General features: G+C 40.6%; 2 protein-coding genes and 1 long non-coding RNA gene across 3 annotated transcripts; all 3 read left to right on the plus strand.

Moving 5' to 3' along the window:
• The first annotated feature begins 25,738 nt into the window (after positions 1-25,738).
• Positions 25,739-27,552, plus strand: LOC114311135 (uncharacterized). The gene is made up of 3 exons (XM_082918019.1): positions 25,739-26,149; positions 26,635-26,789; positions 26,910-27,552. Exons 1-3 carry the CDS (start codon positions 25,739-25,741, stop codon positions 27,550-27,552), a joined length of 1,209 nt encoding a protein of 402 aa, XP_082774145.1.
• Positions 27,553-40,293: 12,741 nt separating this feature from the next.
• Positions 40,294-45,776, plus strand: LOC114311185 (uncharacterized). The gene is made up of 2 exons (XR_014363861.1): positions 40,294-41,659; positions 45,508-45,776. It is a non-coding gene; the product is annotated as an uncharacterized LOC114311185 (long non-coding RNA).
• A 24,764-nt stretch (positions 45,777-70,540) lies between these two features.
• LOC145820993 (uncharacterized) lies at positions 70,541-72,065 on the plus strand. Its single transcript, XM_082917626.1, has 3 exons — positions 70,541-71,057; positions 71,152-71,250; positions 71,588-72,065. Exons 1-3 carry the CDS (start codon positions 70,716-70,718, stop codon positions 71,879-71,881), a joined length of 735 nt encoding a protein of 244 aa, XP_082773752.1. The 5' UTR covers positions 70,541-70,715; the 3' UTR covers positions 71,882-72,065.
• The last annotated feature ends 24 nt before the right edge of the window (positions 72,066-72,089 follow it).

Consider the following 72,089-nt stretch of genomic DNA (forward strand, 5'->3'; position numbering starts at 1 on the left):
AAGCAATATATACAAATCTAATTAGTCCATAAGAGCTGTGCATAAGTCAAATGAAATGGCATACATCTTGACAAGGCCTCACAACTTGGGTACTATAAAATGAAGTACAAAAATACATCTTGACGAAAAGGCTTCTCGAACCATCATATACAAAATACAATGAAATGCAAGCTAAGAAGCATGATCTTCAAGACGCTACAAAATGCAAATCCAAAACAAGTTGCAAAGCACATCTAGGCGTCGCTGCCGTCATGCTCATCACCTACATATATATAGAGAGGGTGAGCTTGGATACTCAGTGAATGGTACAAGTAATAAAGGGTTTGCATGAATAATATCCGAGATCTATATCAAAGCGATACACATTATATCTTGTACAAAATCAAAGACAAGACAAGTTCATCTAACAAGTCTTTCAAGCTTTATCAATCAAAGTCTTTCAAGGCTTTCAAGTTTCAAGGGATGACATTAACAAAGGGTTGTGCTACAAATGCTTATAGTCCCCTAGCACGCACGGACTTTCAAAGGTTGTGCTACAAATGCTTATAGTCCCCTAGCACGCACGGACTTTCAAAGGTTGTGCTACAAATGCTTATAGTCCCCTAGCACGTACGGACTTTCAAAGGTTGTGCTACAAATGCTTATAGTCCCTTAGCACGCACGGACTTTCAAAGGTTGTCATCAAAACAAGGTAATACTTGATATACAAAATAGGGATAATCATTCATGCTTAACAATTACTTTTCCAAAACAAGGCAAAACAAAGCTTTATCAAAACTTTATAACATAGCTTTATTAAAAATACCACTCACATAGTTCTTCAACGTCGGGGTCAAGCGAGAGTCCGAGTCCTACAAACACATGGCAAAGTCTATTGAATGCACTTTCAAACAAGCTTTACATGAATGCAAATGATCTCGGCATTCTTTCAAAACTAAGTCGAACCGAAACAAAACACTGTTTCTCATCTCGGGAAGAACTTGTTGGGCACCAACCAGGTCTTGGCCGAGGTCCCACACCTCCTTGCCATGGTGTGGCCCCCGATGGCCACATTCAAGGAAATGAAGTCGGGAAAATCTGGGTTTCCCTTTCTTGAAGAACATGAACATGAAGAACATGGATGCAAAGATCATAACTTATCATTACAAAATCTGAGATTTCATGCTATGAGTTCAAAATCATAGACCTGGATACCCATACTCGAAGATCTTATGAAAATAAACACAAAAACATGAATCTTGATGCATGCTTTCGGATCAAACAAGGCTTTTTATTCAAGAACACATGAATGACACTTTCTCTTTCTAAAACTAAACTTTAAATCGATGCATGGCTTACAAATCGTGCTCGATCATGCAATGCAGCTAGATGAACAATAAGAACAACAAGAGTAGATTAAGATTCTAACCTCAAAACACGAATCAAACGGTTTGAACTCTAACGAGCAAGCTTGGAAATCTATTCCCTCTATAAGAACTCCTTCTCTCTCTTCTAGAGCTTCTCTCTCCTCAAGAACAAAGACATACAACAACTGATACATTTCTTTCTCTGCCGGCTAATTTGACACTCAGCTCAGACACGTGGAAACGGCTGGTTGGCTCTACTCAAAAAGGTGATTGAGTGAAAAGACAAGACCATGACAAAGTGCGTTCAACAAGCAAGATGACATAAGCACTCCGGCAGGTAATGATCTCTGCTAGGAAGGACAACACTTGGCCTAGCTGTGCCACACCTCGGCCTAGATGTGCCACACCTCGGTCTAGGTCGCACCAATCCAGGAACAAGATCACTTAGGCGCAAGGTAACATCTCGGCCTAGATAATACACATCTCGGCCTTGGTGATGAACACCTTGGCCTAGATGATGACATCTCGGCCAACATGCCTTGGTGAAGGTGGAGGTCAACCAATGTGGTTCCAAGATGGTTCTAAGCTTAAGGTGACCTCGGCTTGGATTAACCTAGGCTAAACACACACACCAAACAAGGAACAAAGCATGCAAGTAATACTTATGCAACACAAATCAATGTTTTGCAAATGCAACATATCAAGACAAGATCATGGGATATATGCAAGCATGACTAAAGTAAAGTGAGGGTTGTTACAGTTACAATGTGGCCAAAAGCTTGCGTTGTTATTCCATTATTAGTAGTAGCGAATGGATATAATAAAAAGATAAATGGAGTGCCTAAAATGACTTTATCTGTTAAGTTTCGAACTAAAACAAATGATGTTTTAAAACAAACATTATTTTAACAGATATGTACCTTTGGTAATTTATATTTAAAATGCATTTGACTTCCATTAGCAGAACTTAATTGTTCACTAAATTTATGATAGTATTTTATTGGGATTAAACCTTCTTGGATACAGTTTAAATCTGCACCAGTATTAATTAATGCAATGACTTCTATTTCAAAATCATTAATAACTAATTTGACTTTCGAATGCCATTTTTTAATGTTAATTCGATTGATCATATTGAGGCGATTACTATCTTGATTATCATTGTCATTATTAGAGTGATTATCGAAGATGACACAGTTGGGATCCTGACTAGATTCATCATTAGAACTAGATTCATTAGATTTGTGGAAATCATTAAGACTTTTATTGATCTTTAATATGGCAATTTCTTCTTCTAAAGATTTGTCTTTAGTTTTTAATTCTTGAATAGTTAATTTAATTTGGTTAATCCCATTTTGTAAATCTTGTAAGGTTACTTCTTTATGTTTTTCTTTTTTAAATCATTCTAAAGTTTTATTTAAACTAATAATTGGTTTTTTAGGACGGGATTTTTTATCTTTATTTATGAGTAAGGATTTTAACTTATTAGTATATTGTCCTTTTAATTCAGGATTTTCTAATTTACTAATTAATTCGATTAATGAATCTTCTTCTTGTTGTGATTTACTAAGAACATTGACTCGTTTGCAGCAAGTATCATTACATTCTAATTCAATTTCATTGTTAGTATTATCAGTAGGAGAATAATAAGTAGAAGTATCACTAGAGGGAATATCATCGCTCGATGAATGACTAGATTGAACAAGAGATTGATTTGGAGTAACGATTAATTTAAATATGTCGAATATTTGACTTTGATGTTCGTCAGTAATTTGTAGTTAATTAAGCTTAGCTTTGAGTTTTTCTTTTACTTTACATTTATTAGAATAATGACCCTTTTTACCACAATTGTAACAAGTAACATCTTGAGTAGATTTTGACTTATTAGATCTTTTATGATATTTCTTGTTGGGTTTAGTATAAAACTTATTAGGTGATATGGTAGGCGAATATTTCTTTTTAGTATAATATTTACGTGAAGATTTATTCTTATTATTTTTGCGTCATGAGGGAGCAACAGGAGGTAAACCATATTGTTCACAAAAAATTACCTAATTCATATTTACCTCTATGTTTGCCTTTAGCAGCTTTTTGACTAAGTTTTAAATTGATGCACATTCTTAATTCTCCTTTTTGAATTGTGCTAATTATATCACCATAAGTTAAATTATCATATTCGATTATACCAGTAGGTTGACTAAGGAGGTCTTGAATTTTATGGACAAAAAGACTAGGTAATCCATTAATAAATTTTTCTTTCCAAAATGACTTAGTGCAATCATTTCTAAGCATGACTCTAGAAGTAAAAACATCTTTATACCATCTAAAATCACTAAGAGTAGGATAGGTTAAATTACTAAGTTGATCGTGGATATGAGAATGAATATTAGTCGGTGTACCGATAAAATGTTTTACGATAGTATAGATTAAAGTATTAAAACCATCAGGTTTACTAGGTCCTATATCTTCATCAAAAATGAGGAAATCATTTTCATCTAATTGAACAGCATGTTGAATAGATTCACGTTGGTCAGAAGTGAGATATTTATCCTACCAAGATTTGAGCAAACCAGTAAATCCAGAAGTAATTAAAGGAACAATTTCAGGTTAAGTGTAATCAAGATAATTAGTAAGGTAACTATTTGCAACCATGGATAAATGATTTATCTTTTAGAGAATTTGATGTTCACTAAGACCATCGATATTCCATTCATATAATTTTTTACCAGAAACAAAAAATTGATTACTAATATTGGTTTCTTCAAATTGAAGATCTGGGGGTGAAGGTTTAGGATACCAATTCTTTGTAAAAATAGTGGGATTAACTTTAGGTTGTGTGATTCTATTAAGATTAGTGGTATGGAATTGTTGGGTCAAGTGACTAATTTCATCATTTGATGTGTCGGAATCACTACTAGGTTGTGTTAGGGAAAATATATGATTCCCCACAAGTAATCAATCAATGAGAACAAAAATAATGCGGAAAAATTAAATAAAAAATAGCGCAAGAATTTTACGTGGTTCCCTCACGGGATAGAAATCCGATTCCACTATTAACCAAAGAGTTTCCAAACGGTTATAAACGAGACACGAATGGTCTCACAAAACCACCCTTAGGTGAATTCCAAATAATCACAAATAAATAAGAGGATCAAACAGATGAACAAAAATCTTCAAAACCAGAGTTGTAGAAGACCCAAAATAATAGACCTAAATCAGTCAAGAACCTTGGACCAATCTTAGCCACCAAAAAAAAAAAAAAAAATGAATACACACACAGCAGTATGATTCAACAAATTGAATTACCGATGCACTGTCTTCGAGGATCACCAAAATCAAATAACTGCTGCTTTTTCACCAAGCCAAACGGCTGCCTCTATTGTTTTCTCACCCACAGAAAAAACAAACAATACCAGTATATATATATGGTAAACTTGTGGGCTTTTCTTATCAAACCCTAGTTGTAACCAAATTGAATTGGGTCTCCACAAATTAAATATAATATATAAAAATATATTATAATTAATACCAAATCAAATTAAACTCTCTTAATAAACCATTGGGTCCCATACTTCAATAAGGAGATATACCCCAACAATTCTCCCCTATCGACTTAGGTGGAGACATCAACCATACCTGCCAAAGTTCGACACTTTAAATGTTTGTCCCTCAATAAAGTCTTAGTCAACATATCTGAAATATTATCATCTGTGTGAACCTTTTTGAGTTGTAACAGTGTTGAATCTAATACATCACGAATCCAATGGTATCTCACATCAATGTGTTTCGATCTCGAATGAAAAGTAGAATTTTTATTCAAGTGAATAGCACTTTGACTATCACAATAAAACACATACCTTCTTGCTTCAAACCTAACTCTTGCAAAAATTTCTTCAACCATAACTCTTCTTTGCAAGTTTCCGTAATGGCAATAAATTCAGCTTCGGTAGTTGAGAGAGCAACACATTTTTGTAATTTAGATTGCCATGCCACAGCTTCCCCTGCAAATGTCATTAAATAGCTCAAAGTAGATTTCCTAGAATCAACATCACCAGCCATGTCAGAATCTGTGAACCCATCAAGCATCGGCTTACCATCTCTAAAACACAAACAAACCTTTGAAGTCCCTCGAAGATATCTTAGAATCCATTTTACCGCTGCCCAATGTTCTTTACTCGGATTAGAGAGAAACCGACTCACCACACCAACGGCGTGAGCAATATCCGGCCTTGTACAAACCATGGCATACATCAAAGAACCAACTGCTAAAGAATAAAGAATTTTCAACATCTCTTCTTTGTCTTTCTCAGTTGTAGGACATTGATTCGAACTATGTTTGAAGTGACCCGCAAGTGGACAGCCAACTGGCTTTGCATTATTCATGTTGAACCTCTCAAGAACTTTTTCAATGTAGCTTTCTTGAGACAACCAAATCAGCCCCTTTTTGCGATGACGAACAATTTTCATACCAAGTATTTGCTTTGTCGATCCCAAATCTTTCATAGCAAAAGATTTACTCAACTCTAACTTCAACTTGTTAATCAGGGTAGAATCTTGACCCACAATTAACATGTCATCAACATAAAGCAAAAGAATAATAAATTTACCATCCGGGAAATTTTTCACCAACACACAATGGTCTGAAGTGGTTTTAGAAAAACCATTATTCATCATGAAAGAGTCAAATTTTTTGTTCAATTGCCGCGGGGCTTGCTTGAGGCCATACAAACTTTTCTTCAATCTGCAAACAAATTTCTCTTTCCCTTTTTCCACAAAACCTTCCTGTTGTCCATGTAAATTTCTTCTTCAAGGTCACCATGAAGAAATGCGGTCTTCACATCAAGTTGTTTAACTTCAAGGTTCATACTTGCAGCCATGCCAAGTACAACCCGAATAGAAGACATCTTCACAACCGGCGAGAAAATCTCATCAAAGTCAATACCTTTCTTTTGCCCAAAGCCTTTCACAACAAGACGTGCTTTGTTTCTCAGATTCTTCCTATCATTCTTCAATTTGAAAACCCACTTATTTTTCAGAATTTTCCTTCCCTTAGGCGACTTCACTAAATCATAAGTGTGATTTTCAAGTAAGGAATTCATCTCCTCTTCCATTGCCTTTTTCCAATCATCTTTCTTTGTATGCTCAATTGCTTCTTGGTAGCTCTCAGGCTCCCCTTGATTGGAAATCAACACAAATTCATTGGGAGGATACTTTCTTGAAGGTTGTCGGTCCCTTGTAGATTTTCTCAACTAAAGTTGTGGTGGCAGTTCTTGAGTTGGATGCTCTTCCTCAATTTCTGGCTTAACTTCATTAGGATTAGCATCATGCTCCACTTCTTCAATAGGTGGCAGCACATCTCTCCCATTTTCATCATCAACTGAAGATGAAGGAGATGGATCCATGTCAACGAGATCACTAGATTTTGGCTCCGGTTGATCACCTTTGCCAAAGTCTTCAATTATTTGGTCTTCAAGAGACACAACATCACGGCTTCGAATGACTTTCTTGTCGACTGGATCCCACAATCTATACCCGAATTCATCATGCCCATAGTCAAGAAAAATACATAGTCTTGACTTACTATCAAGCTTGGACCTCTCATCCTTTGGAATGTGAACAAAGGCTCGACAGCCAAACACTCTCAAGTACTCATAAGACACATCTTTGCCGGTCCAAACTCTTTCAGGAACATCACTTTGCTCCGGCGTGGAGCTGAATATCTGTAAGTTGGAGTGTAGCCGAGCAACTGGTTACAATCCCGGTGGCTGTAGCGGAGCACGGTTCGGATGGTTTCTATGTTGGGATATTGGTAGTTAGCTTGCAAGGTTTGAATCGCTGCAAAGGAAACAGGAAAAATGGTTAAGTACAGAATATTAGAGAAAGGCAACTGACCGAGAAAATTAGCGCAGCTTACGTGTGAAACCGAAGTTCTTGCTAATTGACCAGCCTGGTACGTCGGCTGTTTCATAGTTGCTAGACACCCAGGAAAAGTCATCGTCGTGTAAGTCTTTATCTGGGGTGCCGGTCACTAGTTTTTCTTTGCCCGGTTGGATTTTTAAATAATAAGCGAGGCCATCGCCGGTGTGCCCAAGTGTTTATTGCCTCAGTATCTCGGCTAAACCTAAGTTGGTGCCTAGCCGGTTGTTTAGCTCGTGGACGCCGTTGATAATTCGGTAAGTGTTTGTTGATACTTGTGTGGGTGCAAGCCTAGTCCGGCGTAGAAATTTGGTCATGAATGGGTTGACCGGGAAGCGGAGGCCTCCTTCGATGATAGACAGCACGGTGAAGGGGCACTGTTCTAATCTGCCCCAAGGCGTTGTTTCAGTTTTTGCGAGCTCAAGGTGGACGTTGGCCGGGATACCGTACTCCTCCCTGAACGCGGCCAGCGCAGCCGGAGTATCGACGAGGAAGCAAAATTTCCCCATGTGAAACCGGCTAATTTGGCTGGGCTGAGGAGGTTTGGCACTGTCTGGTGATTGATGGCTGCTCGGTCTTTGAGAGCCTCAGTAATGGTCAGTGGTCCCCTTGGACTCTGCAGGAAAAAGATGGCAAGTGTAAGAGGGAGCGCGATCGCGCAAAGTGAGCTTGACTTTAGCTCGGTCATGAAGAGTGCCAAACCACCTCGGTCGTAAAGGCTAATCAAGGAGCTCGGTTGCCCAAGCGGACCAAGTGTTAGCCTTGTTGAACGGCCAAGTCATTTGGTTAGCCCGGTTTCTACTAAGGTTGGGACAAACTGCGTATTTGTTCGGTCCGAATGATTTTTTGGATCAAAGGAAGACTTGGAGCCTGGTCCGCCCCAGATCCTCAGTGTTCATCAGAGAAAATGAAGAACAACAAGGAGAGTGAAGGTTTAGGGATGGTTTTGGGTGCCTATGTCCTGAAACCTTCGGATTTAGTGCCCTAATATGTGAAATGCCGACTGAAATAGCAAAAACGAGGTTCAAGGAACTTACCAGTTGAGGGCAGGGCCTACTTCTTCAAGCACAAATGCAAGGAATGGCAGGGGCGAAGTTTTGCTGGGGGAGCTTGAGCTCTGAAACGTCGAAGGTTTGAAGAGAGGCAGTAGGAATGAAAGGAAGCGAGAAGGGGTATGTTTATAGAGGGGGAGAAGCCGCCCAAATTCAAATTTGAGGGGACGGATGGGTTGGCTGCTCGAGGACCAATAAGAGATTGATATGTGCCCCTATTAATGGCAGCGTCAGAGTTGAAGAGACAGGAAGGCCAGACGAGGCGTCGACCGAGTGAATCAAGGAGCCGAGCAAGAAAACTAGCTCGGTTGACTTCTTGCAAAACCGAAGACCGAGGAAGTGTTACCCTGGTCAGGATAAATAATCCCAGTCACGCTTGCGCGGACGGAATTAAGGGGCAATTGAGAGGGAGATTTATGAGCCAGAAGTGGGCCGAGATAAAAGCTGAGCATGTTGAAGGCCCAAGGGCATGTTGGGCCGAGATAGCTTAGTACTTGCCCGAAGTTGGGGCCGCTCGGCCCGTGGCCGAACTACTCGCACCAGTGGTGACCGTGCAACTTGCGTTGCTCGGCCAGAAGGCATACACCTTTGGCTTGGCAGTGAAGCTCGTACCAGAATCTCAGCAGGAAAGCCTTTGGTTGATCGGCATGGCCTTTCCGAAGCTCGACTTTGCCGGAATACAGTCGGGCACGATAGGGACGGAGCTCGGCTATTGCTACACATGGGCATGAAGTGCAGCCTAAATGTCGGTGGCTGTGAAGTTGTACCCCGGTTGCCGAGCTCCCAGCAGAGTGGGCTGGCAGTTGGGTTAGGTAATGTACAACAAGATTTATGCTGACGGATGGGATAGCAGCACCACGTGTCGAGAGACGAATGGAAGTAGATTTGGGGAGCAGAAGGTATATAAGCGGGTCTGCGCCCCCCATGCCAAGGGTGATGAACATTTGGTAAGAGAAACACTTACACTCAACTCTCTCCTCACTCTCTCTATCCTCAGGTATGTGCTAACTTGGTCGTCGGAGGGGTTTTCCGGCCACACACCGCCGGGTAGCTCACTGCTGTTATGCACGCAGGTGATCGGACAGAAACGGAGCTTGGAAGAAAGGAATACGGGCTTGCCTGAATATTTGCTCCCCGTACAAGGTCCATGCAATTGAGTCCCCACTATGCCATGAGTTCACTCTAAGTCCTTCTAAGACCTAGAAATGATAAATAACTAAGTCAGCTGATAGCTCAGTGAGTAGCAACATGGATAATAAATACAGTTTTGAAAACAGGGTTCAATTCCAAAATAAGATGTATATCACAGAAACTAGATTGGCATACAGCTTGGTAAAGATAATCTATTTCAAAAAGAAGGTTCCACAGTTCAACAGTTAAAATACTCATGTCTCTCAAGAACATGATAAATGACATTTTTCACTTAAAACAAATTACAACATGAACACTAATAATTTTCTGGGTACCAAGAAATAACAAATAATATGCCACACAGTTCTCAAGGCTATAAGCCCCGTTGGATCCAATACCGAGCTAAGAGTCATCCTCAAGGTGGCAACCTGGGCCTTTTCTCTAAGACGATCCGATTGAAGATCACCTAACTTAACATAGGTCTTTTCCTTACAATCGTTGAGCACTAGAGTCATCACGGCCCAACCCGAATCTGTTCCCCAGTGGCCAGAGTCACCACACACAGTGGAATAATTTCCCTGGACTAAATACACAGATGGTCCCAATAATCAATACACATCGGTTTCACAAAACATGAGACCAAAACGAAATAGTTTACAGTATGCCAAGTTCACACATGTTTCAGAAATAATTTGATTCCATTGATAATATAATAATTTATCAAAATAGTTTAGTCCTGAAATAACAATTTAATTTTCCAACAGTTCAAGGTAGGGAATGTAACGCCCTCAAAATAAACCCATTATATATACATCATTGACATGCAATATTAAAAGAAAACAATTCATTATCCCATTCATCAGAGTATTATTAAATAAAAATATTACATGTAATACCAAATTAAATGCCCTACGGGCTTACATTTTTTCCAAGCCAACACTTGGACACAAAATATGAGTTCTAACTCAAATACAAATAAAGCGCTAGGCTTGATTATATATCAAATAAAAACAAATAACTAAAGATGATCTTCAGAATCCAAAAGCTAAATCCTTCCAAGCTAAGTCCTTGGAGGTAGCTTATCACCTGAACCTGAAAATGATGTTCCCATAAAGGGTGAGCCACAGCCCAGTAGAAAAATACTAAACCAAATATAAGCATTGAATAAAGCATTAGCATTCAATAGATGGTTAACCAAGATAATCAATTACATCATTTTACAGTCTCATGACAATATTGTCTAAGACACGTTTTACTTTCCAACTTTATCAATATGGCTCAGAACCTGGCCAAACTTACAACAGTGAACTATATATATTATATTCACATTCTTCCAATGTCAACAAACAGATGAGATTCAGGCTCAAATCAAACACTTCATACTTCCAGTTTGATACACATTTTAGTGCTGTATCAAATAAAACACTTCAATATAAATAAGCACACATAAAAGTGATGCTAATGGAGTCCATCCCCTATCTCCTGCCAAACAAAATCCGGTTTAGAGGTCCATCCCCTATCTTCCCCTAAACCGTGGAGTACATCCCCTATCTCCTCCCACACAAAACAATATATATGCAAATGCAATGCTCAATCAATACACGTATTTTCTGTATTAATGCAATAGTCAAAATTAATGACTTAACCAATGTGATTAGTTTCAGTTATTCCTAATCCACATGCAATGTCTACAACAAACACGACTATCCTCCACCGATAGCCCAAAATAGTTATTTCTAGACTGGAAATAAATATATCAACAATTCAATAGGCGAGTGATTTTAATTGTCCAACTACACCATTTAATCAATGAATTCCTCAATTTCATGCATTTAACCAATTTCCCCAATTTCCTTAAATTAATTATACAAACTAATTTATTAACACAACTAGGGTTTTTCCCAAAATTACCAAAGTACTCCCAACATATCAAAATACCAAAACTTAGGACAAAACTTATAGGATGGAGTAGGAAATCCCTACCTTGAAGCGAAGAACTCGAATGGAGAAGATGACGAAAACCAAAGTGCTCCAAACCCAAGATTGTTCAGATTAAACGAAAGCCCTTGACCCACTCTATCTTTTTAACAAAGGGCTTAGGGTAGAAATACACTCTAAGTAGATCAAACCTAAGAGAGAAGGTGTGTAGGGAGAGGGAGAAGACGGTTCTAGGGTTTTAAAATCAAAAAGGAGATGAAAAATGATCCTGAAAGTCGGATCTCGGATTTTTATACCAGTCGCCCCGCTCGAGCGTGGAAACCCCCGCTCGAGCGCCACTCACAGACTCCCGCTCGAGCGGCCAAACTCCCGCTCGAGCGGCGAATGCACTCTCCCAGAAGTTTTTGCAGACAGGTCCCCGCTCGAGTGCCCAACTCCCCGCTCGAGCGTCACTCACGACTTCCCGCTCGAGCGTCCAATCCCCCGCTCGAGCGGCCAACACTACACAGGACATACTGGATGGGTGTATTCCCCGCTCGAGCGTCCAAACCCCTGCTCGAGCGGACAAGCCAAAATCTGGGCGACTAGACTTGGTTCCTAAGCTCAACCAACCTGCTCCAAATCTTCCCAACACAACCCAAGACTCAAAATAAGAAAATAATGAATGACAACAACAATTATACAATGACGGAATCTACGGAACCTAAGTCCGGATACAATAATCAAATGGGAAAAGACCGGGGTCGCTATAACCTCCCCCCCTTAAAATAATTTCGTCCCCGAAATTAACCACAAAGTTTCAAAAACAAGTTTTTCTCAAATTTCAACAACATGATAACTCACTAATAAACAACTTGACCCAACACCGGCTATTCCATCTCTTAACAAAGAGGCATGCCACAATATGCAAAACAACCATATATTTCAACCTGCATTAACACTATGCAATTTTCTTTCAATTTCAACAATTTTCAATATATTCAATATATACAATGTTCCACTAAACTTCCATTTCGAGGCAAGTTCCAAAATATTTCCATTAACCAAAACATTCTAAATGTTTTACAGCTTAAGACATATATAAAAAGCTTTAAAGTTCGACAATATTACAACATCTAACTACAAGATTACAAATCAATAACCATGTCCAGATATTTCTCGCGGACTTCCAACTCACGTTCCCATGTGGCTTCCTCCACCCCGTGATGTTTCCACAAAACTTTCACCAAAGGAATGGTCTTGCCTCGCAAGACTTGATCCCGCTTATCCAAGACCCTAACCGGTCTCTCCTCATACGAAACATCCTCATCAACTACTAAATCGGTCCAATCCAATACATGTGATGGATCCGGCTCATACTTCCGAAGCATACTCACATGAAACACGTCATGTACTCCGGACAACTGCGGCGGCAAAGCTAAACGATAAGCAGTCTCGCCAATCCTCTCAAGGATCTCAGAAGGACCAATTAATCGAGGGGACAACTTCCCGCTCTTTCCAAACCTCATCAATCCCCGTCTTGGTGATATCTTCAAAAAGACATGATCACTCACCTCAAACACCAAAGGTCTCCTCCTACGGTCGGCATAAGATTTCTGACGACTCTGGGCTGTAACAAGCCTCTTACGGATAAGCTCAACCTTCTCCGTCGTTTCCCTCACTAACTCCGGACCCAACAAAGGTGCATCACCCACCTCGGCCCAACAAACAGGAGACCTACACGGTCGGCCGTATAAGGCCTCAAACGGTGCCATACCGATACTAGACTGGAAGCTGTTGTTGTAGGCAAACTCCACTAATGGCAAGTGCCTCTCCCATGACCCGCTAAAGTCAAGAACACAACCCCGAAGCATATCTTCAAGGATCTGAATAGTACGCTCGGACTGCCCATCAGTCTGAGGATGATAAGCTGTGCTAAAGGTCAACTTAGTACCTAAGGCGCTCTGCAAGCTCTGCCATAATCTGGCAGTAAAACGAGGGTCCCTATCGGAGACGATCGTCACTGGAACCCCGTGCAACCTCACTATGTCCCGAATATACAAGTCGGCAAGATGATCTACTGAATCTCTAACGCGCATAGGAATGAAGTGCGCCGACTTAGTCAACCGGTCTACAACCACCCAAATAGCATCACTGCCCCGCTGAGTCCTCGGAAGACCTACAACGAAGTCCATAGTGACATGCTCCCACTTCCACTCGGCAATAGGCAAGGGTTGCAACAAACCCGCTGGCCTCTGATGTTCGGCCTTCACTTGCTGACAAGTAAGGCACTTAGACACGAAAGCTGCCACATCTCTCTTCATACCCCGCCACCAAAACTGGCGACCCAAATCCCGATACATCTTAGTACCTCCCGGATGCACCGCAAGGCGTGAATGATGAAACTCTCGGAGTACCTCCTCTCGATGAGACTCCGGCACAAACAGACGGTCTCGGTATCTCACACTCAGGTCGGGATACACCGTCAAACCTTTCTCAACCTTCCCACCAGAAATCTTCTCACGGAGGGATTCTACCTCAAGGTCGCACCTCTGAGCCTCTAACACTCGAGTCACAAGTGTAGGTTGCGCAACAACAGAAAACAAGGCCGCAGCCTCAACGGATTCGCCCAGAAGCAAATCAAACTCTCCAAGTGCACCTAACATCTCCCACTCTCGGATGGCTATACTAGCTATGTCACAAACAGGTTTCCTGCTAAGGGCGTCGGCCACCACATTGGCCTTTCCCGGATGATAATGCAATTCAAAGTCATAATCCTCAATAAATTCCATCCATCTCCTCTGCCTCAAGTTCAAGTCTTTCTGTGTGAACAGATATTTCAGACTCTTATGATCCGAGAATACCTCGAACCTCTTACCGTAAAGATAATGTCTCCAAATCTTCAAGGCAAATATCACAGCTGCTAACTCTAAATCATGCGTAGGGTAATTCTTCTCGTGAACTTTTAACTGACGTGAGCCATAGGCAACCACTTTCCCCTCTTGCATCAACACACAACCAAGACCCTCTCCTGAGGCGTCACAATAGACTGCATAACCCAACCCTCTCTCCGGAATAATCAAGACTGGAGCAGTGGTCAGTCTAACTTTCAACTCCTGGAACGACTTTTCACAAGTCTCACTCCAAACAAATTTGACTCCCTTCCGAGTCAATCTAGTCAAAGGCGAAGCTAATCTGGAGAAATCTCTTACAAACCGGCGATAATACCCAGCTAATCCCAGAAAACTGCGGATCTCAAACACACTCTTAGGCTGTACCCAATCTTGCACTGCCTCTGTCTTGGATGTATCAACAGACACCCCTTCCCTAGAAACTACATGGCCTAAGAACTTCACCTCCTCTAGCCAGAACTCACACTTCCCAAACTTAGCATAAAGCTGATGGGCTCTAAGTAAATCAAGCACCACCCTCAAGTGTTCCTCGTGCTCTTTCTCTAAAGGTGAATAGATAAGGATGTCGTCCACGAAGACGACTACAAAACGATCTAGAAATTCCCGGAATATCCGGTTCATCAAATCCATAAATACTGCCGGTGCATTGGTGAGCCCAAATGGCATCACCAAAAACTCATAGTGGCCATACCGCGTACGGAATGTCGTCTTTGGGATATCCTCCTCCCAGACTCTCAACTGATGATAACCTGATCTCAAGTCTATCTTCGAGAAACAACGGGAACCTTTCAACTGATCGAACAGATCATCTATACGGGGCATAGGGTACTTATTCTTAACCGTAGCCCGATTCAATTTCCGGTAATCTATACAAAGTCTCAAAGCACCACCTTTCTTTTTAACAAAGAGGGCCGGTGCTCCCCAAGGCGAAACACTAGGACGTATAAAGCCTTTATCTAGAAACTCCTGGAGTTGGATCTTCAACTCAACTAACTCAGCTGGGGCAAAACGATAAGGTGCCATAGAAATCGGCGCCGTGCCGGGCACTAAGTCAATAGAGAATTCAATCTCTCGATGCGGTGGCAAACCAACAAGATCCTCGGGAAAAACGTCCGAGTACTCACACACCACCCTTGGCAACACAATCTGAGTCTCACCGTCCTCACTAATCGAAAGGTTAGCAAGTAGACCACTAAGCTCACTCCGTCCTCGCGGAACATACCCCGGTGGCAAAACACTACCAACACGGTCCCCCAGAAAATGAAAACACTCACCATTCACGGTACAACAAGTGACTCTCTGGCGGTAGCAATCAATAACTGCCCGGTATGACGATAACCAGTCCATACCCAAAATAACATCGAAACCTCTCATAGGCATAACTACAAAGGAAAATGGGATTCTATGGTAATCAACCTCTATATCACAACCCCTAACACCGTGTTTCAAAATCAATTCACCCCCAAGAGGTGACACTACACAAATAGGAGATGCTAACTGTGCTAACTCCAACTCCAACACAGATGCAAATGCAGCAGACACAAAGGAATGAGATGCACCCGTATCAATCAAAACATTAGCAACCGAGTTGCAAAACAAGAAAGTACCTCTCACAACAGATGGAGCCGGTACAAGATCCTGCGCGGTAACAGCATACACGCGCCCAGATGACCTCTGATCAACCTGCTCACCCCTAGGAGCATAAGATTGCTGCATCGACTGAGACGATGAAGCCCCCTGATTGGCCCTCGAGGCCTGACCCGACTGAGCTGGCTGTTGACCCTGAATCTGCCTCAAACCAGATGCACCAGGTGTGCCACCTAACTGCGGGCAATACCTCTTCATATGCCCTGGCTGACCACACTGATAACACGAGAGTGGCTGGCCTCTACCCTGACTCTGGCTCTGAGATCGAGCCGTAGATGATGCTGCTCTCTGCACTCCTCCCCTCTGAGGACAAACTGGAGACTTGTGGCCCAGCTGGCCACACTTGAAGCAGGTAATGTCTCCTTGACTGCCTTTCCCCGAACTAGCACTCGGCACAGGAAAAGCCGATCTAGAAAAGCTACTCTGAGACTGTTGGGGATTAAAACCCTTCTGTCTCCTACCATCACTCTGACCATCCTGACTCCTCTTGGAGCCCTTCTGTCCTTCATCCTCCTCCTGCATCATGATTTCCATGTGGGCTGCAGCATCAACCAAACGCCCATAATCCCGAATCATAGTTCCCCCAACTCTCAGCTTGAGGCCACGCCTCAACTTCTTCTCAAACTCAATACAACGGCGTTCCTCAGACGCCACCAACTCAGGTGCAAACCTGGACAAACTAGTAAATGCAGCCTCAAACTCTGCCACTGAAGAACTCGACTGCTTAAGCTGGCAGAACTGGTCTCTCAGCTTCTCCCTAACCGCTGGAGATAAGAACTTCTCCTGGAAAGCATTCACAAAAGCCTCCCATGTACCTCCTATACGACCCTTAGTGAACTTCCACCACTGACCCGCATCCCCCTTCAACTGGAAAGATGCCAAGGTCACTTTCAACCCCTCGTCTTCGATGCCAAGCATCTCAAACGTCTTCGTTGTCTGTTCGAGCCATTCATCTGCCTTAAGCGGCTCTTTAGGATCTCCCACAAATTCATCCGGATTAGACCGGAAGAACTCCCTCTTCAGAAAGGAAGGTCCTGCATCCGCAACAACAACCTGGGCTTGATTCTCAGCCCTAAGAATGCCTACTGACTCCCTGAATGCCCCTGCTATCTCTCGGGCTAAAGCGCCCATAGCCTGCTGGCCTACTGGCTCGGCCACATTGGCCTGGCCAATTCCCTCATGAACTGCCGGAATCTCCTCTGGCACCGGTACCTCCTGCCTACCCGGCCTACCACGCCTACCGCGTCCTTGTCCTCGTCCTGACATCCTAATAAAGGAAGCAAACAAAGACGTTAGCACATTAATAAATGTGCCGAAACTAAACACTCACGTCCTAATGCATTGGACAAAAATAATTCATTCCACGTAAGCACATAATCACATAAGCACCTATGAATTTCATTCCTGGATAATAATAGTCCCGAAGCGTTACTATAGTTCCGGTTGGAAACAGCATTGATCAAGTGCCTTTCCAACAAGACTACTAGAAACTCAAGGGTCCAATTAACATCCTAGAAACTACGTTCCATACCCACATAATCACATAAACATGCTATCATATAAGCACATAACAGTACATCTAAGTTTCTATCAAGCGAGACGAACCCATTGTGATACTAATCACTTCCCACGTACCCAAAGTATTCGAACCCGGTACGCTCTGATACCAAGTTGTAACGCCCTCAAAATAAACCCATTATATATGCATCATTGACATGCAATATTAAAAGAAAACAATTCATTATCCCATTCATCAGAGTATTATTAAATAAAAATATTACATGTAATACCAAATTAAATGCCCTACGGGCTTACATTTTTTCCAAGCCAACACTTGGACACAAAATATGAGTTCTAACTCAAATACAAATAAAGCCCTAGGCTTGATTATATATCAAATAAAAACAAATAACTAAAGATGATCTTCAGAATCCAAAAGCTAAATCCTTCCAAGCTAAGTCCTTGGAGGTAGCTTATTACCTGAACCTGAAAATGATGTTCCCATAAAGGGTGAGCCACAGCCCAGTAGAAAAATACTAAACCAAATATAAGCATTGAATAAAGCATTAGCATTCAATAGATGGTTAACCAAGATAATCAATTACATCATTTTACAGTCTCATGACAATATTGTCTAAGACACGTTTTACTTTCCAACTTTATCAATATGGCTCAGAACCTGGCCAAACTTACAACAGTGAACTATATATATTATATTCACATTCTTCCAATGTCAACAAACAGATGAGACTCAGGCTCAAATCAAACACTTCATACTTCCAGTTTGATACACATTTTAGTGCTGTATCAAATAAAACACTTCAATATAAATAAGCACACATAAAAGTGATGCTAATGGAGTCCATCCCCTATCTCCTCCCAAACAAAATCCGGTTTAGAGGTCCATCCCCTATCTTCCCCTAAACCGTGGAGTACATCCCCTATCTCCTCCCACACAAAACAATATATATGCAAATACAATGCTCAATCAATACACGTATTTTCTGTATTAATGCAATAGTCAAAATTAATGACTTAACCAATGTGATTAGTTTCAGTTATTCTTAATCCACATGCAATGTCTACAACAAACACGACTATCCTCCACCGATAGCCCAAAACAGTTATTTCTAGACTGGAAATAAATATATCAACAATTCAATAGGCGAGTGATTTTAATTGTCCAACTACACCATTTAATCAATGAATTCCTCAATTTCATGCATTTAACCAATTTCCCCAATTTTCTTAAATTAATTATACAAACTAATTTATTAACACAACTAGGGTTTTTCCCAAAATTACCAAAGTACTCCCAACATATCAAAATACCAAAACTTAGGACAAAACTTATAGGATGGAGTAGGAAATCCCTACCTTGAAGCGAAGAACTCGAATGGAGAAGATGACGAAAACCAAAGTGCTCCAAACCCAAGATTGTTCAGATTAAACGGAAGCCCTCGACCCACTCTATCTTTTTAACAAAGGGCTTAGGGTAGAAATACACTCTAAGTAGATCAAACCTAAGAGAGAAGGTGTGTAGGGAGAGGGAGAAGACGGTTCTAGGGTTTTAAAATCAAAAAGGAGATGAAAAATGATCCTGAAAGTCGGATCTCGGATTTTTATACCAGTCGCCTCGCTCGAGCGTGGAAACCCCCGCTCGAGCGCCACTCACAGACTCCCGCTCGAGCGGCCAAACTCCCGCTCGAGCGGCGAATGCACTCTCCCAGAAGTTTTTGCAGACAGGTCCCCGCTCGAGCGCCCAACTCCCCGCTCGAGCGTCACTCACGACTTCCCGCTCGAGTGTCCAATCCCCCGCTCGAGCGGCCAACACTACACAGGACATACTGGATGGGTGTATTCCCCGCTCGAGCGTCCAAACCCCCGCTCGAGCGGACAAGCCAAAATCTGGGCGACTAGACTTGGTTCCTAAGCTCAACCAACCTGCTCCAAATCTTCCCAACACAACCCAAGACTCAAAATAAGAAAATAATGAATGACAACAACAATTATACAATGACGGAATCTACGGTACCTAAGTCCGGATACAATAATCAAATGGGAAAAGACCGGGGTCGCTATAGGGAACATTTATGAAAATATGTAGCATGAAACTACTCACCTAAAAACTGAACAATGTAATCCTCAAATAGAGTATAAAAGTCCAACTCGTGCCTGAACCAAGTATAAAAACTACACGTCACTACAAATTTAAAAATACTAAAGAATAGGAACTACGTAACCTCAAACTTAAAGCGCACTAACACGGCTCAACCCAACTCACTGTTACTCTTAAATATTATCTAAGTTCATATTCTTCAAGGTCTAAAATCACCCAAGACATGGGTTCTGATCGAAACTTAACTAAAAGTGACTTTAAGATAAAACAGAGTTTTAAACAAGTTTTTTCAATTTATTCGCTAACTTTGAAAATTAAAAACCCACTCCATATTGTTCAAAAAATTCTAAAACCCTCCAGATATCAACTAATATATCCTAAGTTTCAAACCCAAATGGTTTCACTTGATTTGCTTTTCAAAATAATTATCTATAATTAATTATATCTAAACAGGTTGTTTTCTGCAGCACTTTAAAGAAATTAATGGTTCTCTTAGTATACATGAGCAATCAACACAAGGCCAAAAACGTACGAAACTAGACTCGTAACTGGTTCTAATGATGCTAATTTGATAATTTTAAGATTTATATCCAAAGAGAACAATACTCCCAAACTTACTGTTTAAAACCAGTTTTCTGGATAGATTTGAACGCATCAGTTTATATGGATTTTGACTCCCAAAAGTTATGAAAAAATTCAAATATGCAATTGAATATGTAATTAATCTACTGTAAAAATTTTAGTTCAAAATTCATTCGTTTGATATGGTTACTCGAATTTAAAAGTTTGTGATTTTATACAGAATTCTTATCCAACGCCTTTAGCTCCTTAATTCACTTTAAAATTTTGCATGATTATACACAAAACACTATCCCAATCAGCCAAATATTTCATAGCCATGCCCAACACATGTACCTACTTCACCGATTTGACCCATCAGCTACGCAGCAACTCACAAGAAGAAGAAAAAGATAGTGAAGGAATAAAAAAAATAAGGGATTTACCTTGCCAATGGCCATCACAAAACTCAACAATTTTCAGCACTTTTGACCCAATAAGCCTAGACGTCTCTCTCACTCTCTTTACCTCTCACTGCTCAAAAAGTTGTGGGAAACAATAACATAAGAATTAGGGTTTTATTATCCTTATATACATATGTATCTAACCAAAATGCTCTAATTTTCTATCTCTTTATATTATTTTAATTTCTCTCTCAATTAATTTAAATAACTTACAAATATTATTAGATCAAAATATGCTTACTAATTTGACACTTAAATTTATTTATTTATTTTTAAATAATAAATCTTGCCTCTAAATTAAAGACTTTCACCATAAATTTATTTTAGGTTTTAAAATTAATTAAAAGACCTTCCAAATATTTAATTTTCACTTAAAGATTAACAAGCAAAATATTTGGGATTGTAAAATTATTATTATCTAATTATTTATTTTATTTGTATATTCGGGTTCTCACAGGTGGCTACTGGCAGAGTGGAAAATAGGGATAACTGAAACAGAAATAAGAAAATGGGAATTAAAATATAGAAGAAAAATGAGAAGAATTAAACAACAAAAACATTTGTCTTCTTTTCCACTCCTCATTTTAAAATGAGAGCTGTTTTATGTCATTTATCTTTTTTCTTTTCTCATTTTTTTAAACATTTTATATCACCAAATTACATGATTAAATATTATTCACTTTTATTATTTTTTTAATAATTATCTCCAAATAAAATAATAAACATAATTCATATAGGCAGTCATGCAAATGGTGATAAAAGAAATGGGTAACACATAACAATTTTTTTCAAAATAATATTTTTTAAAAAGTATTTAATTGCATAATTTAAGTTATTGAAATTTTAAAATGATTTTTTTTTTTTTTTTGCATAGCATTTCTATTCAGGTTCAAAAGTTAGATCCACTTTCTAGACTGTCATAAAGATGATTGATTAAAATTAATTATTTTTTATTTATCAACTAATCATTTTCTTGATATATCACTGAATTTAGAAAATGAATCTAAAAAGTAAACATTTTTTCTTTTTAAAAATGACCAGAAAGAGTTGCCACAAATATTGCAACCAAAGCATTGTGTTTTTTCTTCTTAAAATTAAAGTAATGGTCCCACTGATCTCTTGCGTTGATGAACGATTTCTTGGTCATTAATTTGTTGTCTGTATCATTTTCCTTCTTGTTAATATATAGTATTACATCATGTTAGTTGAAATTAAAATTGCTCTAAAATTAAATATGAAAAATTACACAAAAAATGTTTGAGCTCGAATCTTACAATAAAATAAATTTTGAGTTTATAATTTTATTAATTCAAATCTTAATATTGTGATTTGTTTTTAATATAAATTATTTACCTATTTTTGTTAATAAAACAAACTAGAAAAATAACATTTTAGTCATTAAACTCAATGGAAAAAGGTTGAGATCCCATTTTTCCTTGACCCTCACCACTCCCAATATATTGGGATTGGCCAACTTTTTACTTTTTGTTTTTTTCCTCCTATCACTCACGGACACGTGTCTGTGGGGTTTGTGGGAGTCAAGAAAAAATGGGTCTCTATCATTTCTGTAAACTCAATATAGATGTACATAAAATATTTAAAACACTATTTTTCATTGAGTTTAATAACTAAAATATTTTTTTTTCTCATCAGTTTTATTTAGTAAAATTACGCAAATAGTTTAGATTGACAACAAATCAAAAGATCAATATTCAAATTGATAAAATCAAAAATTAAGAATTTATTATGTTATAATAATCAAACCCGTTTTTTTTTTTTTTTTTTTTTTGTAATTTTTTCAATTAAATAAAGGGACAATTTCCAAAAAAATTGTATAAACTTAAAATAATTGCAAAGAGGTGGTAGTGCAAGTCTTAATTGCACAATCTAATGCATAAATTGTTTGTACTTTCATGACATTGTAATTATTTTGTGTTAGATACCATTTTTTTGGCAATTCCCCCATAAATAAATAATAAAATCTGATTTAAAGATTAAAAAAAAACAAATGAAATTAACTTCTGTCTTTTTCAGTGTAGAAAGTCTAGGGATTTCGAAAACCAAATCTAGAAAATACCCAAAATGCTAAATTTATGGTGTACAATAAAAGTTTTATGTGTGAGACCCTATCATTAATAATGAATCTAGACCTTTGATTTTAAATTTTGTTAGCTTCTAATTCTTTGTGCTTGGATTCATAGAACTGCTCTTTTCAGGTGTGTACCAAACGAGCGCTTTCTCCGGTGGCGGTTCCTTGCTATGCCTCAAAACGAAGTCGTTTTGGGACAAAATTTCCAAAAAAAAAAACAAAACAAAACAAAAACACAGAATCAGATAAGAGAAAGAGAAGAAGAAGAAAGAAGCAGAGAGGAAGAGAGAGAGGAGAAGACCTAGAACACCCAGAACAATATAAACACTTGAACATCAATAACCAGATTTTTGAACAACAATACAAACACTACAAACAAACAAAAATACAAACACTTCAATACATAGATCTCAGATATATATACAAACACTTCAAACACCCAGATATATATATACATCTCAGATTTTTGAACAACAATACAAACACTTCAAACACCCAAAACACCCAAAACACCAATAACCATTCAAACAAAAAAAACAAAAACTGAGGTTCAAAAATCTGAGATGTATGTGTATATATATACAGAACAACACTTGAACATCCTAGATGATAAATCAAAATTAATAAAAATTAGATCAATACAAACAGTCAAACATTAGATCTAGCAAAGTGTATGAGAATAGTTCATATCTTACATATAGATCCAGTAAAAAAACCCAAAAAACTACTTCGAATTAAGAATTCAATCAATATCAATAGATCTGACTCAATAGTTTAGTGAACGGCGAACAATCGACAACGGACGACCAGGGGGGAAGGGCAATGAGGATGACCAACGAACTCCCTCTGGTATACCCGCGGCTAAGAAAAGAGGAGAAAAGATCGAGATAGTTGCTGGGTTAGTAGTTTTAGTGAGAGAAATGAGGAGGAAGAAGAAGAACAGGAAGGGAAGGTGGGTTGTGGCGATGGCGAGGAGATGGTGGCGCCGTGGGTGAAGGGAGGCCAAAGGTTGTCGCCAACGGTGGTGCCTTCTTTCTTCTTCTCCTCTCTCTCTTCCTCTCTGCTTCTTTCTTCTTCCCTCTTCTATCTTCTTCTCCCTCCGTTGCTCCTGTTCTGTCTTCTTTTTTTTTTAATTGAAATCTTGCCCCAAAATGACGTCGTTTTGGGGCGTCGCAGGACGGGCCGCAGAAATGGGCGGCCGAGGATCCGGACTCTGTACCAAGCAACTTGTAATATGGATAAATCATTATCAACCACCGATGGCTGTCTACCACACCACACCACACTAGTTATTGATCCACAGTTGACTTAGTAATTTTCAATATTTGTGAGAAATCAATTACGAAGAGATTGATGAGAGAGAAACCATGGGAGCTGATGTGCTGCTTTCAAGTTTATTAGAGAAATTAAACAAGTTAAAAGACGTTGTCCTGGAAAGATTTATCTATCCAAGACTGAGAAATCATGTGCATGTTGCCATCGACGAACTACAACATATTCAGAACGAACTTGAAGAAGCAGAGGATACCAGTACCGTTCTTCCCACTTTTTAGACCCAATGATGTGTCGAGAAGATATTGGTTAAAATTAACTATTCTCTATTTATCAACTAGTCATCTTCTTGACATATCACTGAGTTTAAAAAATGAATCTAAAAAGTAAACTTTTATATAATTTTTTCCTTTTAAAAATGGCCAACAAGAGTCGCCCTAAATATTGTAAGCAAAGCATTGTGTTTTTTTCTTCTTAAAATTAAAGTTATGGTCCCACTGATCTCTTGTGTTGATGAACAATTTCTTGGTCATTAATTTGTTGTCTGTATCATTTCCCTTGTTGTTAATATATAGTATTACATCATGTTAGTTGAATTTTAAAATGGGAAAATTATCCAAAAATCCTACAACTAAATCAGTTACACTATTCAGTCCCACCGATTTATATGTGCACCACTAGATCCTATTCGTATAAATAGTAGTATCGGTTGGTCCTATTTTGATTTGAATTAGGTTATTTGTGGACTTTTCTGCCCTTTCCTCTGATGGGTATCACAATTTAAGGGATCACGTTATAGTTAATCACGTGTGTGGAGGGGGAATTTCTTTCCACAGTCGACATAGAAAGAGTTCATATAGGGGGTGTTTACAGTGTGGCGAAATATTATCACTTATAGCTTTTCCTGTAGGGGGCTAACCAGTTTTGCCATTGCCGAATTTCATTAGGTATTCTATTGACGTCGGTTACGACGATGCTTTCTTCCCTTTACTTTTCTAATTTATATGCAGTAGGTGTTGGGTGCGCCACCCGTCCCAAGCCGTGGTCTGCCATTTCATTTTTCACTATCATGTGTTGGGAGAGGTATTGGTAGAGGAGATTGGTGAATTGGGTGTGAGTTGTGTTGTGTGACATATACTGAAATGTATTCCTAGTTTCTGATATGCCACACACAGGGGTGTCTTATACATGTTTGTTATCATTTTGTCCAACACTTTCTTCTATGTCTATGTTTTATTGCAGGGATGGACAACATTGTCATGTTACTGTGCAGTTACCGGTCAACAAATGTCGCATACAAACTCAAATCACCAAACACATTTGGAGATCTTGTCAATTTCGTGTGCGACAAATTTGTTGGGCTGACACCGGAAAATTTTTGTTTGTTTTTCAAGATTCTGGGTTACAACAATTTTCAATTACAAACCGATGTAGACATGCAGAATATGGTTCACCTTGCCCACTCATTTCGGCTGCAACTAATCGATGTTATGATTGAGTTACGTAGTGGGGGAAGTGGTGTGTCGGACAGTGATTGTGTTTCTGACAGCCCCTCGTACACGTGGTCGCGGCTTCAAACAGGGGGTCGGGATTACGAGCATGGAATACGATGTCAACCTGTTGCCCAATTATTGTCAACATGAGGAAAAGACTTTCTTATCAGCGCCATGGGCTAACGGGATTACTCATGTGGGTCAAAGTTTCGAAGGGGGAGCGCAAGCTTTCCTGAATGTCCTTTGCAAATATGTGGTGGAGTGTGGGTTTAATTTCAAATACTTGAAGAATGACCCAGTATGAATTACTGTTGTCTGTTCGATGCGTGACATGAAGGGGTGCTCGTGGTTTGTGCACGCGCGAGTTTTGGATGCTAATGGGTTTTTCTACGCTCGAAAATGGGACAGGGAGCACAATTGCGGTGTCGCTATTCGCACCGTGAAGAATAGTCGCCTCGGGTCAAATATTGTATCCGATATTTTCTCACAACGTATATGCGACAAGCCTCTTACAATTCCGAATAATGTTGCATTTGATTTGAAAAAGAACTACAGGCTTGAGATAAGTTATTGCGTCGCTTGGCTAGGTGTCGAAAAAGCTAGGGGCGAGTTATTTGGTGCACATTCCGCATCTTTTGACCAACTACGTTGGTATAATGAGGCCGTTATGGAACACAACCCGAGCACTTACATCAACATTGAATGCGATGAACATGACAACCGTGTCCAAACGGTACTTCATATCGTTCAAGGCATGTATTGACGGATTCAAACATTGTCGCCCATTACTTTTCCTAGATAGCACTTTCTTGAAGGGAAGGTTCAAAGGAAATTTACTTGTTGCCACTACAAAGGACGGAAACCGAGGTAACTAACACACACTTCCATAGTATTTTCAAATTTATCAACCTTTGTCATTGTCGCACACATGCCCCTGTACATTACACAACATACTAACAACACGTGACAAACCAGGTCTGTTTCCAATAGCGTTTGCGATCGTTGGAGAGGAGAACACAACAAACTGGGTCATGGTTTTTGTAGAACCTCCGAAATGCGTCCGGTGATGATAGGACCTTCACATTCATTTTGGACCGACACGTTGGATTTATTGAGTCAATGCCCATTATCTTCCCCATTGCACACCATGCATTTTGCTTGCAACACCTGCAGAGGAACCTTAAGTACTAGCTTAAATATATGAATAATTTGCCCAAGATTGGGTTGATCACCAAGTTCAACAACTGTGCATATAGTCCAACAGTTTCTACATTTGAGGATATGGTTGGAAAGTTCACCGGATCCGATAAGGCAATTGCGACTGATTTCCTCCGAGATCTCCCTCCCCAAAATTGGGCTAACGCTTATTTCAGGTGCATAACATCTTCATGCCACACACTTTATACTTCGTTTCCAACTTACCCAATTTTTTTGCCCTACCCTATTACATTTACTTATTCTGTATTCATTGTGGTCAATGTCACGTAACGCAGGGGCAACCGATATGGCAAGATGTGTTCCAATGCCTCCGAGTCTTTTAACAACTGGATTACCGAGGCCCACCACCTTCCAATAACTAGATTGGTTGATAGCATTAGAACACGAATAATATGGCAGATGTCAACATGGCGAGACACTTTGCATAAATGGGCTAGAGTTATATGTCCGAAGATGGAAAAGCGAATAGAAAAATCTTACAACACCGACAGGTCATGGAATGTAAGCCAATCAAACTCCAATGTGTACGAATTCCACTCAAACTCGTCCGTCATGGTGGACGTTGACCGACGCACATGTTCATGTTTTCAGTGGCAGATTAACGGGTTTCCGTGCGTACATGCCATTGTTGCAGCACGTAGAAGTGGGCGAGATTTGTGCACGTTGATCGAGCCGTATTTCCATATGTCTGAATATCGGTTCTCGTACACCCGTAGCATTATGCCTATACCAACTATGGAACAACCACAACCAACTGGCCACGACTACGTCATACTGCCACCCACCGTCAAACAACCACCAGGAAAGCCAAAGAAAAAGAGGATACCATCCCATGGAGAAGAAGTGCAACCAATCCGTTGTAGCAAGTGTGGCCGCATGGGAAACCACAATAGGAAGACATGCAAAGAATCAATCTAGCATTTCAAACCACGAATCGGGGGTTTACTATTTTTTGAATTAAACTATGTTTCATTTTCAGTTAATAACCATGGGGGATAGTCATATATTTCCCTTCAGTTCATTTCATTTTTCCAAACAATTTTGTGGTAATGACATTTTTCCAACCACCAGGAAAGCCAAAGAAAAAGAGGATACCATCCCATGGAGAAGAAGTGCAACCAATCCGTTGTAGCAAGTGTGGCCGCATGGGAAACCACAATAGGAAGACATGCAAAGAATCAATCTAGCATTTCAAACCACGAATCGGGGGTTTACTATTTTTTGAATTAAACTATGTTTCATTTTCAGTTAATAACCATGGGGGATAGTCATATATTTCCCTTCAGTTCATTTCATTTTTCCAAACAATTTTGTGGTAATGACATTTATCCACATTCCTATCAATTTTATAATATATTATGACCATTTTACGTACACTCTAAATTTTTACCATTCCCCATGCGGTAGGCATGGGGTGTGCATATACCTAACTTTGTGTGACACCTTGTCATACCTGGTAGGGGTGCCCACCATCCCTGGCCACAAAGTCCTATTAATTGATTGATTTTAGACAAACAACATCATACACTACCACACAACAGCCACCTTTTGCCCACCTTTTGCCAACCATGCTTATATTGATGAGCACGAAAAAAAAAAAACAAACAAACAAACAAACTGAAATATTACATTAACTTCCCAATATAACCTTAACCAACAAGCATATCACCTCATACCATAACGTTTATCACGCATACTCATTGAACTACATTATTTTTGTACTTATTTATCTATGTAAGATTTTGTTGGACACACACACCCTAACATGACACAATTTCACACATCAGATGCGTACGTAATAAGTTCAAAGAAAAACAAACAAAATACAAACAAACCATCGCACACAATGCCTGTGACCGACCAAATGCATCCATTACATACACTTCTCAGCGTTTGCTTATCTAACATGTGGAACACACCCTCAAAATAAATTTACATTGCATATCTAATGCACTTTTCATATTGGTCGCTCATATTAACATAAGATCACACAAAAAAAACATGCTATATTCATACACACTTAAAAATCATAAACAACACCTACTTGTCCAACTGACCCCCGTCATTCTTCGCATCATATTCATAAACACATGGACATGGCCACAAATTAATTATAATATAAAAGTTGAGTTAAACAATTCACCCAACATTAAAAATTCAGCAACCACTAACCAAAATTACTTTCATATCGTGCGTGGAAACCCCAAAAAAACATAAACGATGCAAACACCCTTGTCATGTATGTAAACCATTACGTATTATGCCAAATTGAAAACAACGACGACCAAAAAGACATTGTAAACAAACTGTCACGCAGTCAACAAAACTTGTTTCTGCCCTCTCGCACGATTGTTCACAAAACCCTTCACCATGTTTGCCTGCAATATGACACAATTATCCCCCTGCAACGACCAGAACACATCAACATGGTGGACGTATTGCCGCATCACAACATACAACAGTATAGCACAGTCCTCTCTGCATTGTGTGACATCAAAAAAACAAAGTTTGTTAGCCAAATTATACAACCTCAGAATAAATTACATCCACACCACTATACTGTATGGATTTTCAATCTACATAATGCGTACGAGTCAGGCTTCTGCTGCGGACAATCAATGACTAACTCCAACGGAGTGTCACCAGCTTGTGTCTTGTCATCCTCAACAGGCCCAGAAATGAAGTCCTTCTGAATTTCAAGAATTGTGTCCCTTTGCCACACAATGACGCATACATTACTAAACCACAAAACACGATACAGTACGTACAACAAAGCAACCAAACACACATCATTTGTAAAAACTCACCACAAACATCGTCTCCCTAAAGTGTTTGTATTCAATCCCAACACAGGGCCTCATAGAGTTATAATGCTTCCACTCTCCACTCTCGGTGTCATACACCACGAGAGTCCAATGAGCCTGACAACAAATCGGGAAATGTATGTACCAATAGTTCTTACAGGCCGCCAAAATGTCCAAAACAAACCTATCCCTTACATCGGTGTTGTCGTTCCGCAACATATCCTGCATTGTTACCAACCCAATTTTAGTATTTACCCACAGCTACCAACACCATCTCAAAATTATAAATAATAATTAACAACTTACAAGGCATATACTGCTAACAATGTGTGATTTATCTGGAAACTCCACCCCAGTAGCCCTTTGTTCTTGTTCCTCCATTAACAATATTGCGTACGCGCTGATTACCTGCAACATAATGACAATCCACTAAAACACTCACTACAATTACCATATGCCCACTACATAATACACTTATCGCAAAACAATCACTCACATTGCTACGCACTGACGCTGGGCAGATGAGTGATTTCAGGTCTGAAAAATAAACGCCCACATCGTGTTTACCATCTTGCCACATCACCGCCCTACAGACAACATAACGATCATGACAGACAATTACATGCACAACTCGAAACACAATCAAATCAAATTAGTATAACATATCGGTCGCCATATTCGGTATACGCATTCTTAATCTTCTCTTTCTCCATCATAGTCATCAATTTCTACACTCAGAGGTGGTCGTTTATGTCAAACCCGGACCACTGCCGACCACTCTTCGTAACCGCATCGACGTCAATCACATTCTTCTCTGCCCCACATACGAACTTAAACCTTGTAACTTCTACCACATTACTATCATCCGCAATGGTCACCTTTGGTGATACTTTCCATGAAGCCAGATATGCAAAATCAGACATCCTATGTCCCCCCCTCACCATACTTTTTATGTTCCTCACCAAAGTGCTCTGCCCACATTCAATCCGGTCGCTTGACTGCATACTTGGTCCCACAACAGCAACTTCCGGGAGTTGTGTACTTGTTGTCCCCGTCACACCACCCAGCATGCTAGGCAGGTACTGATTACTTATCCACACATATCCCCCGTCCTGCGCAATCGCACCAACACCATGCACTCCTGCAGCACCAAACGATGTATGCACATCTGCTGTTTTCATCCCAACACAACAAATCCCATCATCACACCCAACACCCATCCCTTGGAATGCCTGTGTGACGTTGTGCACAGCTTGTTCGGCTAATTGGTCTTCAAGTCTACCTATTGTCTTCCGCAACTCCGAGTTTTCCTCCACCATTTTCCTAAACTTGTCGTCCTTCACCTTGAACATGCAAGTGAAACCACCAATTATATCCACAGCTTGTTTCTCTTTCATCCTTTTCAATTGTTCAACCTCGTCTTGCAACTTCATTATCATGGAATCTTTAATCATGGATTGTGTATGCAGTGAATCAATTTCCACTAACGCTTCTGTGAGTTTTACATTATCACCACCCTCGCGCATTACATGGCTTGAGCGGCTTACCGTCAATCTGATACCCTGTTTGTCTAGCCCACCAACCACCATGTTAGAACCAATGCGACTTGTGTCATCACTACCACTTAGCCCAAGTTTGCCACCCACCCCACCAAGAAACACGCCGTCATTGTGATCATCACCCTCACTCACATCATCATCGACCCTTCCATCCCCAACTACTCTATCAGTCCCATCATTACTATCACGTCCACCTATTTCCCTATATGCATCAACATTACCGTCTGGCCCTTTATCAAAATCTTCCCCAGCTATGATAACTTTTTCGTATGGTTCCCTGACAAGCCTTCCAGCCCTCACCTGACACAAATGCACGTGCAAAAACCCACCATTACAAACGTACAAAGTCAAAACATACAACAAAACTAATTACTTACGTACCTGAAACAGTGCCTCAGATGTCAAATCCAAACCACGTGTCCTCACCAGCAACGTGCTTATGTTCCATTTCAAGAACCTTGGGAACATGATCGGTTTACAAGTGGCCACAATGTTGGTATGTTCACATAACCAATACTGTGTGACACCCAAAACCAACAGTTAACGAATTGCAACATTCCAATGTCTAAACATATGCATCCAGGCAATGCAACTAACCAGTAAACACGTAATAAGTTTACAAACAAAACTGTTTGTTAGCCTATATACATACCAGGAGGGCAACGACGCAACTGGTAACTTTATCTAGTTTTTGGTAAAATTCCCGCACTGACCCCATAAGTGTGTTCAGAATTGCTTCTGTCCAATCATACGTTTGCATTGTGTCCAAGTTATTGATGTAGCGCACAAACCCCCAACTAATCGTCTCCCTAGACATTGAAAAAAAAAGCTTCCCACAAAAATAAAGACACAGCAGTTTTGCCGTGTCTTCCTCGTCACGAACCGATCTACCTTTGACAGCATCATCAAGCAACGTTTTGATCAGATTTGCAATTATTCTCCCTATGCCATCACCCTGTCGCTAGATGAAATCTGAAGCCGGCCTTGTGCCTGGAGTTAGGTCGAGATGTTGGTCCCCACACTGCAATCCAAACACCAACCTAATGTTTGCATTCCTAATCTTCACTGGACAACCGCCAATGTAGAACGCATCGTCCCATTTATTGAATGTCCTCAAAATCTTCAACACAAGATCGTCACACTTCCTATACTCGTTCCAATCCGGTTTGTTAATAACAATGGCTTCAAACATGAGCCAAAATGGTGTCTTTCTCAACCGCCGAAAGTGTCCATCATGCAACCCCAACTCGGACACCACCTTAATAACACCTGCCATGTTCGACTGGAAATTGATACGATGTGTCGTCTTCTTAGGTGACACTCATTTCTGTGCGACATTTTGAGGGGGTTTGAACAACACACGACCTTGCATTTTCACGCTTAACTTCGACGATGACGGGACGAGCATTGTATCCAACCATTTACGTTCACATGACCTAGTCCACGGGCTCCTCATCCGTGCAACTTCTGCATATAAAAGCACAACATTAGTAACTAAAATTCATGAACAGTTGTACATATGATACATTGCCTCTATACCAATAGCAACATTTTTTTTAGCCTCCTAAATTGTTCACACACACCCATCATAATACGTCACGATAAAGCAACCCCTAAACCTTACAATTGATATACACAACATCACACACCAACAACTCAAACAACAAATTATGCTACAATATTAGTAAAACATGTGTCACGCATGACTGCCATCCAAATTCGACCCACATTATATCTTAACATATTAACTAGGGGCGTGGGGGCAGGAGTCCCAACATTTGTCTTCAAATGCCAAAAGTGCACCCACACATACACATTTTACGAACACACACAGACGGACAACAACCACACAACCTACATACCAACTACCATTCAACAGTCCACACACAAAACACACACACATACAGACAAACCATGAATAAACTCACACACAGAGGGTAATAAACGACCCAACCAAGACGACATTCACACATCACACATATACGCTTGATACACAATGGGACAAACTGACTCACACACTATTATATACAATATATATGCACATTTACAGCCCACCGTTAACACCTCACCAACATAAGGATTCAATAAGAACAACTTACGATTGTTCGTCATTATAACAGGGTCACAGATTAGTGCCGTTAGTCCACCGTCATCACACCAACAACCCTAATCGTCGCCCACAGAAAACCCTAAAATTTCGTCTCCAGCCCCTAAACCCCAAACTACAACGCCCACCCAACAACAACATAATCGTATTCTTCACTTACATCATTCAGATCCAAAACACCAAATCTCAAAGATTAACACAGCAATTCAAAACCTGATCACACCAACTACAACAACAAGATTATAGGGATTTGACGACATCATGTTCCGGTGATTGAATAATTCAATTGGGTATTCCATAAAACACAAATGGTATCGACATACGAGTTAGGTTGACATAATCTGGTTAGATTTTCATCCCGTCACACACGTAGCAACCAATACCATCTACTATAGCCCTTTTCCCAATGTGACACCCAAACTCGTCCCACTTCCTATGGAATACCAACACCCCATGGCCCACTAACATTCAAGACGAGGGCACGTTAGTAAACACACATGAAGTAGGACTAATCAGACTACAAAATATCTTTTAGGACTATTTGGACCACCTTTTCACATTTTAGGATTTATCCGTAAGTCTCCCTTTTATAATAACTCTAAAATTAAATATGAAAAATTACACAAAAAATGTTTGAGCTTGAATCTTATAATAAAATAAATTTTGATTTTATAATTTTATTAATTCAAATCTTAATATTTTGATTTGTTTTTAATATAAATTATTTACCTATTTTCGTAGATAAAACAAACAGAAAAATAATATTTTAGCCATTAAACTCAATATAGGTGTACATGAAATATTTAAAACATTATTTTTCATTGAGTTTAATAACTATTTTTTTTTTTCTTGTCAGTTTTATTTAGTAAAAGTACGCAAGTAGTTTAGATTGAAAACAAATCAAAAGATCAATATCTAAATTGACAAAATTAAAAATTAAGAATTTATTTTGTTATAGTAATCAAGTTTTTTTTTTTCAATTAAAAAAAGGGACAATCTCGAAAAAAAAAAAGGTATAAACTTAAAATAATTGCAAAGTGGTGGAAGTATAAGACTTAATTGTACAATCTAATGCATAAATTATTTGTACTTTCATGACATTGTAATTATTTTGTGTTGATACCATTTTTTTTGCAATTCTCCCATAAATAAATGATAAAATATAATTTAAAGATTTAAAAAAAAAAAAAAGAAGTGAAATTAACTTGTGTCTAGGGACTTAGAAAACCAAATTCAGAAAATACCCAAAATGCTAAATTTATGGTGTACAATAAAAGTTTTATGTGAGACCCTATCATTAATGATGAATCTAGACCTTTGATTTTAAATTCTGTTAGCTTCTGATTCTTTGTGCTTGGATTCATAGAACTGCTATTTTTAGGTGTGTACCAAACAACCCGTAATATGGATAAATCATTATCAACCACCAATGGCTGTCTACCTGTTAGCAAAAATCGGGTTCAGGCCAAATTGACAGAGGAGATTCGATAGAGACACAAACAACCAACAAATCAAGCAATTGTGGTTTGAATGTTCTATGCATTGACAAATTTAATGACTTCTTTGGAGATTGTAATGTGACGAAACAAACTAAAAACTGATATAGTATTGCTGAAATTGTTACTTGTTACAAAGATTTGAACAAAAACAAAAACAAACAAAAAAACAAAAATACAAAAGAATCAGAAAAAAATTTACAGATTAAAATAATCAGAAAATGATTACAAAACTATTAAATTAAAATTACTCCTAAAAGGAATAAACTACTCCTAGGCTAGAAGCTATCTATTTCTAATTGAACTCATGTAGAGTTGTGTTGATAATTGATCACTTTTTGTTGTGTCTGCTTGCCCTAGGTAGTTTCCCTTCAAGACTTGAAGGACCACAATCGTTGCAACATCATGGGCAGTTCCACATAGCCACTAACCCACGTTATTTTCCTTTCCTTTCCTTCACTTCTTCTCATATAAATCCTTGAATGATGGAAATCTGAGTGTGCACGTGGCTTTACCACTTTGTAATCACTCTAGCTACACCAACAAAACAAATAAAATAATAATAATAATAATAATGAAATATAAATATATATATATATATATATATGGTCATAATTTTATATTAAAAATAATTTATGATCTAACTTGATATGAAATTTGGCTGCAATTAACAAGTCATAATCAATTAAACGGGACTTGGCCATAATTAATAAGTCATAATCAACAGAAAATTATTTTTTTGTGCCAACACTACCCTACACCCGTCATTGATCCACAGTTGACTTAGTAATTTCCAATATTTGTGAGAAATCAATTACGAAGAGATTGATGAGAGAGAAACCATGGGAGCTGATGTACCGATTTCAAGTTTATTAGAGAAATTAAACAAGTTGAAAGACGTTGTCCAGGAAAGATTTATCTATCCAAGACTGAGAAATCATGTATATTGTAAAATAAATTGATGTATATTATTGATTGATGTGTATTACAAGATTGTTGTATATTTTGATTTGTATGTTACAAGCTATTATATAGGAGAGGTGTGAGGTAAGTGAGTGGTGGTAGTGGATGGTAGTGGAGGTGGTGGGTGGTAGTGGAGATGGTAAGTGTGTTAGGTTTAGTGGGGTGGATGTAGTGGGTTAGGTTAGTGGGTTAGGTTTAGTGTACGTTAACAGCCCCCCTCAAACTCAAGGAGGATAGGAACTAACCAACTTGAGTTTGAAGAGAGTAACAAAACAGAAAAGTAAACTGATAAATAAAAAACAACACAGGATAGGAGACACGGTATGGTCGTGTCGGACCGTTGTAGCAGACAGTTTACGGGGTCATGTCGGACCGTTGTAGAAGACACTGTGTGGTCGTGTCAGACCGATGTAGAAGACAGTTTATGGGGTCATGTCGGACCGTTGGAGCAGACAGTTTACGGGGTCATGTCGGACCGTTGTAAAAGACAGTTTACGGGGTCATGTCGGACCGTTGTAGAAGACAGTTTACGGGGTCATGTCGGACCGATGTAGCAGACACTGTGTGGTCGTGTCAGACCGTTGTAGAAGACAGTTTATGGGGTCATGTCGGACCGTTGTAGAAGACAGTTTACGGGGTCATGTCGGACCGATGTAGCAGGACAGTTTACGAGGTCATGTCGGACCGTTGTAGAAGACAGTTGTAGAAGACAGTTTATGGGGTCATGTCGGACCGTTGTAGAAAATTGTGGTGGTGCACCAAGGGGGTGACTTAGGGAGTGCGCCATGGGCGACTTATACATTATACTGGTATAACCCCCCCTCAAACTCAAATAGGTGTGAAGATAGAAACCTATTTGAGGTTGAAACAAAGGGATTGATAAAGCTGACCGGTGTAAAAGACACTGTATGAGTGTGTATATAGGCTGCCCAAAAAAAAATATACATGGATGTAGATATCGAGCCCTCAAAAGTCGTGCCCTCAAAAGGTGTGCCCGCACCCTCAAAAGGCGTGCCATCAAAAGGCGTGCCCGAATGCATCAAAAGGCGTGCCTGTTTGTCGGCGAGAAGAGGCGCGCGATGCGCGTGGCTGCCTCGGCTATTTAACCAAGACAGAGCTGAGGCAGAGGCGAAGACAAACAATTGGCGAAAATCCACTGAAAAACTCTTCGTTTTGCTGAGAAGGTTTTGCTGAGAAGATACTCTGTAACACTCTCTAGAACACTCTGTTGCCCAGAAAAAATGGCTTCGTCGTCCCGCGGGCTGCTTACCCTCTTTCCCGACCTCAACGAGTCTACAGGAGAGAGAACTGGTGCGGTGGCCAGTGAACCTCAACCAAACACTGCTGGGTTTGCTCCGCTGAACTTTCCGATGCGGTCTGTGGAGCAAAAAATGGCGGTGCAGTCGGATGTGGAGGCCAATCAGTATACGTTGAAGGCATGTGTGGAGTCCATGACGGCGGTCACAAATCTGTCGCACCGGCTACAGAGTAGGACAAATGAGGTGCAGCAGTTAAACTCCCAGCTGGCTCTGCTCCAACGCATGTATAAGGATGCGCGAGCAGAGATGAGCGTGCTAAGGGCAGAAAACAAGGAGCTGAAGCGGAAGGCCACCGTGATGTTCCGATTTGGAGGGCCGCCATATGCTGCAGTGGAGGAGCAAGGAATAGTGGTCATGCCCAGTGGAGTGGGAAACACGGAGGCAACACCGGCAAGGACTGCCCAGGACGGAGGAAAGAAGAAAAGACCGACGGCCGAGTAGAGAAGAAAATCCCCGCCTGTGGGTGTGGTTGTTTTGTTTGTGGGGTTTTTTTTTTTTTTTTTTTTTTTTGTTTTTTTTTTTTTGTTTGTTTGTTTGTTTTTTTTTTTTTTTTTTTTTTTGTTGATGTAAAAGTGTGAACGGGGGGAACCCCGACATGAATAAAAGGAGTGTGGTGTGCAAGTTCATCGTTTGTTTTTTTTTTTTTTTTTTAAATAATAATAATGATAATAATAATAATAATAATAAGAGGAGACAAGCCAACATGGGTGGCTTGGAAACGATATGCTGGGTTGGTGCAATATAATAAAATAAATATAGAGATATATATATAGAGATATATTAAAAGAAGAGATAGTGGAGTGGGTGATGATTAAAAAAAAAAAATGTTGGCATCAGAAATCCCGGGGGTGTGTGTGTGAGTGTGGGTCACATATCCAAACACAATGATGAAAGATAGATGGTTGGCAGGTGAAAGAGTAAACAAATATGAAAATATGATGAGAGGTGGGTGGCACAAGTGCGATTGATATATTTTATGATTGTGTGGCAGGGGCTCACCTGAACACCACGCACCCAGCTGACCCCAAGAGAGAGAGAGAGACCCGAGATGGGTTTGATATATGTTATCCACGTGGGAGGAAGAAATAGGGCGTAATGGTTTGTGGGTTCTGGGATCAATCCCTGGGCCGATCACCGTCTGGCTGAGGTGAGTGTTCCAGTCATTGTCTGTACTCCCCGGAATGCTCCCCGCTATCAAAGAACACCTATTGCCGAGAAGGCGGTGGAGGCGGAGAATGAGGGCCTCCTCGTCGGGGGCGATGAGGCCACACTGGACGGAAGGGCGGAGGTAGTTCATGCAACGGAGTCTGCAACTCGTTCCGCAGCGGAGAGACCCGAGATCTCGTGGGAAGAGTGCGCCACCGTCCCTCACCGTCCTTGCAGAAACAGTGGAGAGAGGAAGTCCTCCATTTGGTCCTTGAGGAGGTGCATGCCGTGATGGAGTTTGGTGAAGAAGTGGGTTTGCGTGGCCTTCGGGGAGGCCGACTGGTTTCGAAGGGAAGGGGAAGGTGTAGAGCTAGATGGTTTGCCACCAGCCGGAGACAGAGGGGTGCTTGGAATCTGGGGCTGAGATGGAGTTAATGAACTCGCGGATGATCCGCTGCTGGCGACTCTGCCACGTGCCGTACCAGACGGTGTGGACGGTGATGTTGGCGGTCAGGACCGGTCCCATGTGGTACTTCATGTGGACGAACTCAGAGGATCCCTCGAACTTCTTCGACCCCCCGAATTGGAGATCGGAGGAGTTGATTTTCTGATTGGGCCATGGCCGCCACCCGATCACCGGAGTTATGAACAAGAGGGCGAGGACCGCCACAAGCGGTGGTGGCGCCGAAGACATGTTCGTAGTTTCGGTGGTGGAGAGTATTCAAAAAATGTTGGGGGGAGGGAGAGAGACTAGATCGCTGATGATGTGGAGGACGGCTGGTCCTTCACCTGTCTCTACCGTGAAGGAAGAGGAGAGAGAGGGCATCTGGTGACAGATCCTCTTAAGGCCAGAGTAGTCTCAGTTGGGTTTATTGAAGGTGGTGGACTCGAAGAAATTTCAAGGTATGTGTAGAAAATTCTAGTGGATTAGGTTGAGGTCCGGCGGGCGGCCAAGGCGAGGTTGCCGCCCGCCCGCCGGAAGGCGAAGAACACCAAGATTTTTAACCTATAGCTCTGATACCATGTAAAATAAATTGATGTTACCAGTACCCTTCTTCGCTCTGTTTATTCTGCTGAATTTTTAATCGAAACTTTCCTCCTCAACACACCAATTCATTGCCGACGCGAAGATCTCAAAAATCTTACCAAAAACCTGCCAATTCCACCATGGACCCAATTACGGTTCAGCTCCAAATTGAAAAAATTCGTGAAGAGCTTAAAAGCTGTACATAGTAAGTCGCGGCCTCGCAGAGACCATTCGGCAATCAATCACAAAGCCCATGAATTTGAAGATGATGATGATGATGAACTTGTTGGATTTGGAGATGTGGCAGAGAAGAATCTGGTAGATCGACTGATCAACGACGACGAGAAAAGCCTCCGCGTGATTTCTCTGGTCAGCGAAAAGGCTGTGGGCAAGACAGCTCTGGCAAGGAAGGTTTATAACAGACTCGACGTTCGGTAGTCTTTCGAGTGCCGTGTTTGGCTCCATGTTCCCAAAAATATTTAATGCAAGGATCTGTTGATTGTCTTACTCAAACAGATTCCGATGGGGGTGTTGAAGGGGGTAGAGCTCATGAGCGAGGACGAGCTGTCTGCTCTGCTTTTCCAGACTTTAATGGAGCTCAGGTTTCTAATAGTCTTGGATGATGTCTCCTCGTTTGATGTCTGGCTCATGTTAGCATGTCCCTTTGCAGACGCCGCCAATGGTAGGAGAGTCATCGTCACTACTCGCGACTCTAAGATAGCCTCGGATGTTGATCCGTGGAGTCGCCCACCGCTGGAACTCAAGCCCTTCACTGATGAGCTGAGTTGGGAATTGTTCTCGAACAAGTTTCGTGTAGGCAGACATGACACAGATACACACCACCAGTTAAACAGTTACAAGGTAAAAATTCTGAAAATATGCGGCGGTTTGCCTCCAGCAATTGTCCTGCTTGGACGATTGTTGTCGACTATACAATCTAATGAGTTGGTCTGTGTAATTGATAGTCTTTTAATCGACTTGGACAAACTTGATCAATCAGTGATAAAACAATGTTTTCGTGATCACCTCTCTCAAATATTATAGCTTTATGTTTTCGTGAGCTACGGTCTAAGTTGAAGCTATGTTTTCTTTACTTGGCTCTCTTTCCTAAAGAGTATGAGATCTCTGTGCGGAGGCTGTTGCAGTTGTGGATTGCAGAGGGTTTTGTGAAAATGTCAAGTACCCAACAACCTGAAGATATAGCCGGTAAATATTTGAAAGAACTCGTGCACAGAAACATGATTGAAATAGCAACAAGGAAGGAATATCGAAGGCATAAAACATGCCGAATGCCAAGCTTTCTTCATGATTTCTTCTTTCAAAAATCTGAGGTTATAGGATTTATTCACGCCCACCATTGCAGAGCGAATTGTACACCTATAGATTCAACTGCTCAGCTTAATACAGATTCACCGGCTGATCAGCCTAATACAGATTCATCTGCTCAGAATAATATAGATTTACTTGCTCAGCCTAATAATGTTTGTTTATCAGATGTTTGTTTTAAAGCCCAAACGAGAGGTACATCCAACGAAAAAATCAATAAGTTGCTTAAAACAATTATCGATAGGAGGGGACCTAGAGGTTTTGTGTTGACGAGGGTGCTTGATCTAGAAGGTGCCCACAGACCATTGCTACATGCGAAACTCGGCAAGTTTTTGAGCAACTTAAGGTACATAAGCTTGCGATGGACCGGTATAGACTCATGTCCGAAGTCTATTGGCGATCTACCGTGCCTGGAGACTTTAGATTTGAAGTATACTAACATAACCAATCTGTCGAGTTCCATTTGGAAGGCGAAGAACCTTCGACATCTGCTTATGAACGAGGTGTCCATTCCAAAGCCGTCATCATAAAAACAGTCTTCAACTTCAATGTCCAACATTCAGACCTTAACGGGCCTCCGTATCGATTTTGAGGACCCCAAAGAATACGGCTTGAACAGATTCACCAGCCTTCGGAAATTGGGACTGACTTGCCATTCAAGATCATCAGTGGAGAAAACATGGGATTGCATCTCACAACTAAACAAACTTCAAACTTTCAAGCTGAGGTCAAGAGATCATCAATTCGGTCAGCCTTCAGAGCTCGTGATTCCTGACAATCTGACAATCCATCCGTCTCTCTCAAACTTATATTTGTTCGGAGTGTTCGGAATGTTCGAAGTTCGAAACCTTCCCCAAAACCTCAAAACCCTGACACTGTCAATGTCGAAAATCAAAGAAGATCCAATGCCGGAGCTAGGGCAGTTTCTGCCTCAGCTGAACATACTCAGGCTTTTTGCTGACTCTTTTGTAGGGGAGAAAATGAATTGTCTTGGTGGGGGATTTCCCAAACTTCGTGTGTTGAAATTGTGGATGTTAGAAACCTTCAAGGAGTGGATCGTTGAGGAAGGTGCTATGCCCGAACTTGAAGAATTAGAAATTAGAGGTTGTGAAAAACTGGAAAAGTCACAAGGATTGGAGCGGCTGAGTCACCTCAAGGAATTGACTTGAACAAACATGAAGCGGGAATTTGTAGACGATGTTAAACAAAATCTGGCGTCCGTGGACAGATCGCGCATACTACTCACCAACAAGTTCAAGTCTTCAACCACTCTTGCATGTAAGTCTTCTGCTTCTTTTCCTTTTTCTTTTTCTTTTTTTTTGATGGAAAATTGCTATCTATAATTATATTTCTTATCTTAGTTTCTCATGACGAAACACAAATGAGTGAATTTCACATGCATTTACTAATGAGAGCCTCTTTGTTTTTTGTTTTAGAATGAGAAAAGGGAATAATGAGTAATGTTACATTTATCATATTTTCATACCACATTCAGTATATATACCATCTCATGTTCAACACATCATTAGTGTAATAAGACCTTTCACTCGTGTCTATTTCCAATGCAATGCACACACATGAGATAGTACACTAACATTGTGTTTGGTTAGAAAATTTGAGAAGAAATTTGAAAAGAAAAAAAAAAAGAAAAGGTAAGTAAAATATAAATAAAATATACTTATATTTCACCTAATTTCACACACATTTTCTCTTTCTTTTTCTAAATCCTTTCTCAAATCCTCCAATCAAACACAACGTAAATTTCACATAAAAAAATGATAAGTGTTACCATTACTCAATGAGATTATATATAACATTACTCCTATTTAATTTCTTCAGCACTTATATATATATGTGTGTGTGTGTGTGTGGATTTTATTAACAAGTACCCTAAGGATGCATTAAATACGGTTGGCCACATCTACTATCATAGAAAAGACTATAAATATATTTTATTAGAGACTAAACTATTTTTTTCTCCAATTCCTTCTATTTTAACATTATATGTTTTTCATAGAGTTTTTTGCTTTAACATTTTTTTTATCATGCCTTTATTTTTAAATAACATTTTGTGGATTTTTTTAAATATTTTTTTTTAAATGTCTTCTATTTTCCATCATAATTAAATTATATGGTGTAAGGAAAATGAATCTAAAAATTAAAAAAAAAAATTTAAGTGCATATAATTTTTTATATTTGTTATAAAAATAAACGGACATATAAAAAAAATTAAAAAATAAACGGAAAAATATATGTTCTTTATTTTCCTTGCACCATATAATTTAATTATGATTGAAAATCAAGGGCATTTAATTTTTTTTAAAAAAATCTACAAAATATTATTTAAAAATAAAGGCATTTAAAAAATAATAAAAACATTCTATTACAAAAGTATATGGGGTTAAAATAGAAGGAATTGGAGAAAATGGTTGTTTAGTCTCTAGTAAAATATATTTATAGTATTTTCTCTTTTATATGATACTGGAGGTGATTATGAGTATTTAATGCATCCTTAAGTGATGGTATTGAGATATGTATCGGTATTGGCAATATAGTGTCGATATCAATAGTAAATAATAGATATAATGGTGAATTGAGCAATCTCACTTTGTGGTGTAGACCACGACCTAGTTGAGTTAGTGAGAGACAAGATTTGTCTACATAAGTTCATTTACAATTGTTTTTTTTATTGCCCGATGACCCCACGTAAGATGGTGTTACTATTGCACTCAATATTTATTCTAATATCGAACCGAACAACATTAACTAATGATATCGCTATCGAAAGTTCAAAATCCCAATATCAGTTGATATTTAAAACCTATACATATATACCCAGGTGTTATATATCTAGAAAAAAGAATTAAAAAAAATGTCTAAAATTTGAATGAATGGTATAAATTTAAATTAATATCTCTATTAAAAATTATTAAGTATTCTTGACATACTATGTAACATTGTTTACACGGTGCTCCTCACAAATGAGAAACAACAAAACGCACCAGGTGAGTCATTCTATAACTCCGACCTATGATTAGCCTATAATACATTATTAAGATTGTCTAATAAGTAATTAAGATGAAATTCTAAGTTAAATGCATGTGTTATGTGTAATTGTGTTTATATCTATCCATGGTAGGAATATATGTCTATGTTTCTATTTTGGTATGCGAATTAAAGATCTTATCGGTGTCCGAACACGAAACTGATTAGATTAACATGTAATTTGGACTTTCTAGAAATTTATGATAGGTTTAATTGAATCCTAATTCAGAATTAAATAATTATAATAAAATAATTAGCACTAACTACAATTAATTAGCCTAAGTAAACCAAGCCTATATAAGGCCACTTCTAATTCATTCTACACACTTATTCCGTATTTTGAGCCCAACAAAAACGTAGAGAGAGGGAGAGAAGAGAGAACATGGAGATCAAAGCTCGAGGAGGAAGAATTACTTGGAAAATTGAAAGAATTGGAAGCGTAGTTGGAGAATTGGCTTGCTAACTTAAAGACATAGTAATCTAGAGCCGAATTGAAGAGTTTAGGTAAGGATTCAAGCTTTTAGTTGAGTCATTGAGACACTTAACACATGAATTCAAGAGAATTATGTTGATCAATGCAAGAATTGAGTTAATGAAGTAGGAAAGAGGACCATATCATGTATGCATGCATTTTCACCCCATTTTAAGTTTGAATTTCAAACAATTCTTACATGCATGTAATAATTCTAGCTTGGTTTTGAGAATTCACCACATTTCATGGCATTTTGTCTCAATTGATCATGTTTTGGAAGAAAAGAAATCATGTTAATTCATGCATGTTGAATTCATGTGAGTTTCAAGTTTGGTTCTAAAAGAATTGGCATGCATGAAAACAATAGGGGGAAAATGTTAGAAACCAACAATAATGTAGAAAAATTCCTAGCATTGGGGTAGATCTGCAGGAGGCGGAGCTTGATTTTGCGAAATGGCTTTCAATTCATGATGTTATACAAGTTTAGACATGATTTTTCAAGTTTTGGCCCAAAAGAAGATGATTTTGTTCATTGGAAATGGATTTTGAACTTTGAACAACAATCTGGAAATTCCAGATTCTGTATCTTCACTTAAGCGACCGAAGTGGCGCTCGAGCAACTACCCTTTGTTTTGGACCTTGACTCGAGCGACTAAAAGTTGGCTCGAGCGTAAAATTCAAGCTCCTAGTATTTTTGCAGACATAAGCCTTCACTCGAGCGACAGAACATGCGCTCGAGCTACCGCTCTTATCTTTAGACCTTGGCTTGAGCGAGCAGAAGTTGAGCTCAAACATAAAATGAGAGCTCTTAGAAGTTTTGCAGACCAAAGGGTCCACTCAAGCGACAAAAGTTACGCTCGAATAAACTGCCCTGTTTTTAGAATTTTGGCTAAGTGTTTCAAAGTATATTTGACATCCTCATTGCATCTTAGGCATTCTTAAGCCTTAATTAAGATATAATAATGAGGGTAAAATGCACCAAGATAGAGAAGAAATGAGTTAAGTGTTTTCTGAGCGTGTGTTTCAATGTGTATCCACTATGTGTTTGTGTAGGTCACGCACCATAGACTGTCTGATCTGTCCATTCTGACTGTTCTGCTACTGGAGCTATATCTATGAGTAATAACTCTGTAAAGCTATGTTTGACTTTAATTATTTTCTGATGATATGACATGATCTATTTTCTGAAATACTATTTTCTATATGGGCGAATGATTGTCCAGATTTCGTGACATTCTTAGCATCATGTGATATCTATTATCTGCTCTGTAAACGTATCAGATAATCATGAGTCAACTGAACATCTCATGTAATCATGAGTCAACTATACGTCCCATGTGATCATGGGTCAACTGTTATGGATCCTAATAAACGTCTTTGTGCACATGAGTCAACTATTTACGTCCTATATAAATTGGTTAACTATTCTGTTAATGCTAATGGATGTACCACGTATGATTATCTGTGAACTCTAAATATGAATATGAATCTATTTCTGATCTGAATTCTGAATTTTGATTTCTGAATCTGTTACGGACATCATTCATTAAAACCTTTACTCTGTTATCATTCACTAGGATCCAGCTCACTATATTATTAATGTATGTAGATGATCAGGCACGTGACCAGGCTCAGTGATAATTGCCTGGAGATCAGTTTTGTCAGCCAACCATCGCGCCTCCGGATAAGGTTCCCGAGTTAAAGTGTGGCTGTGATTCTACAAACAAGTTTTAAGTTATGTTTTCTTCTGTTTGTCTAAACAGTTTTGTATACTTTGTATTTAGGGCTAAGTCCCTTTGACTGTATCTGTGTTGGTGATGTAAAACTAACGTAAATATGACGTCACATATATGTATATATGCTTTAAATTTTATGTCACATGTATGTCTGCATAGCTCTATGAAAATTGTATTTGATATTTGCTTTCGCCAACCCCTCTAATTTTGTTTAATTGTTCAGAGGCCTTCTGTAATCCCAGAATTACTGACTGGTTACGATGCTAAACCTATAGGGACGGGTTTAGGTCGTGACACATTCCCTATTTTTCAACTACATGAGACATGTGAGATAGTATTGTCCCACCTATTAAGTTTTTCTTACATCATTGATTGAGAGTGCTATATAAACAATGTTACATTAATACTCTTCGATTATTGAATAGTTATCTTTGATATGCACATTTTAAGTTTTGGATATGCTTATATATGTACTAGCGTTATAGTTGTGCTATGCACAGCTTAAAACATATGTTTATTATGAATAATTTTTTTGTTTTTTAGGATTGTCTTTCGAATCCAGAATGTAGTTTTAAATTAAAAAATGCTAAAACTTCTAAATGAATTATCAAGTATTCTACATAATACTCACATAGATCATATCTACATGAGTATTATATAGATTATTTGGTATTTTTTATTTTATTATTATTATTATTTTTAATTTTATTTTTATTTTTTTGAGATCCCTAGTATTGTTCTTTTAGATTTTACAACTATCATGAAATGAAATTTTATTTTAAATTTTTCATACCTAACATTAATCTATTTTTTAGCTTATTCTATGTAAATATTCATCACAAAAATGACATAGCTATAGAGAAAATGTTAAGCTATGCATTCAAAGTTTGACTAATTAACACCAAATTTTCATAATTCTAGCATAGCTCAGTTCGACTTGCTTTGAAATTAACAACTTAATACAATATTTTGTCATGTACTATAAGGTAGAATTAAGGTTAATGTGGGGATATATTTTTGAGTACCGACACGTGGCAAGGTGACGCCGATGTATCAGCCGAGGTGCCATGCGGCAGGGTCATAACGCCGAGGTGATCTCGGTCAAGCCGAGGTTATCTCCGAAGATATCGGAATCCGAGATAAGAGATAAGGGACAAGAGTCCTAGAATAAAGAGGAGACTTAGCCAAGATAAGGATAAAGCTCTTAGAGAGTTTATCTTTATCTCTGAAGGAGTCCAAAGTAAGTACTAAACAAGAATCCATAGAAGTCAGGCTTCTAGTGGGATTAGGATTGAGGTAACTATAAAAGAGAGGCACCCCCGTGGGTTTAAGGTACGCAATTTTATGCTCTTGAGCATTGAGTTTAGCATTTTTGATTATCTTTGAGAGATATACTGACTTGATCATCGGAGTGTCCCCGGGTGGTCGAAACCACCACCGGAATCTTCTCTTTCTGTTACAGGTTAGCCAGGTGTCATCTATTCTGCCTGTGTTCTCCAGTTGAATATTGAGTTGGGCAGTGTGATCGAAAAATCACTCACACAATTTGGCGCCGTCTGTGGGAACGAAAGTAGAATAGATGGCCAGTAACGGACAAAAGGAAAAGGTTGGGGATGACACTCCTACTGGGAGTGGGAGACCTATTGACCTTGATGGCGAAGGAGAAAGGTCGAACAAAGAAACTCATGAACAAAATCACGGAGCGAAAGACATCGGCCAGACTAGCGACGCACCAAAGAAACCTGATCAAAGCAGGTACTACAACGAAGACGACCTCCAGGTTTGGAAGGATAGGTGCCTATGGAGGGATGAAGAGGTAAAAGAGATGGCAAAAAAATTGGCAGACCTGCAATCGGTCGTCAATTTCATGATGCAAAATAACGTCATGCAGCCACCATACCCGCTGCACGACACACTGATTCCAGCGGCCAATACACAGAAGGGAGGGCAGAAAACAATCCCTATAGCCCCTCATCATAACGGAAACGAAAGACACTCTCACCAACCTTCTAGGGAGGTCGGACGAAGAGGATCAAGAAAAGAAGAATCACAGAGGACGCATCACACAAGGGAGGCAGACCCCAAAGGACATCGGCATGTTCAGGGGCAGGCATTGTGCTTCGACACAACTCACGGAGAAGGGTCGAAAAGGGCTCACCACGAGGCCGAGAGTAGTATACCGAAAAGACTAAAGTCAAAGGATAGCCGAGCTCCTGGGCGGAGCAAAGAAGACTTAAGAGATTACCTCAAAAGGAAGCAACAGAATGCCTACGCCGAGGTAACCTCCCCAGATAAGCCGAGGACACCATTCTCGGTGGAATTAGACAGGTTTGAAGCATCGAAGAGATTTAGTATGCCGAAGTTTCAAATATACGATAAAAAGTCAGACCCCAACTTCCACGTAGGACTCTATTTGAACTCAATGGCATTGTATAGTGGGAACGAGCCGTTGCTCTGTAAAGTGTTCCCCTCATCCTTCGGGGAGATAGCATCAGATTGGTTCCACAAACTACCGAAGGGAAGCATGAAGACTTGAGAAGGCTTGGCCGAGATGTTTGTGGCCAGATTTGTGATAAACAAGCTACAGCCATTAAGGGTGGACGCATTGATGGCTTTGAAGATCAACAAGGATGAAGGCCTTAGGGCCTATGAAAAAAGTTACTATGAGGTATTCAATCGAATACCCGAATGTAATCAAGAGATGGAAGTCGTATCTTTCAAGAACGGCTTGAAAGACAACTGTCCACTTCGAAAGTCTTTGGCAAAGACATTGTCGAAAAGTATGGAAGAGCTCATGGCAAGAATCGAGAAGTACGCCAGAGCCGAAGAAGACACATCAGGAACCAGGGAGATAAAACAAGAGAAAGGAAACGGCTCGCCGAAGCGAGGCCGAGGTAACAATGGAACGAGCAGGCAAGAGGCAGAACTGAGGGCCACACAAACGGTAACAACTGTGTTCCGAATCCCAATTCCTAAAGTCCTGGATCAAATTCGGAACCAACCCTATTTCAAAATGCCAGAAAGGACTCCAGGAGAGTTCATGGGAAGAAACATTGGTAGACATTGCGCTTACCACAATGAAGACGGGCATACAACTTAGGGTTCTAGAGCCCTGAAAACATATTTGGAAGGCCTGGTGAGACAAGGACATTTGAGAGACCTTGTCGATGAGACCAGGACAAGGGAAGAACAGGCAAGGTTGCCTCAGGCACCAGCAGCCCCACCTCTCCCAGCACAACAGCCACAGGCAGGAGGACCTCGGATAATCAACGTAATCCACTCGAGGTCAACGAAAACGAAATCCGAGGAGAGACCCAGAAAGTGAAGCACCTACAACATGTCTACCAAGTCGGGGAGAAAAGACATCGGGCAGAAGAGTGCCAAGGACCAATGATAACCTTTACTGAAGCCGACCTAGAGATGGTCCAGCATCCGCATAATGATGCCTTGGTAGTATACCTCCAGGTTAGGGAGTGCCAAGTGAAACGCATCCTGATTGATCAAGGCAGCTCTTGCGACATCATGTACGTCCGATGTTACAAGGAGCTCGACCTTCACCCAGATGATATGGAACAATCCAACGCCCAATGGTTGGGTTCAATGGAACGCCGACATGGCCACTGAGAACAGTAAGCTTAGAGGTGCAGGCTGGCACCAGGAAGATCAAGACAGAATTCACCATTATCGACACACCCTCTCCTTACAACATCATCTTGGGAAGGCCATGGTTGCATGCAATGGGGGCAGTTCCCTCAACATTGCATCAACTATTGCGATTCCCAACAGAGCATGGGATAGAGGAAGTTAGAGGCGATCAGCTGCAGGCGAAGAATTGCTCCATGGCAGCAATGAAATCTACCTGCAGCATACGAAAGCCGGAGAAGGCATAAATTGAAGATGAGGACGTGGAAGTCCTAGAAGATGTCGCCAAAGAGCCAGCCGAGAAGAGCGAAGAGGCACTAAAGAGAATCCTCGTCCAGGATGGAAACTTTTTTGAGAGAAAATATTGAGGTATTCGCTTGGACACCTTACGAAATTCCTGGCATTGACCCCGAGGTCACTTGCCACAAACTGAATGTTGATAGGTCGGCCAAACCTGTAATTCAACGAGCTAGAAGACCGACGTTGATGCACGTCGAAGCAGTAGAGGAAGAAGTAGACAGACTTCTGGAGGCCAGGGCCATTAGAGAAGTACACTACCCAACATGCCTATCCAATACAGTGGTGGTAAAGAAGAAGAACGGTAAATGGAGGGTTTGCGTAGACTTCACCAGCCTCAACAAAGCCTGTCCCAAAGACAGCTTTCCTCTACCCAAGATTGACCAGCAAGTAGATGCCACTTCAGGGCATGGAAGAATGAGCTTTCTAGATGCCTACAGGGGGTACCACCAGATAGCCATGTACCCCTTAGACGAAGAGAAGACAGTGTTCATCACCCCAAAAGGCCTATACTGTTACAGAGTAATGCCTTTTGGGTTGAAAAATGCAGGAGCAACTTGCCAAAGGCTGGTAACCAAAATGTTCAAACACCTGATTGGCCGAAAAGTAGAAGTCTACATCGACGACATGGTCGTTAAGATCAAGGAGCTTTAGGGTCATCTTGCCGATCTAAAAACAGTCTTTGAAATCCTTAAAACATATTGGCTCCGACTCAATGCATCGAAGTGTGCATTTGGAGTTGGATCTGGTAAGTTTTTAGGATACCTAGTGACTAGAAGGGGCATCGAGGCCAGCCCAGATCAAATCAAGGCCATCCCAGAGCTGAAGAGCCCGACATCGGCAAAACAAGTGCAGATGCTAACTGGAAGGGCTGCAGCCCTAAACAGATTCATCAGCAGAAGCTCAGATAAGTGCAGACCTTTCTTTAACTTGGTGAAAAAAGCCACAAACTTCTTGTGGACAGAAGAATGCGAAGCTGTTTTGGCCGACCTGAAGAGGTACTTGACCACAGCTCCAGTTCTTTCAAATCCAGAACCTGGAGAGGAGCTGTTTCTGTACTTAGCTGTTTCAGAATATGCGATAAGTGCAGTACTAATCCGAGAAGAAAAAGGGGAGCAAAGGGCTGTTTACTATGTAAGCAAAACGCTAGCCGATGCAGAAACGAGGTACCTACCCTTAGAGAAATTGGCACTAGCTTTAGTAATGGCATCAAAGAAGTTGAACCATTACTTCCAAGCCCATAAAATTGTGGTGCTAACAGAGCATCCCTTAAAGTCCTTACTGCAACAAGGAGACCTGACAGGAAGAATAGCCAGGTGGGCAGTCACCCTAGGCTAGTATGACTTGGAGTACAGGCCAAGGATAGCAATCAAAGGCCAGGTTCTGGCCGACTTCGTGGCCGAGTTCGCACCAGAATCCATCGAACATCAGGCTCCGTTGAGCCAGGATGAGCGATGTCCAACCAAGCAAGGAGAAACACAGCCAAAGGCAAAAGAACAAAGAAAAGAGGACAAACTCAGACCCTGCAGCATTTACATCGGCGACTCCTTTCGACTGTTTGTTGATGGGAGTTCAAACTGACAAGGAGCGGGGGCAGGAGTAGTATTGATATCCCCAGATAGGCAGGTACTAGAACAGTCAATTCGTTTGGGGTTCAAGGCCTCAAACAATGAAGTAGAGTACGAAGCACTCATTGCAGGACTGAACAGTGCATGCAGATGAGGTAATAGTTTTTTGTGATTCACAACTAATAGTTAACTAGACAACAGGTGAGTTTGCAGCCCGAGATGAATGAATGTCGACCTACGTAAATGAAGTCATCAGACTATCAGCCTTATTTCAGAACTGCCAACTACTTCAGGTAAGCCGAGATGATAACAGCCACGCCGATGCGTTGGCCAACCTAGCTAGCGCAGTACAACTTGGAAAAGCAAGGACAATAATGATTGATTACCTGTCGGGCCCGAGCATTGAACCAATAACCACGGAGCATGAAGCAATGTGCATAGACATGGGACCAAGCTCGATGGACACAATTGTTACGTTCCTAAAAGAAGGAAAGCTACCAGATGACCGCAAGGAGGCACACAAGATCAGATTGAAGTCGGCAAGATTTAGTCTGACAGCAGAAGGACATCTCTACAGAAGGTCCTTCACTGGACCCCTTTTAAGGTGCGTACACCCTTTGCAGGTTGAAGATTTTTTATATGAAATCCACGAAGGAATTTGTGGAAGCCACGCTGGGGGCAGATCACTAGCTCACAAAAACATTACCTAAGGGTACTGGTGGCCTTACATGCAAAAAGATGCAGAAGCCTACGTGAAGAAGTGTGAACAATGCCAAAGGTTTGCACCTTTGATACACCAGCCAACTGCTGACCTGAACCCTGTATCCAGTCCTTGGCCATTTGCCCAATGGGGTATGGATCTTGTTGGGCAATTACCCCAAGTAACTGGACAAAGAAAGTACTTACTGGTAGCAACAGATTACTTCACAAAATGGATAGAAGCAGAACCTCTTGCCAAGATCCGAGATGTGGATGTCAAGAACTTCATATGGAGAAACATCATCACCAGATTTGGAATTCCGAGAGCAATTGTTGCAGACAATGGAACTCAATTTGACAGCAAACTAATCAAGAACTTCTGTGCAAAGTTCAAGATCAAGAACTACTTTTTAACCCTAAGCTTTCCACAAAGTAATGGACAAGCAGAAGCATCAAACAAAGTAATTTTGGATGGAATAAAGAAGAGGCTGTAGGCAGCAAAAGGCAAGTGGGTAGACGAATTGGCTAGTGTACTCTGGGCATATCAGACTACGCTAAGAAGATCAACAGGAGAATCCCCTTTCACCATGGCTTATGGCACAGAAGCAGTCATTTCGCTGGAGATCGAAATCCCAGGAATCAGAACCCAGGGAGTAGAAAACGGGACTAATGACGTACTCTTAGCCCGAGATCTGGATCTTTTAGAAGAAAGAAGAGAGAAAGCTGCAATCCAGCTTGCAGCATACTAGCAGCAACTTGCAAAAGCTTATAACAAGAAAGTCAATCCAAGAGAGTTTCAAGTTGGCGACCTAGTCCTGAGGAAAGTCGTCGGCAATAAGAAGGATCCCAGAGAGGGCAAGCTTGGCCCAAACTGGGAAGGACCCTACAGAATCATCTCAGTACTAGGTAATGGGGCATATCGACTTGAAGATAATGAGGGCAAAGAGTTGCCAAGACCTTGGAACACTTGTAATTTGAAATTTTTCTATCATTAAAATTTCTATGTTCCTTTGCCATTTGTCGAAATAAATAAATAAAGATTCTATTCTCTTTTCAAGAATACTTGACATTGTCCCTAGAATACATGCATAATGAGAACCCAAGTGGAACTCAGGTTCACATTAGGAGGTAGAGAGAGAAGAAGAATATGCTTAACACTTGTTGAAATTTGTGGACAATTTACAAGTTAAAGTTAAGCCGAAGTTATTGCTTAACACTTGTTGAAATTTATGGACAATTTCCAAGTTGAAGTTAAGCCGAAATCATTGTTTAACACTTGTTGAAATTTGTGGACAATTTACAAGTTAAGTTAAACCGAAATTATTAACACTTGTTGAAATTTGTAGACAATTTACAAGTTAAGTTAAACCGAAATTATTGCTTAACACTTGTTGAAATTTGTGGACAATTTACAAGTTGAAGTTAAGGCGAAATCATTGTTTAACACTTGTTGAAATTTGTGAACAATTTACAAGTTAAGTTAAACCGAAATTCTTAACACTTGTTGAAATTTGTGGACAATTTACAAGTTAAGTTAAACCGAAATTATTGCTTAACACTTGTTGAAATTTGTGGACAATTTACAAGTTGAAGTTAAGCCGAAATCATTGTTTAACACTTGTTGAAATTTGTGGACAATTTACAAGTTAAGTTAAACCAAAATCATTGTTTAACACTTGTTGAAATTTATGGACAATTTACAAGTTAAGTTAAACCGAAATTATTGCTTAACACTTGTTGAAATTTGTGGACAATTTACAAGTTGAAGTTAAGCTGAAATCATTGTTTAACACTTGTTGAAATTTATGGACAATTTACAAGTTAAGTTAAACCGAAATCATTGTTTAACACTTGTTGAAATTTGTGGACAATTTACAAGTTAAGTTAAACTGAAATTATTGCTTAACACTTGTTGAAATTTGTGGACAATTTACAAGTTGAAGTTAAGCCGAAATCATTGTTTAACACTTGTTGAAATTTGTGGACAATTTACAAGTGAAGTTAAACCAAAATCATTGTTTAACACTTGTTGAAATTTGTGGGCAATTTACAAGTTGAAGTTAAACCGAAATCATTATTTAACACTTGTTGAAATTTTGTGTGAATTTACAAGTTGAAGTTAAACCGAGGTCATATTTAACACTTGTTGAAATTCTATGTGAATTTACAAGTTGAAGTTAAACCGATGTGATATTTAACACTTGTTGAAATTCTGTGTGAATTTACAAGTTGAAGTTAAACCGAGATCATATCGGAAGAAGATTGGTTTAAACACTTGTTGAAATTTATGGACAATTTACAAGTTGAAGTTAAGCCGAAGTCATTGTTTAACACTTGTTGAAATTTGTGGACAATTTACAAGTTGAGTTAAACCAGTATGATGTTCAACACTTGATTAAAAGTTTACAAGTTAAGATTAAAACCAAGAAGTTTGTCTATCCGAGGTGTGTCACCCTGAGAAGATTGTAGAAAGAAGGAAAAATATGTGAAAGACATGCAGAATGTTCTAAGTATAAAATCATGCAGAAGCAATGAAGAGCAGACAAGAGTGCAAGCACTTAGAAAAGAAAAGTTGTATTAGCATTCACCGAGAAAAGGGCACATCGGCCATACAAAAAGCTTATATTGTTCCAAAAGATAAAGAAGAAACAAAATACAAGTAAGTAAAAGAAAAACATGAGGCTAAGACTCCTCTCCACCAGCTGGTTGAATTTCAAGATCAGATGATTGTTGAGAAGACATCTCAGCAGCCTTATCCGCCGCGACCTCGGCGTCAATTTTTGCAAGAGTGTCATCAAGGCTCTTATCAGCAAGGGTGGCATCGGCTGATTCCTTCTCATAAGCAGTGTCTTTGGGAACCTCATCGCCTTCTTCATCCTGAGTCAAGTCTAGGAATTGCTCATTCTGAAGAGGGGACTCGGCCCCATCAGCATCTTTGGATTTTCTTACCAAAGCCTCATCCTCTTCCTCATCACCATCCTCAGACTTAGATTCGCTGACGTCTTGACTTGGAGGTTGAGCTGGAGGGAATGGAAGAGGAATGGCATCGGCTTTCCTTAATGGTGAGTCCTCTGGGACATTGAGTTTCTTTATAAGGGACATCCAACCAAGGGTGAAACCCTTGTTGCATGCCTCTTTCACCTGTTGTTCGTAGGCATCTGTGACGTCGGCCATGCCTTGGGCATACGCCTTCTCGTCGGCGTCTTTTATTTCGACTTCTTTGGTGGCCAGTGCCTCTTGAAGCTCCTTTTCAGCTTGAGCCATTTTTTCCTCGGCTTCTCTCTTCTAAGACTCAGCCACTTTCCTGATAGCCTCAGCCTTCTCTTCGGCATTGGTCTGAGCCTTGATTGTAGCCTCGGCTTGGTCCTCCAATTTTTCATCTTTAATTGAAGACCTTTGTTGGTCTTCTGGAGGGAAGAGAACTCCTTCTTCATCTCGGCCAACTTCTCCCAGTTTTCAAAAGACTGAATTGAAAAGGAATGAGCATGCTGAATGGCCTGAGAGTGAACAGAGCGAAAGTTATTAGAAAATTTTCTAAATATGACAAAGAAGGAAAAAAGTGCCAGATGAAAGACACATACTTGGACAGAACGCTGAAGCATCAAGGCATAGTTCTCGTACTTGCTGAAGCCGGCGTTTCGCTCCAGATCCCCTGGTAGAAGCAGAGCAGTACTAAGCGCAACGCCGACATTAATATCCTCGCCGTTATCATTAGCCATGACTGGCTTATCTTCCAAGGTTATTTCAACGGCCCAGTGGGCAACATGCTTCTTAGACCCCGAAGTTGTAGCGGAGGATGACTTCGGCTTTTTGGATTTTGGAGATTCTGATGGTTGAGACTCAGAGCACCTATTCCCAGCGGAAGGCTGAGATTTATCACTCTCAGCCAACTTTGAGATAGGCAAGGTGTCTTCAGACTCAACTTGAGTAACTTTAGCCTTTGCCTGAGCTTTTTTTATTCTTTTCGGCTTCGGTGGAGGAAGGGTTTGTGCTGGTTGATCGTCAATAGATGATGGAATGCTGGCTAAAAGATCTTTTGCAACTGGTTTTGGGCGACCCATCTCGGCAGTAGAGACTGTTCGGCGTCGACGGCGGCGTTGTGATATTAGAACCAAGTATGGAGCTGAAGTTAACGGTTGCTCGGCTGGATCAGAGGTTGACCCCTGGTCTATTCGAAATGTGGATGCGGTCTGTGGAGTTGTGGCAGATAGTGGAGAAAGGCTTTTTTTCTTCCTCCTAGGGACGTCGGGCAAAGCAGACTTGTATGTTGGAATAAAGTTGAGAAGCAAAGGCGCCTTTCGTTTATGAATTGGCAGGTTCAGAAGTTTTTTCAAATCCTTGCTGGGATAGAAGGATTGGCGAAAGTTTTTTGGTGGCTTGGGAACAACTGCAAGAGAAACAGAAGTTAAGAAACAGGTAAAATACGGAAAGCTTTGAAAGAAAACAAATATGAATGCAGGGCTCTTACCATTGCCCTCTACAAAGACTGAACGTGGAAGAGGGAAGAGATGGAGGTCCTCATCTGGGCCGAACTCCCAGTTCCCTGAAGTGATGAAATAGTCATCCCCAGCTCCCTTGTTGGAGTCAGGAAGGTTGGCAACGATTTTGTATTCGGTTGACCTCGGCTTAAGATAGTAAACATAGCCGGTGTCTTTTTTGAGGCCACACATAGTGTAGCAGTACTGGATGTCAGCTAGAGTGATCCTAGCGTTCTCTTGTTTTGCTAAGGCTATGATACCGTTAATGGTTCAGTAGGAATTGATGGCAAGTTGCATCAGGTTCAATTTATAATAATGAAGTATTTCATGAAAAAGGGTGTTAAGTGGGAGCCAAAGTCCACACTCAATAAAGGCAACTACAGGGAAGGGCATGGAGTCATCGGTAGGCATGATGGGGTCGTCATCCCCAGTCAACCTCAGATTGACATCGGCTGGGATTTCGAACTCCTGCCTGAAGTGCTCTAATTTCGTCGGAGTGTCTACCCTATGTTTCCACATGCCCATAATGTCGGCCTAAGTTAAAAGAATCGGATTTCTGAAAAAAAAAAAAGGGTTATTGGGACCTCGGCAAAAACTTAGGTTTGAGCTGGTACAAAAATTTGTAAGGGATGTTTTAGTTTTGCCCTAAATTGTGGGTTCTACAAACAAATCCCAAACCTAAAACTATGGAGATGAAAATCAAAGGCACAGATCTGGAACACAAAAACAAGAACAGAGTTTCAAAATCAAGAACAGAGATGGTCTATCAAGAGCATAAAGAATACAAGAAATATAGGGCCAAGATCAGTGGCAAAAATACAGGGGAGTGGTGAAACAGTGCGTGTGTTCAAGATATGGGCAAGGGCCAAATCATGGAATAAACACATTTAGATTCACAAATTGAATATTCGAATAAAGTAGTACTAACAACAAGTTCCAGAAAATAATCAAGATCTGAAATAAGAAGGAACAGTTGTTTACCAGAAAACGTAAAGCCGGTGTAAGGATTGCCGAAGTCGGACGATGGTTACAGAGGTAACAAGACGGCTAAAGCTTCACCAGGAAGAAGAAAGAGGGCAGTTGCAGAGCTTGGGGACTGGAACAATAGAATAAATGAGAAAAGCTAGAGAGAGAAAAAGTTTTTCAGAAATGAGAATAAGGTGAAAGGGAGAAATCGAAGAAGATGTTTTGTTAAAAATGAAAATAGCGGCAAAAAGTAATCAATACGCCTAGAAGAACGTATACGTCAGACGGCGCACGTGAGAGAGAGACAACTTACAGGCGCGTCACAGGTACGAACCAGTAAGAAAGAAACGGGTGGCTAGAAACGGTTGAGTTATGGTATATAACAGCTCATACGCGTGAAAGGGTTCTTGAAGTTCTTGTTCTTCAACAAAAACATGTCGGCCAAAATAATGATCTCGGCTGAGATACTGTAAACTGACGTATTGGAAAAAAGGAGTGATATAGGTTTCATCACCTCAAAATACCAAGATAATAGAACCTAGGGGCAGTTGTGGGGATATATTTTTGAGTACCGACACGTGGCAAGGTGACGCCAATGTGTCAGCCGAGGTGCCACGCGGCAGGGTCATAACGCCGAGGTGATCTCAGTCAAGCTGAGGTTATCTCCAAAGATATCGGAATCCGAGATAAGAGATAAGGGACAAAAGTCCTAGAATAAAGAGGAGACTTAGCCAAGATAAGGATAAAGCTCTTAGAGAGTTTATCTTTATCTCTGAAGGAGTCCCAAGTAAGTACTAAATAGGAATCTATAGAAGTCAGGCTTCTAGTGGGATTAGGATTGAGGTAACTATAAAAAAGAGGCACCCCCGTAGGTCTAAGGTACGCAATTTTGTGCTCTTGAGCATTGAGTTTAGCATTATTGATTATCTTTGAGAGATATACTGACTTTATCGTCGGAGTGCCCCCAAGTGGTCGAAACCACCGCCGAAATCTTCTCTTTCTGTTACAGGTTAGCCAGGTGTCATCTATTCTGCCAGTGTTCTCCAGCTGAATACTGAGTTGGGCAGTGTGGTCGGAAAATCACTCACATAGTTAATTAACATATTAAGGCCCCGTTTGGGATAAAGGTTGGGACTAAAATAGGCATACGGGACAAAATATGTTATTTTAGCTAAATAGGACAAAATATCACATCCAACTCATAATCATTTCATTTTTTCTCTCACAAAAATCAAAAAACCAAAAAAAACCTATGCCAAATGAGACTTTTTAGCCCCAGGCTAAAATAGCCAAAAAGGTAACCCACATCCCAAATGAACCCTAAGGCTAAATATGTAATTTTAATAAGCTTCATTTTGCAAAAGGTAACTTCAAATAAAAAGATTATACTAACTACAACATAAATATCAAATACTGATAATTTTATCAAGGACGATTAGAAATGCAATTGGCCCTCTGAAATTCTTACACATTGTTATTATAATTCTTCTTAAATAATGTAAATGTGTAGAAATTTTAAAGAATTAGTTTGAAATAATTTTTTATAAAAATAATTTTAATTGATCAATGGACAAATTTTAAAACAATTGAATGAATAAATGTGAGTTGTAAAGAATAATTTGATTTTTTAACCATATAATGCATCTTGTATGAATCATCAATAATTTTTATATATATATATATATATTATCTTATGGTAAAGATTTAATTAAAAGTTATACTTTGAAAATACAAATTAAATGTCAAGGTTATCCCAACATATAGAGCTATTGATACGTATTCTATTAATGTTGTTTTGATTTTTAGCTTATAAATTTAAGAAAAATTGTAGATTGGTAGTGTTTTTACAAATATTTATAAATTCGTGAAAAATTTTATAATTTTAATTATTAAAATTGATCATATATACCACTAATTTGCAATTTTTTTTTAAAAAAAAAAAATTACACTGAAGTGCAATTTCTTCTAAAATTTAAATATCTACTTGTCTCCATTGTCAAAAGTGCTGCAATTTAATAAAATTTGAAAAATGTTTTTATATTGATAAAAGGAGCATAATTATTGAATTTGGACGATAGTAATTAAGAAATTTGAAATATATTACTATAATAATCAAGAATCCAATAATTATAATTAAAATGAAAGAGCCAATGATTTTATGACATGTGTAATTTTACATTTTGTTAATTCAAAATGTTAAAATAATTAGGTTTGGAGTTTTGACTTCATAGACCTAAAAACGTTTTTGTTTTTATTATATAATAATAATATATATCTTTTTCAGTCTCTCCTTGTACACTACATAACAAAGAAAATTATTAGATTGCACCCAAAAAAAAAAATTGATACCCATAATTACAAATCTTTTTTCCATTAAATCTTAAACTTATCACAGTTATCAAAATTTCTGCAGTCACTAAAAAAATGAAAATAGTAAATAAATCAAATCTTAAAAATATTGCAGATGATCAATAAGGGGCTTCTAAGTATATTAACGTTTTTAATGTAGGATTGGCACTCATGGAAGTTGGAGTTGGGACAAAATGGAGTCTTAAATATGGTGTGCTTTTTTACTCTTTCTTCTTTTTAAATTTTTTTGAGGCAGTTTGCTATATCATTACTGTTCATGGCATTGTGCTTTTTATGTAAAATAAGGCGTTGTTTGGGAAAGGCTAAAAATTGGCTTTTTGGGCAAAAATTCACAAAAAGATAAAATAGGCTAAAATAGCCAACAAGACAAAATGTCTCATCACTACAGGAAATATAGAATTTAGCGGCGTTTATTTAGCGATGTTTTTTTAAACACCACTGTTTCTAACCTTTAACGACGTTTTATAAACGTCACATTTTATTTTGATTAAAACAGTACCGTTTAAGGAATAGAAGTCGTTTTTTAAACGCCTTCACGTGTTACAATAATGTTCCTCCCCCTCTCTTTAGCTCTGTGAGAATCAGAACCCTTCTCTCTCTCTCTCTGCGCCCTCATTTTGAATCTGGGAAACATTCAGAGTCTTAGAGAAGCAAATCCCTCAAATCTCTCACTCACTAACTCACTCGATCGCTCGCTCTCTCCTTAAACCCTTCAGTCTCAGAGATTACAATTCAACCTTCTTCAGCTCGGTTTCATCTCAGATCCAATCTCACAGTGATTTCGACTTTGAAGTTCTCTCTCTCTCTCTCTCTCTCTCTCTCTCTCTCGATTTTGAAGCTCCACCGCCACCACCATCTGCATTGTTGACTAAGGTGAGGACACCGTCTACAACCTCAGTTTCGTTTTCTCTCTCTCCCTCTCTCTCTCTCTCTCTCAAGCTCTTCGTTCCATCGATTCTTCTCCTAGGGTTTACATATGTTTAAGTTTTCAGATCTTAGTTTTCTCATTCAAAAATATATGTTTGAGATATGAGATTTCTCATTCAAAAATATGTTTGAGATTTGAAATTTCTTATTCAAAAACATATGTTTCAAATCTGAGATTTCTCATTTAAAAAATATGTTTATGATTTGAAATTTCTCATTCAAAAATATATAGTCTTTCCTCATTAAAATTTTTCATTCGAAACAATATCCTTTTAGATATGAGATTTTCATTCGAAAACACATGCTTTTGTTAAATGATGGTCAACTACCATAGTGCTTTATTTTCAAAGGCAACATGTTCTTTGACTTAATTCACTCTAGCAAGATGCACGGATGATTGGGAGGCCTACAATTTTTGCAACAGATCATAAGGGATAAATCACTTAAATGCTCAGTGTAGCACGTCCGCGAGGGACCCCGCTATAGTTCGGACTCGATTTGTGTCACGGTCCTTAATCTGAACCAAAGAGTTCAAATCCGGCAGATCGTTTTGAGAAAACAGATTTTTTGAAAGAAGTGCCAAACATGGACTACTTTGCCAAATACAGAGTCGCAACCTAAATATTTTTTATGGGGGAATTTAGGAAACCCTGACTCGGTGCCAAAGGCCACGTGTCCGTCATCACCAAAGTTGCCTCGGCTCGGGAGCTTGGGTACGATTGGGGAAGGTCAGCTATGAGCACCCCCTCTCGCCCGATCCGAAGATCGGCCTCTACTAACCGTGATATCCGTTTTTGAAAGCGTTATGTGTTCTTATTCCGGTTATTAGCTTAGAATTACTTTGTTATGCGCACAGCAAACAAGTATAGACTAGATTGCCTAATTTGGGAATAAGCATTGCATATCCGTTTGTTTTGGAAAAATGTTTTAGAATTTGCTACTCGCAAGTAGGCTAAAACACGGATTTCAATGAGCTATTCCAACTCAAACAATCCAACCTTCACCCACAGGTATTCAAGCAGTTATATCACATAAGCAGCTAGCCTCATGGTAATCATGCTATCACGGCAACACTCATACGCATGTAAGGATGCTAAAGCATAAATACTTACATCGTACTTCGTGCCAAAACAAAGAACTCGTTAGCAATCAATGCATGATCCAAGTCCATGTTTAAATGTCTAATGCAACGCATACGGAATGTCACTAGAGTAGGCTCGGCTAGTCTATGAATGACATGTGAAAATGCACAAATAGCATGTGTTCAAGTCAGATTTGAAATACGATGCAGTTAGCACGATGTGCCGAGTCCAGTGCATGCAATACTGATGAATGATGCACGCATGCATAGCATGAGGTATGCTAAATTAAACATGACCTATTACTAACCATAAAAGCAGGTGAGTAAAAGGGAGAAATAAGTGGGGGTTGGAAGACACACACACACTCACCCACACTTATTACAAATTCGCCCTCGCTCGGAGGGACCAAAATAATAATACAATTCGAATAATAAATTAACTATCCTAACTAATTTATTATTATAGACCAACTAAATTAATTAAAAAAATTAATTAATTTAAGAAAGCAAGAAAAAAGGGCCTCGGGAAGAGGGCTCAATGCACGCATGCTCGGGTTTGCTCGGAAGTCCACTGCCATGCACAAGCTGCCTCTGTTTTCCCTGCTCTGCTTCTTTGAAGACTGCCAAAGTCTCAGGATGTGCTCACTGGATGTTGGGGAATGCCACCGGCTGGAGGGAATCATCATCGGCTGTGATTTGGTGTCGATCGGCCAAAAATGGATCCATCGGCCACATATGGATTGCCAGTCGGCACTCTGTTCAGTCGATCGGCAAAAAGTTCCTGCAGAATCTGTTTGACAGCAGCAGAGGATAGGGCTTTGCATGGCAATGCAATTCAAGCAATGTATGCACCAACCATATCCCTTATCATGTTTATGACTCAAAGGGACATGGTCCTTGGTTCTCGGACCATCAATCGCGCATTTCAATGCGTGATGGCCCAAAGCATCAAGTGTGCATTTCAATTTCAAATGAGATGCAATGCACATAGTCAAACCAAGGGGCTTCTACCTCTATCGTGACTCACTTCAAGAGGTGAGGCAATGCATGCACAATGCAATGCAACCTAGGCATGTGAGCTAAGGATGCAACATGGCAATGCAACGCATTTATGCAAGTATGCAAGCAAATATGCAAGGCAAGCATGCAAACAAGCAAAGGATGGACTTAAACATGATTAGGCAATTCTCAAACAAGCCAAAATCAGTGGCCAAAGTGCCCAAAAATGAAGGACTAATGGCATGCAAACATGCATGTATACAAGGACCAACACTTAGGCATAAAGATGCAATCCCCAAGCACACTTAGGAGGATGCAAACATGGACATATGGCATGCACACGAGCTTTGAAAATCAGGTTAATAATGGTGCTAAACCAAGCAAACGAGACAAACAAAGCATGCAATTGGTCCAAATACTTGAGGCAAGGCAAGGAGACTTAAACCATGGCCAAGCCAACCAAGCCCCACAAGGCCAAGAAGACTTAAAACATGTTCAAGGCAGACCTAAACAATGCTAAGGGAACACCTAGATGGCATCCAAGTATCCTAAAAATGGAAGCATGCAAAAGAGACCAAACATGGAGCATTCAACGCAAGCTTTTAAAGCATCAAAGAAGCATCAAGAGGCAAGCATGCAAGCATGTTATGAGGACTGAAATAGCATGGCAAGTGGTCCCAAACCACTGAAAATGATGCAAGTAATGCATACCACACAATCACACACTTAAGGCCAACAAGCCAAAATGCAAAGGGACTATGCAATACATGCTAAAATTGATCCAAACAACTAAGGACAGACCTTAATCATGGCAAAACAAACATGAAAGCTTCACAAAGCCAAGCCTAAAACATGCTAGAACAATGGTTTACAACCTAAGGTATGTTAAGGTAACAAAATGGCATTACAAGGCATGTATGCTAAGCAAGCATGGTGTACCAAAACCAACTAAAAACAGAGGCATATTATGACATAATAAGCACAAAAATCAGCTGAGGCATGGTCAACATGAACCTAAACATGGTGCTCCCTCAAGAGGCCAAAAAATGGTCCTTTTCAAGGACAACAAGGAGAGGGGGTGGCCCTCTCCTTCCTAGGACCTCAAGGCACCATCCCCACCTCTGAAATCCCTCAAGCTTTCAGTGGTGAGGAGGCCCAAACTCAATGGTCCCGGAGCTCACACAAAATGGCACAAAAAGGAGCTTTACAAGCCTCAAAAGGGGTTAAACAACCTCAAATCACAAAACACTCTAAACAAACTATTTAGAGGGCCTAAAAACAGAACTTTTTTATGTTATACACTAAACACAAAAACAGTTGTAAGGTAGGCAAAAATACAATGCAAGAAAGGGGTAAAAAGGAGCAAGCTTCTTACCCTTGAAGACCCTCTTCAACAATGGAGCTCCAGCAGCTTATTTAGGCTGAAACTAGCTTCAAAACCTCCAAAACAACCCTCAAGAGGCCTCAGCTCCAAGGGATGGTGTGATGGTGGGTGCTTGTGAGCAAAAGTAAGACAAAACACACACACTAAGCTCAAGAGAGAGAGAGAGAGAGAGAGATAGGATAGATATATAAATCCTAACCTAAAACCAGAGCTCTCTAACTATGTTTTCTAACCCTAAATCCAAGAGAGGAGACTCTCTCTTATAGAGCTCTCTCTTGTAAAGCTTGTCAAATAAGCTTGTCAAGAGAGAGATCCCTCCATGGGTGCCAGCTATAACAGCTGGCACAAAATATCTACCAAAAGTAGATGAACAGTGATCGGCCATTCAAAATTGCCATTTTGGCAAAATAAATGGCTGACCGGCAACAAAGAGTGCCGAACGGCAATATACATTGGCGATGGCCCAAAATCACTGGCCGGTGGCCTCAAGCCATGGCCGGTGATGTGCGGGGATGCCTCACAAGGCCTTCCCTGCCCCTCCAAGGCAAAACACAAGTGTTTGGTGCAAAACCAGACACAACACGGTCGAGTCGAGAGGTCCTGAGGCAAGGCGCGCAACCGAGACCTCCGGGAACTCAAGACGAACACAAACAAGGGTAATCACCAAGTGTTCCAATGGCGACGTCCAAGACTTGAGGACGGTCAAAAATGGGGTGTCTACAGTTGCCCCTCTTTGACAAAACTCGAAAGTCATAACAATGACGGGAGTGAATGTCAAAGCCCAGAGACGACCCATTTTTGACAAGGCCGAAGACTCAAACAAACATACAAGACAATCAAGATATGCATCCGAAGGTGGGGGCAAGATGCAAGACAATGCACAGAGCCGGACATAACTTATGATCATGCAAAGAAAGATGTAATGAAGCACACATGCGACAGTTTCAAGCTAGCATACACCAATGCAACTACATTACAAATGCATAAAGGATGTAAGAGAATTATGCAATTCTCGATGCGTCTCACTCGGAGGATACAGTACCTGTGTGGTTCGTCTGGTTGCACCAGCCTCAAATGAACTGTACATACAATATCGTGCCTGAAAAAAAAGCAAACTTAACAGGTATAATATTTGTTAGCAACATGCATGACAATGCAAGAATGAATGTAAAATGATATGCAATATATACAAAACTATGTATAAACAATGCAAAAGAAAATGCAATGCAATTGAAACGATGCAAACTATATGCAAAGCAATTAAATCATGATCCAATCATGAGCGGTTCGAAACCACACCTATGTCAAATAGATTGATGGAGGTAACAAGTCTGTCTACCATAGAATGATCAACTGAACTATGAGTAATGTAGACAGACACAAGAACAAGTATTGGGGAGGATGACAAAGGTGGGGAAACGACCCACTGGGGAAAGGACAATGATCCTAATGTTAGATGCAACAATTACACTACAATGTAATACATAATGAAAATGCTGGGGAAATGGCAATGGATATGGCACGCGGGCCAAACCAAATCTTGCCTAGGCAAGGCATGTACACGTACAAGCCGTGTCTAACATAGAACGGTCTACTGAACTATGTTTCGACGTGAAAAGTATGGGCACATACCAGACCAAGCTCAACATGGAAAGGCGCAAGCCATAGTCGGAGGTGATGCAATAAATGCATGGAAATTACAATGCAATGTGCACTGGGATGGAAAAGATACGATGGATAAGGCACGCAGGCCAAACCAAATCTTGCCTAGGAAGGGCATGTACACGTACAAGCCGCGTCTAACATAGAACGGTCCACTGAACTATGCTTCGACGTGAAAAGTATGGGCACATACCGGACCAAGCTCAACATGGAAAGGCGCAAGCCATAAATGGAAGGTGATGCAATGAATGCATGCAAATTACAATGCAATATCTACAAATATGCAATGGAATGGAAATGGATACAATGGATATGGCCTGAGGGCCAAACCAAATCTTGCCTAAGCAAGGCATGTACACATACAAGCCGTGTCTAACATAGAACGGTCTTCTGAACTATGTTTCGACGTGAAAAGTATGGGCACATACCAGACCAAGCTCAATCATGGAAAGGCGCGAGCCATAGGCGGAGGTGATGCAGTGAATGCATGCAAGCTACAATGCAATGTACACTATATTACAATGATGCATGACAATGCAACTATTTACGATGGCGCAAGACAATGCAACTATATATTTTTGTTTGTTTTTTTTTGAAATGCAAATGATGTATGAAATGCATGTTGTATGGAATGCGCGACAACACGCGACTTTTGAGATGCACGTGAACTTGAATATGCGACGATGCGAGTCGCTTGAAATACATGTATAATGCAACTCATCAAAAGTCGTTCGAGCACGACAAACACCGAAAGACTTGCACCTTCAGAGGATTTAGGGTCTCCTAGACCGTAAAAACCCTCGATATGGCTCACTCGGAGCATACCATACCTGTCTGGTTCGTCGGGTTGCACCAACCTTAAATGAACCGTACATACAATATCGTGCCTGCAAAGAAAACAAACTTTAACAGGTACAATGTGATTAACAACACGCATATTAATGTACTTAGAAATGCGTGACAACGCAAAGTAAGCGGGAAGCATAACAATGCTGTGAAGGCATAGACATGTAAGTGGAGCACGTGGTCTACGCAGGCAAAACATGCGGTCTACGTAAGTAATGAAATTGATTACAAACATGCGGTCTACGCAAGTAGCGTAATTAATTATAAACATGCGGTCTACGCAAGTAATGAATTTTGAACATAAGAATGCGGTCCACGCAAGCAGAACTTGCGGTCTACGCAGGCAAAACATGCGGTCTACGCAAACAAAAACATGCGGTCTACGCAAGTAATGAATTTGATTGCAAACATGCAGTCTACGTAAGCAACGTAATTAATCATAAACGTGCGGTCTACGCAAGTAATGAATTTGAACATAAGAATGCGGTCCACGCAAGCAGAACATGCGGTCTACGCAGGCAAAACATGCGGTCTACGCAAATAAAACATGCGGTCTACGCAAGTAATGAAATTGATTGCAAACATGCGGTCTACGCAAGTAGCGTGATTTATCATAAACGTGTGGTCTACGCAAGTAATGAATTTGAACATAAGAATGCGGTCCACGCAAGTAGAACATGCGGTCTACGCAGGCAAAACATGCGATCTACGCAAGTAATGAAATTGATTGCAAACATGCGGTCTACGCAAGTAGCGTGATTAATCATAAACGTGCGGCCTACGCAAGTAATGAATTTGAACATAAGAATGCGGTCCACGCAAGCAGAACATGCGGTCTACGCAGGCAAAACATGCGGTCTATGGATTGATTGCAAACATGCGGTCTACGCAAGTAGCGTGATTAATCATAAACGTGCGGTCTACGCAGGTAATGAATTTGAACATAAGAATGCGGTCCACGCAAGCAGAACATGCGGTCTACGCAGGCAAAACATGTGGTCTATGCAAATAAAACATGCGGTCTACGCAAGTAATGAAATTGATTGCAAACATGCGGTTTACGCAAGCAAAACATGCGGTCTACACAGGCAAAACATGCGGTCTACACAAATAAAACATGCAGTCTACGCAAGTAACGTGATTGAATGCATGCAAAATACAATGAGATGTGCAAAATAGCGCGATTTGAATGCATGCAAAATGCAATGAGATGCGCAAAATAGTGCGATTGAATGCATGCAAAAATGCAATAAGATGCGCAAAATAGCACGATGCATTTAGACAATGCGAGTGCACAAGACAGTGCGATTGATTTGAAATGCACAAGGCAGTGCGATTGACATGTGATGCACATGGGGCAACTTTTGAGTTTCGTAAAAGCCAAAAGGATACGGAAAGGATACGCCTTGCACGAATTCGAGTGCCACGCACAGAAGACACGATTCGAGGTCAAAACGGAGGCCGGTTGAGCGTCGGAAATGCACCGTTTTACACTGTTTTGAGCACTAAAGGCCCTGGACCCCACACATAACTCAAACAAGGGTGTAAGAGGCTCTAAAACCACTATAGGAGACCACCGGATGTCCACCGGCCATCAAAATGAATCACCGGCCATCCATCGGTCATCATACAGTTTCCATCGGCAAACTATTTTGCCGACCGGCAAAGAGTGTGGCCGACCGGCAAAAAGTCCCTGTATCGGGGCAGTTCAGTCATTTCGCTACGGGTCTTTTAAAATAGGGCTTCTAGCCCTATTTTCTTCACTTCCCCTTGCTCGAAATCTCCTCCTCTCTCTCTCTAAGATATTTTTTGAGCCTTATTTCCTCGTTTTCCTTGGTTTTTGGCTCCGTTTCGTCGTTCGATTCGCATTCACCCTTGCGTTTCGAACGTTTTGGACCGATTGAAATTTCATTTCGGTGTTGTTTTCTCGATTTCTGCCACTCGGGGCTTGTTTCCCTCGAGTTTTTCTCGATATCTATGCCTTTTTTGCACCTCGGCTTTTTCGGCCTTTTCCGGCCCTCCTCGGGGTTGACTTTTTGTTGACTCTTCACATTCTCGCCCGGATTTTTCGTCTTCCGGTCATTTTCACATTCTCTTCGAGATGGCGGACGATCTTCCACAGGGCGGGACCCCTCCAGAGCTCGAGATGGACCCCGAGGCCGACCCCTTGCCACTTCATATCCGGTCGTTCGATCTGGAGACCTACAGGCCTGCGGTTCATGTGATGCTCCCCGATGGACTACGCCAGTTCCGGAGCTTCGAGAGGGGCGTGGCACCTGAGCTTCTCCTGCGTGAGCCTACCTCCCATCTGTCCTTCGGCGCTTCCGAGGTAACATTCTTTCTTTTGTTTTATTATTTTCCGCAATGTAGAACATAACTGCCATTAGTCGATCCTGTTCTCTAACTGCTTAGCCCGGATGCACCGATACACTGTACGCTGTAGTTGATTGCAAACAAACTTACAACCGATATCTTTTTGAAACTTACACGTGTACACACACTGCACTGACCCTGAATCACCCAAACACACGGCGCACACTGTATTTTACTGCATACACACTGGTACCCGGTATCTGCTTGAGTCTAAAAACATGCACACATGCCGTATTTGCCCTGAACCACTCAAACACGCTGACACATCACACGTTGTAGTTCACTGTAAGTACACCGGCACCCGATGTCTGTTCGAATTTGAAAACATGCACGCATGCTGTATACCTGTATGCTTCTTAAAACTGTGTTTTGATTATTGCCTCGCAATTATTTTTTGATTAAAGGGGGATTCCCATACCATCCGCGGGTATGGGAATATCGTCGCTCGGGATTGGTACCTAGAGCTTCCAGATGCGGTTCGTCATATCATCGACGAGGCCGGTTTCGACATCTTCTGCATGGGGCTCTCCCGGCTTCCGACCTGCAGGCCCTTGCTTGCCGCTTTAGTGGAGAGGTGGTGGGATACCACCAACTCCTTCCACTTCTCCGCTGTGGGGGACATGACGATGACCCCTTATGATTTCTCGATGCTCACCGGCATCGGGGTAGGGGGTGATCCGACCCCCTTCGACACCGATATGGGTGACTGGGACGCCGCCCAGCTGTACCTGCTCGGCACTCAGCCTCCCCTCACTCGAGCAGGGTTTGTCGGGTACTCTCGGTTTGAGAGCCATTTCCGGATTCAGCCAGCCTTGGCGGAGGAAGCGCAGATGACCCCAGAGGAGGTGGATCAGTATGCGCGGGGCTTCATCATGTTCCTCTTTGGGACGACTCTTTTCGCCGACCGGGCGAACACCGTGCCTCTATGTCTGTTGAGCGCACTGGTGGATGTCAGGCGGATCCGCCACTATGACTGGGGTGGCGCAGGCTTGGCCACATTGTATGGTTACATGAGCTCTTCTTCCCGCCTCAGCGGACAGCTTCTTGGCGGCTACTGGCGAGCTTGGGAGGTACATCTTCTTCCTCTTTTACATTTCTGCTTCATGTTTTCTGTATTCTGTACACTGCATACACCACGGTCTGCCTCTCACTGACTATATACTAATCACGCGGCACACATATACTCTGCTTTACTTTGACTGTATACTGCACACACTGTATACTCTGTACAATACACTGCACAACACACGGCTCTGCCATTTCCGCTTTATTCTATATTTTGCTTTATCTGATAGTCATACTTATATCTGTTCTGCAGTTGTGGGTGTATGCCTACTTTCCCAGGCTTGCCCCAGTACCTGATGCGGAGACCCCACTCGGCATTCCCTTTTCTCATCGCTTTGATGTGCGATGCGTGCGGAGACCACGGGAGTCTTTTATCTTCTTCCGCCGCTACATCGACACCATCACCGCCGCGGAGGTATGTTCAACTTTAGAATTTTACTTAGGCTTCGCTTAGCACTGTATGTTTGATAACAGATAGATAACAAACTGCATTTCATTTTCAGATCACATGGTGGCCTTGGGCTCCGTTGCCAGCCGTGGTGAGGGATCACTACGAGGGCGTAGAGGAGACTGCCCATTGCCGGATTCTGTTAGAGGGCCCGGTCTGTCGAGCTTGGTACCTGGGCGAGCGTTTCTTGCTTCAGACCCTAGGTTTCCGGAGCAGATAGTCCCGGGTCCACCTCCTACACATATAAGGCATACAGAGGGGTTCTCCCTTGAGCAGATGAGGGACTACACCGTCGGATGGGGTGCAGAGCATCACAGAGGCGAGGGCTACTACACAGAGTACGTCCGGACCTACATTATGCGACCCTTGAGCGGTGGTCGCCGAGCTGAGAGGGAGAGGCCAGCGGCGCCAGCAGCTGGAGCGGGAGCGGGAGCGGGGACGTCGAGGATGGCTCGTGTCCGTGGCAGGAGCGAACCTCGGAGGGGTCAGGGGGTTAGCTGGCTAGCGCTACCCACGGTACTGACATGCCGAGGGCAGGGTGGGGGGACGTACCAGATTCCCTTTGCTCCTCCTCCGGCTGACCATGAGTTGGTCGGGTTCTATGATTTACCACCTCCGGTATGTACTACTTCCTCTTGCGTCTTGCATTGTCATTTCATTTCAGTTTATTTTGATATTCCGCAGAATACTGATGCCTTTGATACTTTTGCAGGCGTCCTCCGAGTACACCCGGCAGTCCCTGGAGTTGAATGCCTCCATGATGGGGATGCTACAGCGGACCTTCGACCTCCTGGCCCTCTATAGTATTCCGGTATGTTCTTCTGATCACGGCCTCAAACCATACTCATAAGCTGCTTCACATAATCTGGTGCACAACACAACACTCGATAAGCTGCTCACGTCATTTGATACACTGTACTCATATACTGCATTCTGCACTGATAAACTGCTCGCGACATTTGCACACTGTACTGATACACTATATTCTGCATTGATAAACTGCTCATGGCATTCACGCACTGTATTCATACACTGCTTTCTGCACTGATAAACTGCTCACGACATTCACACACTGTACTCATACACTGCATTCTGCACTGATAAACTGCTCACGGCATTCTGATGTATTTGCCTTTTGTGCTTTTCAGCCTCTCTTCCAGATTCCTCCGGTGGGTGGCGCTCCGGCTGGGCCCCCTATTCCTACTCGAGGAGGGCGTGGAGACGCTGTACGTCCCCATACCAGGGTGGGGCGTGTTCGTGTCGGGAGTAGCTCTCAGGCGCTGACCCCTGATGATGACGATGATGATGATGATGAGTCCGGGTCATCTGAGGAGGCTGGAGACGACTCAGACTCAGGCTCAGATGGCGATGCTGATGACGATGCCCCTGGACCTTCGTCCAGGAAGAGGGTGAGGACAGATCCCCGGGCCCGAGACTACTGATGATGATCCAGATTGCTGCTTTTCTTCTTCTTTTGTACTTTTTCTTTTTTTCTTTTTTCTTCCTTCTCTTTGCTGGTAGTTAGATTACCTTGTACTGCCGCAGGCAGATTTTTGTTTTCAAAGCTATGTACTTGAAAAAGATAATGAAATGAGCAAAATTTTTGTTTAAAAAGTGTTACATTTACATATCTCATGTATTGCATCGCAT

The sequence above is a fragment of the Camellia sinensis genome, chromosome 3 (assembly GCF_055761805.1).
Source record: "Camellia sinensis isolate YWXY chromosome 3, ASM5576180v1, whole genome shotgun sequence".
Classification (NCBI taxonomy): Eukaryota; Viridiplantae; Streptophyta; class Magnoliopsida; order Ericales; family Theaceae; genus Camellia; species Camellia sinensis.

Coding starts and splice junctions, on each gene's coding strand:
- LOC114311135 (XM_082918019.1), top strand. CDS start 25,739: ATGCGTGACATGAAGGGGTGCTCGTGGTTTGTGCACGCGCGAGTTTTG. Junction 26,150..26,634: donor ATGACAACCGTGTCCAAACG/GTACTTCATATC, acceptor AATTTGCCCAAG/ATTGGGTTGATCACCAAGTT. Junction 26,790..26,909: donor TGGGCTAACGCTTATTTCAG/GTGCATAACATC, acceptor CACGTAACGCAG/GGGCAACCGATATGGCAAGA.
- LOC145820993 (XM_082917626.1), top strand. CDS start 70,716: ATGAGGGACTACACCGTCGGATGGGGTGCAGAGCATCACAGAGGCGAG. Junction 71,058..71,151: donor TCTATGATTTACCACCTCCG/GTATGTACTACT, acceptor ATACTTTTGCAG/GCGTCCTCCGAGTACACCCG. Junction 71,251..71,587: donor TGGCCCTCTATAGTATTCCG/GTATGTTCTTCT, acceptor TGTGCTTTTCAG/CCTCTCTTCCAGATTCCTCC.